Genomic DNA, 60,948 nt, shown 5'->3' on the forward strand with positions numbered 1-60,948 from the left:
CCACTGTATATATTTTTTTAAATCGGCCGATTAATCGGCTTTTTATTTGTCCTCCAATAATCAGTATCGGTATCGGCGTTGAAAAATCATAATCTGTCGACCTCTAGTAGATATCAATAATAAGCTATATCCGTATCGCCTTAGACTACACCACTGCTGTCATCCTTACCTCTAAGCATTTAATCAAGTTGGATCATCTTTGGATGCTGACAGCAGTCGCACCATTGGAAGACATAGCTTGGACTGTAGCCTACAAAAGCCTATTCCTGCTTTTTTCCCGCGATCCATCAAACACATTTGGTGTGTCATCATAGTGGTCTCTGACTTGTGGTCAGACTCGCTCAGGTGGAACAAACTTAAACTTGCGCCTTTTTTCAATGCTGATTTGAATGTCATTGAGAAAATAGTGAAGTGTCAAAGATTTTTTGTTGCAAACATCCTTTCTGAATTTAAAAGTAGTCTTTGAAGTAATCATCTAGTTTTTCAAAAGCATCTGTAATCTGATTACAATATTTTTGCTGGTAATGTAACGGATTACAGTTACTGTTTTTTTGGTAATCTCTTACATGTAACAGATTACATGTAATCTGTTACTCCCCAACCCTGGATGTTAGGTACAGTGGGACTTTTTGTAAAATGGCTTTATAAATGAAAATATAGCAATGTATCAACCTATTTGACATCAAAGAAGGCCAACCAACTTTCTGGTAGAGAATGCAGTGATGAGTACTACAATTGTTGCCCATAATAAAGCGCAGTGCGTGCGCTATGATAAACTGCATCTGACGGTTTAGGAACATCAACTGAATAATCTGCTTTCTAATATTTAGTGAGAGGCAGGACATGTTCCTATAAAAGAAGCCCATTTGTATTATCAGCTTCTTTACATTGCCATGACACTGGCTGCCACTGGATGAAGTAGGCTACTGTGATTTATTCTAAGCAATGCACCAACTCAATACTGTTTCTTACTGTCAGTATCAGTGTACTATAGGATCTTAAAGTACTGTAGCAAAGATATGTATAACTAACCCAAGATAGTTCATCTGTGTCGTTTACAGTGGGAGCAAATTAAGCATTGTGGGTAGAACAAGCAAGGTGGGCAAAGCCAAACTCGAGCTAGCGAGATATCCTAATGGCGCGTTGTATCATATATTTGCATATTGCCGTTAGGGAACGCCTTTTTTGAAGTGAGCGCAAACTCAATTTGACCTTACACTCATTCTAAAAACCGTCAAAGTCTATCAAACTTAGTGCACTCTGTTCGTAACAGATTTTAGTTTTGGAAACATAAAAAGTTTTGAGATCAGATGTTTCATCGATGAGAAAATTATCAGAATTATCAGAATATCGGCCCAGTTTCATTCATTCACACCATCCTCTCCCACTACCCGCCACTGGACTTCCTCTCACGACCATATTTGGTGGTGAAAAAACGTAAACGGATGCTATGCTCCTGTGACGAGCCTGGGTTTCCCCTTCTGTCTGTGACTGTAGTGGAATCAAGAGGAAATGGCCTGTCAGATTGTCTGTATGTTTAATTTATCTAAACACGTTCATATTACAAAGGGGTCGTCTCCATCTAAAAAAGTGGGGGAGCCTCAACTTCTTTAGCAAACGTAAGATATATAATCATATATCGAGGAAGACAACAAGTCACATGTGGCATCGCTTTATGTTTTAACCGGAAGTTCTTCCTTTCTCCAGTTGCATTCTGGGTAGTCGTAAAACGCACGAAATACTCTCGCCGCTGATTCATTGGTCGCACGTTGCAGAAGCTTGAAAGTTGGAAGACCGCGGAAATCAACAAAGAACAACTTGAAATTAAGGTAAAAACAATGCTATATTTTAAGCAAGTTGCTAGATTGCTTATACTATCCAGCGAGCCCAAACCAACACACCCATCCTTGCCAGTTAGCTAAAGTAGAGATCCCCGGCCACAGTTGAGTAAGCTAGCTATGTAGCTACCTAGCTAACTACATTTTGCAGTTTAAATATGTTTGGGAGGCAGGTAGCAATGCGGTTAGAGCGTTAACACAGTGACGAAAGGTCAATAGTTCAAATACCCGAATCTACAAGGTGAAAATTCTGTCGATGTGTGCAAGACACTTAACCTGCATTTGCTCCAAGGGCGCCGTAACTACGATGGCTGACCCTGTAAAACAACACATTTCACAGCGCCTATCCGGTGTAACGTATGTGACAATGTTTTGAATTGAACATTTTTCTTATTCACCTGGCTCAATTGTGGCGGTAGCGATTAACCTTGATACGCACTTTCCAGTAGAATTGAACATGTTTGTTTTCAATTTAGGCCACCGTGAAAGCTATGCGCAGGCTCAATCACATAATGTTAATACAATTGTAACCCAGGCCTAAACCAGCAAGCAGAGGTGACAAAGAAACTGAACTCCATGGCCAAGTAGAAATTCAGATTACTGCGACCACCACCAGGGGCGAAAATCTGATGTCAACTTTGGAGGGGACAATTACATGAAATTTTCTCAAGAGCAATTCCTGGGGGGGACACAAAGTAGTGCTGTAATACAGCCAGTGTTCCTTATCAGTCCAGTATGTATGCAGGCATTTGTATTTACAACCAGCAATACCAAAAAAGGCCAGTAGGTGGAACTATGGGTGCAGTTTTCATAAATACAATGAACATGGTGCGATCTCATCTCAAAGAATCTCCATTGAGAACCATCACAAAGTTGGTCTCCGCACTGAACTGACCTTTTTATTTAACTTTTTCTGATTCATTTATATAGTCATTAAATGTGCCACTGGCCTGAGTCTATTACAACATCTTTACAAGAACAAAACACTCAGAATAAGTACAGTTCTAAAAGCGAGAACTACTTCAATGAATAACCCAAACAACTCAACCAAAATATCCTTCAGAAATACTTAGTTGTTCAGTCAGCGTCTCAGCGTCCAAACAGCTATGGACAAGTATGTCACACAAAGTATGCAATTTAAAATAAAATAAATAATTAGTAAGTGTACTGTCATGTACTAAAAACTACTAAACAAAATAACAAATGTCATACTATACACCAGGGGTTCTCAAACAGGGGTCTCTGGTGTAATTGCAAGGGGTCCGTGAAATAAAAAAGTGTAATGAAGGTATTCAGCAGCACAAGGATTCCAGTACCTTTACATATAATATAGAGGGGGTGGAGGTCCCTGAGGACCGCTCAAAACCTTGCCTGCCTTGCCTCAAAATATGCAGGGGTTCCAGTACCCAAAAAAGGTTGAGAACCACTGCTATACACACTACTGAACAAAAGAACCGAACATATGTTTGCGGGTTTCAATGCATCCAACATTGCTGGCAGATATTTTCCCTCGAGACTGTCCAGTCTGTCTTTATGTACATTTCAGACAAAATTCTGATCAGCACCTCAATTTGGTCAACCAACCCCCGCACCTCCACTGGAAGCCTCCTGAGGACCTCTGCTGCCTCTCCACTGCTGCTACAGGGGTATTTGATGCGAAAGAGGCAACTGCACTGAAAGAGAATCTATGTTCAGCTCAGGGTACTGATCTAGAGACTCATCCAACTCCCCCGTGAGAAGCGCTCTTTCCAACTTTTGCAGGACGTTTAGACTGTCCTGGTCAAAACGGTCGCCAAACTGAACCTCCACACCATCCAACACTTTAAAAAAATCTGCCCTATAGTGATCCACTGCTTTGCCAGCAAATCGTCTTGGGTGTGTCTCAATGGATTCAATCAATGTCGTTGCTTTCTCATACAGTGCAAGGTAGCTTTTGTCATTCCTGCTGTTTACCCCACGTGCTGGATAACTGGGCACTGATTAGATTTAGCTGGTGTGCTGTTACAGTTACAAAGTGGCGGTGGGTTGGCAGTTTTGATGTGCTGTGCATTTTAATGGCTTTTCTCCAGTTCCTAAATCCTGCACTTATGAAGGCAGCATCTGCTCTTTGGCCAAAAGATGGCTGGCTTGAAAACCCTTGGCTAAACCCTTGGCTACAGTGAAAATACAACACTCCTTTTATTGATGGATTATAATGTAGCCAGGGGAAATCGCGAAACCATCTCGAAACATCAACACTCAGTTGGCAAGAGTTTGTGGTTCTATAAATTGTGGGTGTGGCTGATATGGTTTTGTACCATCCCTGAGATAACTGGACAATGCTGTGCCACTGTCCCCTATACTGGTGCTGCTGGCAACAAGGTTGACACCTGGTCCTGCCGTGGCTGTGACACTGTCCTCTGAAGTCTCTCTCCCTGGCTCTTTCTCTTTCACCACCCTCACTGACTCAGTCTGTCTCCTAGAAAATAAATAAGGTGTTTGCCATACTCATAACTACCGGTACCCAAAACTACACAATCACAACAGCAATACCATTGCCTTAAACAAATTTTAGTTCAGTCACCAGTTTAAGTTGAGAGTGGGGGTATCCATGACATTTTCCAATTTTGTCCCTATTTTACAAGTCAAAAAAAGAAAGAACCTTTCATAATGTTGCCAAACAAAGACTCAACAAACTTACCTGAGACTCCCTGTCTCTGCCAGTCTGTCCCCAGCTCTGCTGTCTGTGTGCCATATGTTGCCTGCTCTGCCTAATGACATCATTGTGAAACATTCTATTAGCATTTCACTTCTTTCTTATGAACATTTTATCAACTAGTCTTTGAGATATTAGGCTACCTGGGTTTCTGGCCCAACGCTCTAACCGCTAGGCTACCTGCCGACCCGTAATAAGGTACAAATAGTTTTCTATCTCTGGAGACACTGTCAATCTAAACCTTGTCTCATTGTTTCTACAGGACCTCTGCAAATATGTCCATCGGCGTGCCCATCAAGATTCTGCATGAAGCAGAGGGTCACATTGTGACCTGTGAGACCAACACTGGTGAAGTGTACAGAGGCAAGCTCATTGAGGCTGAGGACAACATGAACTGCCAGGTGTGTCATCTGGCTGCCTTTAGGGTTCAGGCAATAGTTATTTTATTTTATTATTATGTGAGGGATTTGTTTGTCCCTTTTACAGAATTGTGTAGGAAGTATATTAACTCTTACCTCTTCCTTTCAGATGTCCAATATCACTGTGACTCATCGGGATGGCCGTGTAGCCCAACTAGAGCAGGTCTACATCCGGGGGAGCAAGATTCGCTTCCTGATTTTACCGGACATGTTAAAGAATGCTCCTATGTTAAAGAGCATGAAAAACAAGAACCAGGGCACCGGAGCAGGAAGGGGGAAGGCAGCCATTCTCAAAGCCCAGGGTGAGTGCTACTGCTTCTACATATACCAGTATGGGAAATTGTTGAGGGTCAATAACACTCATTTTCACTCGACTATGAGTAGTAACGTAATATTTTTATCTCTGGTAACTTCTGTTCTTATTTAACTGTCTTTTCTGCAGTGGCTGCAAGAGGACGGGGTCGTGGCGGAGGAATTGGAAGAGGAACCATTTTCCAGAAGAGGCGATAGTATCTGCAATGGTTAATTAAAAATGATTGCATGGTAGTGTTTTTAATTTTTTTTCTTAAGAGAACACTTTTTTCCTTTAGCCAGACTTTTACATTTTGCAAGACGGACACATGTTTTTGACATTGTAATTTTTTTTTTTATATATATAAATGTATATTTGTAATAAATTGTCAGTTCCCCTGTCTGCTAACTTCTATTTGAGGTGCCTTTTGGTCTCTTATTGGGTGATTGTGATATGACCCTTAATGTCTATGGCTGTGGCATGCAATTACTTTTTGAAGAACTTTCATATTTGACCACCCTTTACCTAGCTATCTGGGTTGTAAAATTACTCTTACGTGTGTATGTTATATATATATATTACACACATACACAAAAAGTATGTGGACACCCCTTCAAATGAGTGGATTTGGCTATTTCAGCCACACCTGTTAATGACAGGTTTATAGAATTGAACACAGCCATGCAATCTCCTTAGACAAACATTGGCAGTAGAATTGGCCTTACTGAAGAGCTCGGTGACTTGCTGCTCCGGTCAACTAAGTGCTGTTTTTGTGAGGTGGAAACGTCTAGGAGCAGCAACTGCTCAGAACGCGAGTGCAAGCTCACACAAGCTTACAGAACGCGAGTGCTGAAGCAGTGTAAAAATCAATTGTCCTCGGTTGCAACACTGACTACCGAGTAACAACCTGCCTCGAAGTAACGTCGGTACAATAACTGTTCATCGGGAGCTTCATGAAATGGGTTTCCATGAGATGTTCGACCAGTTGTCCACATACTTTTGGTCATGTCGTTTTTGTACCACACTGGAGCCAGAAATCATCAAGGCTATATTCTCCTATGCCAAGAAAGGGCAATTCCATGGCAAGTTTGTTTCGGTTATGCTCCGAAAAGCTATTTTCTTTTGTGACTTCAGGAGGAAATAATACAACCGTTTGTTTGAGAGGGTCCATCACCCCACAGCATTTCACCCACCGGCCACACGGTGTCTCCATTGGTCCAACAGGAATTTTGCTAACTATCACAATACCCCGGTTCTGTTTCTCTATGTAGCTAACCGGCAACATCAGCGATACTTCATACCTCAAGTGGCTAGTGCGCGGAACACCATTAACGTTGACAGTTGCACTGTATGACAAGGTAAGTTTTTGTGCAACGATTAGCTAGTAAGTATTTCTACCACCCATCACGTTAGGGGTCGAAGGATTGTTTTTGTGAAGCGCGAGCGTCGCTTTTCCCCCAACATATTTCTGTCTCGTAAAGCTAACTACGTTGGCTAGCTAACGTTAGCTCTACAACCAAATACGACGATACGTGGGAAATCTGTCAAGGTGTATTGAAAATGTAACGTTTTAATATCGCTTACATAAATATGCAATTAGCTAAACCATGACCTTATTTAGCAATAAATACCCTAAACTATAGCTAAACTATTTTAAATTGCAATCTTCTTTAGGGTTAGCAAACTAGCTATTAACTAGAACGTTAGCTATGTAACATATCCTGTACAGCAGTAACGTTTGCTCGTTTTCTGTAAGCTGTTGTGAATGTGAACCTTGCATGGTTCTCTGTTTTGTGTGTTGGTGTGTGCATGTACAGGTTATAAGCATCTTCCTCGGAATGAGCCACCTGGGTACCGAATTGTGGGCTTGCAGAATAACGTTGACATTTAATGCAAATTACTTCCCATTCAATTGTCAACAGACCATATCGATACGTCATAGGCACCAAGTTAACATCATGATACCAAACTTGCCAAGTGTTTGCAACAACTGTTTGGTCAAGTATATTTGAAATAGGGCTAATGGGTTCCCAGATGTTTAGTCGTCAATCCCATTGAGCCCACTGCATAAATATTACAGTAGTCACATCAGCTATAGTCTGCTTGAGAGAGGAGATTCCTCTTGCCATTCACAGGGGCTTATCTGGTCTCGGGCTATAGATCAGTGACAGGGTTGATCTGTTAATAATGATGTTGAGAATACTCCTCTGCTATAGATGGCCCTGTGTGAGTGGTGTCCTCAGATTGAAACCCCCCCCAGGTCAGATCATGTGACTTTTGTTATGATAAGAGCAAGTGGCACCTGGAGCAGAGTAGCATCTGTTTGTTTCCAGGCCTGGAAGCTGCTTCTTCAGCGATCCAGTGTAATGAGGAATCAGTGTAGTGTAATGGTTTCAGCCTCAGATCTCTAGGAACAAGGAAGTAAGTTGTCTTTGGACTCCATTTCAGCCGACTTGACAAGAATATGGACAAGAAACTGTGTTAGTATGTAACTCTGGAGTGTCTGTGAATATCTCAACCACGGACTGTGTGCATTAGCATCTCATGCGAGTGGAAATAGGTGTTGAGCTCTGCCTCGTCAACCATCTGAGATCAAAGTAGGTCATGGGTAGTTGACTGCACTCCGATTATAGAAAGGCTAATGTACACAGTGGGTTATGCAGGCTAGCTAGGCCTACATCTTTGGCCACGTCTCACATAGTTCCTCTACTTTCCTCAAGCTAAATCAGGCTATCAGAGTTTAGTTGTGACACCAGGGGAGGTTACAGTGCTACTCTGCTCTGAAAAGAACGAGGGGGCACTTCATTGTTGGTTCTGATATCCTTTATTCTCTGTGATCTGTTGAAACTGGCCCCTGTTTGATATTGTATTGTTACTTGGTGACGAGGGACGGAGGAAAATTCACAAGGGTTATCTAATCCACTGCATGTTCTGGAAATGTTTCTCTTCATCAAAAGATAAACGCACACTACCTTGTTGTTGACTCTCCCCCAGCAGATGTAGACTGCCAGTGAGTGTGTGTGGGGGTGTTTAGTAGGAGGCTGTCTTGTGGATATAATGAGCTAGGGGTCAGTGGTGAAGTACAGCAGGGAGAAAGGCTGGAGAGAGAGAGCCACCACTGACAACACGAGCTATGAGCACCCACATCAAGCTGAGTGGGAGACGTGACTGAGGGGACAGGGAGAGGCAGAGCAGGAGACACACACAGACAGCGATTATAGCGAGGCAGCTAGAGGGAGTTTTATGAATAGAGAAAATGTGAAAGAGTGTTGAAAAAGAGTCAGGGAGAGAGCAAAATAAATGTACTCCAAGACTGTGGTGGTAAAGAGAGATGGATGGATAGGAGAAAGGGGGCCACCTGGAGGGGGCTTCTCTTCCCACACATGTTTTCCTCATTGTGATCTTGACTTGGGGACGAGTGTTTATCTTATTCTGGCTGCTTTGATTTTCCCTATCTATGTGGCACACTCAGCTCCCACACCCCTGAAAGGCAGAGTCAACATCAGAACAGATAATGGGCTAAGATATGGGGGGGGGGGGGGTACTTGAGATAGAGGTTAACAACCTTGGTTGGCTAGAATAGATAACCAACCCCCTTATGGAGGCTTGAATGAGTCCAACTGTTCAGAGATGTTGTTTCTGATTCCAGCCATATTTGGAGTTGTTAGCACATGGAGAAACTGTATGCTAGTAATGTCGTAGCCTAGCCTAAGTCCATACAGGTGTTGGTTGATTGGTTCTCAAGTTATGAACTTGCTCTGTGTTAGCATCATTTTCCTAGGATTTGTTTGTTGGCACCTCAACATGTTTTGAGTTGAAAGAGCTAAAAAGTTGTTGCAGGTTGGAATTCCAGGGGGGTCTGGCTCATCTTGCTATTTTCCCCATGAACACGGTCAGGACCTAGGCTCTATGTCTGTCGACAGACCTGTGTTGTAACTGATAGCCTAAATTTCAGACATTATTATATATTTTTTTCATCCCTAAAGTTCTCTGTGTTGAAAGGTGAAATATCATTTTATTGTGTGTTTTCTCTTAGCTGTCTGCTCTCCTGAGGTAGACCACTGATGGAGCAGTGGCCAATAGGCTCTGGGGACAGTCTACGTAATGTTTCCGTGTGTTTCCTCCTGGCCCTCTGCTGAGGCCCCGTCGCCCTGTGGCCATGCCCCCCTGCCCACACACACTCACACACAGCCCCTGCTGTGCAGCGGCCTTGCCCCAACGATGAACCCTCACCCCCACCCTGTCCCAGACTACATGGAGTCCCTCATCGTGGTGACCGAGTACGAGCCCAAGGGGGGTGAGGAGGTGGAGGACATGGACAGCTCCGAGACCCCTGAGCCTGGCGCACCCCTCTTCAGAACCCCCTCCTGCGACCAGCTGTCCCACGCTGTGGGCCGCCCCGTGGCCCTGTTCCCCAAGCCCCAGGAGCACCGGGGAAGACTAAACCTGTCGGACAGGAAGCTGTCCCTGCAGGAGCGCTCCCAGACGGCCTCGTCTCCCTGCGGCTCCCCAGGGCTCAACGGCCGCTTCATCTACCCCTCGCTTCCCTACTCGCCCATCACCTCGCCCCACTCCTCCCCCCGGCTGCCCCGTAGACCCACCGTGGAGTCTCACCGCGTCTCCATCACTGACCTGCAGGTAGGCTACGGCCTTTTACCCTCCCACTTGGTGTTTTTAATAAAACACCATTTTTGTATTAGCCAAATTCTATGAACGCACATCAGCTGAACATGTGCATTTGTCCCCAGTGGTAAATGAAGCAGCATACTGGTATAAAGGTTGATTCTATATGAAGGTAAGGTCCATGGTCTCATTAGATGCCAGCTCACTCCCCATTAGATCTCAGAAGCATAGTCTAGTAGACTCCATGTAGAGATGATCTGTATCCCAAATTGCACCCTATGGTCTCTAGCTAGGTTGTTACCCTGCTCCTTGAACACTTCTATACTTGACTCAATATAAACTAGCAGATCCCATTACTGATGGTTTGTACAGACTTCAATTTTGTATGTTTAGTCATGCTGACTTTTGGTAGTTTGTTTTCCAAGGTTGTCCATAATGAAGGTTGTGTTGGTCAGCACATTGCTTTTACATGGATTGTTGGTTCTGCTAATGCTATACTTAATGTGATGATTGTTGCAGACCAAGAAAAATGCATTAGTCAGCCAATTTCTTTTTTTTCTCTCAAAGGACTGCGTGCAGCTCAACCAGTACAAGCTCAAAGATGAAATCGGAAAGGTACTGTCGTCGCTCTTCAAAGCACTTCAGATTCAGATCAACTTTATTATACCACCAGGGGGAAATTCATTTGGTCATGTGCTTAAAAAGACGGTACATAAAACATGAAAACACAGAAACTACACAATAGAATTCATTAAAATTGCCATACTGAAGCTACACATTTAAAGTGGAAGTGCAATATGCTGTATACTCAAGGAACCAGACTATCTGTTGGTATTGGTATTTTTTGGTATTTGGTATTTTATTAGGATCCCCATTAGCTGTTGTAAAAGCAGTAGCTACTCTTCCTGGGGTCCACACAAAACATGAAACATAATACAGAATGACATAATACAGATCATCAATAGACAAGAACAGCTCAAGGACAGAACTACATACATTTTTTTAAATGGCACACGTAGCCTACATATCAATGCATACACACAAACTATCTAGGTCAAATAGGGGAGAGGCGTTGTGCCGCGACGTGTTGCTTTATCTGTTTTTTGAAACTGGGTTTGCTGTTTATTTGAGCAATATGAGATGGAATGAAATTCCATGCAATAAGGGGTCTATATAATACTGTACGCTTTCTTGAATTTGTTCTGGTTTGGGAATTGTGAAAAAACCCCTGGTGGTATGTCTGGTGGGATAAGTGTGTGTGTCAGAGCTGTGTGTAAGTTGACTATGCAAACAATTTGGGATTTTCAACACATTAATGTTTCTTATAAAAAGAAGTGATGCAGTCAGTCTCTCCTCAACTCTTAGCAAAGAGAGACTGGCATGTATAGTATTTATATCAGCCCTCTGATTACAATTAAGAGCAAAATGTGCCTCTCTGTTCTGGGCCAGCTGCAGCTTAACTAGGTATTTCCTTGCAGCACTCGACCACACGACTGGACAATAACCAAGATTAGACTAAACTAGAGCCTGCAGAACTTAAAGTAATTTAGTCTCAACTTGTTCAACAGCCACACCATTCATTACCAGATTCAGCTGAAGTCTAGAACTTAAGGAATGATTTGTACCAAATACAATGCTCTTAGTTTTAGAGATGTTCAGGACCAGTGTATTACTGTCCACCCATTCCAAAACAGACTGCAACTCTTTGTTAAGGGTATCAGTGACTTCCTTAGCTGTGGTTGCTGATGTGTATATGTTTGAATCATCAGCATACATGGACACACATGCTTTGTTTAATGCCAGTGGCAAGTCATTGGTAAAAATAGAAAAGAGTAGAGGGCCTAGAGAGCTGCCCTGCGGTACACCACACTTTACATATTTGACATTAGAGAAGCTTCCATTAAAGAAAACCCTTTGAGTTCCATTAGATAGATAGCTCTGAATCCACGATATGGCAGAGGGTGAAAAGCCACAACACATACGTTTTTTCAACAACAGGTTATGGTCATTAGGATCAACGGCTGCACTGAAATCTAACAATACAGCTCCCACAATCTTCTTACTATCAATTTCTTTCAACCAAGCATCAGTCATTTGTGTCAGTGCAGTACGTGTTGAGTGCCCTTCTCTATAAGCATGCTGAAAGTCTGTTGTTAATTTGTTTACAGTGATATAACATTTTATTTGGTCAAACACAATTTTTTTCCAACAGTTTGCTAAGAGCTGGCAGCAAGCTTCTGGTCTGCTATTAGAACCATTAAAGTAGTGGAATTACTTTGTCTTCTGTCCAGGCCTGAGGACAAAGACTTTCCTCTAGGCTCAGATTAAAGATATGACAGATAGTAGTCTATAGAGTCAGCTACCATCCTCAGTAGCTTTCCATCTAAGTTGTCAATGCCAGGAGGTTTGTCATTATTGATCGATAACCATCATTTTTCCACCTTTCCCACACTGACTTTACAAAATTCAAACTTGCAATGGTTTTCTTTCATTATTTGTTTTTTTATGCATGAATGTGGTGGCTCACTGTTCGTTGTTGGCATTTCCTGCCTAAGTTTGCCCACTTTGCCAATAAAGTAATCATTAAAATAATTGGCAACATCAAATGGTTTTGTGATGAATAAGCCATCTGATTTGATGAAAGATGGAGTTGAATGTGTCTTTCTGCCCATAATTTCATTTAAAGTACTCAAGTTTTTTTCCATCAAGTTTTTCCCCATCATCCCCAAGAAAGTAGACCTCTCTGTTTGCATCACATACTGTACAGTATCAAGCATTTCCCACATATTATTTAGATACTGACTGTTAGCACTTGGTGGCCTATAGCAACACCCCAAAAGAAAAGGCTTTAGATGTGCCAAGTGAACCTGCAACCACAACAATTCAATAACACTTGACATAAGATCTTCTCTAAGCATTACAGGGATATGGCTCTGAAAATATACAGCAACACCTCCCCCATAAGCATTTCTGTCTCTTCTATAAATGTTATATCCTTGTATTGCTACTGATGTATCATCAAATGAATTATCCAAGTGATTCTCAGAAATGGCTAACATATGAAGGTTATCTGATGTTAGCTAGTTATTGATTTAATGAACAATATTGCTAAGGCTACATATATTAATATGGGCTATTTTCAGCCCTTTCCTGTGTAGCTTATCAGATATAGACATAATACTGAAAAGAGCAGACAAAGCAAGAAAAAAAATGTACATTCAGCAGTCCATTAATCTGTGTGTGTGTGTGTGTGTGTGTGTGTGTGGGTGGGTGGGTACGTGCACACGCACGTGCACGTGCTGCGGGGTTGAAGCTATGAACCCATAGGCTTGGCTCTCTCATCCCTTCCAGGCTTCTGGGAGGGAGGGTGGACAATGAGCCTGTCGTAGCGGATGTAAGCAATGTCCCCACGGGCTCTGGCAGCTTTCATGGCTGGGATCAGTTCTTTCCTCTTCTGGTGCACAGCTTCAGGATAGTCCTCAATGAGGAAGATATACATTCCTTTCAAGTTCTTGGCTCTTTCCAGAACAGCTACCTTGTCCTTGAACCTCAGGAACTTGACCACTATCAGCCTGGGCCCGTCACCTGGGCCGGTGGTGGGTTTTCCAGTCCTGTGGGTGCGCTCCACCTTAATCTTCCTGTTGTCCATCTTCAATTTCTCAGGGATCATTTCCCTCACCTTGTCCTCTGACGCCCTCCAGGTCTCATGTGGAGATTCTGCAATTCCGTCCACAACCATGTTGTTCTGCCTTGATTGTCCCTCGAGATATAAATCAGATTATCTGTCATTTTTATCATGGATTCACACACAGAACTGATGTCCTCTCTCAATCACTTTCAGATTACTGTCATCTTGCCGTTCTCCTGTTTCAACTCACCGAACTGACCCTGGGAGAACTGCAAACTGTTCTTAGTGGCTGTTGGAATAAAAGAGTCCCCATTTCTATCCGTTTTGATTTTATTTTGAAGAAGTCCCCATTCCTCTATCTATTTCCCACTGTGCATGTTAAAAAGATGGAGGATCATTAAGGGGCAGTTGCCATCATTCTCAGTTCTCCTTGCCAGCCTTGTCCTCATTTCAAATTCCCTGAAAATCCCCGGCCCAGGGAGAGTTAGAGGAGCATGAGAGGCTGGTATAAATAGCCCTAGTCTTCTGTCTTCTCCTTGAGTAGTGTGCATGGCGCTGAGTGGGTCTGTTCTGTTCTGTGTGGAGTAGTAGACAATGGGAGCCTGTCAGGATGGAGTTGGAGAGAGTTGTGTCCTGCTATCACCTCATCTCTAGTCTGGGATGGGCTTCCTGCTGTAGCTCCAATCTGTTCTCCCAGCTGGGACCTGCACGTGTGTGTGTGTGTGTGTGAAGGAATAGTCTTTCCAACTAATTTGGCTAAGCTCTGTATATGTGGGTGGGTAGAGAAGCTTGATAGACAAACTAGATTGTGTTGCACTAATTAGGCACAAATCTAAGATGTGGGTGGGTAGATTTGAATTAGACTGTTGATTTTGAAGCTGCTCCTCATTGAGTACTCAGTCCATACATTTCCGATGGGTCAACTTGGGATAGCTATTCTGTGTGTGCGTGCATCCGTGTTTGTAGTGTTTATTTGTGTGGATGATTGACAGCTGCTGAATGTCACACTCTGTTTAACTGTTCTCCTGTTCTCTGACAAGGGCTCATATGGTGTTGTCAAGCTGGCCTACAATGAAGATGACAACACCTACTATGTGAGTCCTGCTGGCCACCGTACACACACACACACACACCACACACACACACACACCACACACACACTCACTCTCTCGCACTGTCATCATTAGGACTGATCGCTCTGTAGTGTTGTCACGATACCAGTATCGCCATACTCAGAGGTATCGTGGCAAAGAAACAAAACATGAAGCGGCCCAAATCTTCTTGAGGAAAACAGCCCTACTGTTAGAAACAAGCAGCCTTATGTTTTCACGCAGATCACATGTTTATTTTCCAAGCTATTTTACACAATATGTTACATACAGTAGGTTTTTTAAAGGACCAAAAAGTTTAGTTTGCTTTGTGTTTACCTTTTTGCCATGTAAAATCCGGTATTGTAGTATCGCGATACTGTTATCATGACAACCCTATCGCTATGAGATGTGACAGTATGTGAAGCATAACAGAGGCAATTGGTTGTTCTGTAGTTCTGTAATGTGTTTCTTGTATTGTGTAAAAGTAGGGTAATGTTTCACATCTACTCCTTCCTCTATCCAGAGAAGCATGTAACTACACTTCTTTTTACTGTACCTCTCTCCATACTTTGATGTCAGACTTCTCTCCTCCTCCCTCCCTCTCTTTCTCTCTCCTCCCCTCCTCCAGGCAATGAAAGTGCTGTCCAAGAAGAGGCTGATGAGGCAGGCAGGTTTCCCACGTAAGTACAGAGCCTAGGGCAGATAGGCAATCCATCGGGGAGTACATAGCCTAGTTCTTGGACAATAAACGCAAAATTACCAACATTCCCTTCCTCTTACCGAAGCATTTCCCGTACGTGAGTAGTTTTCTGTGATTTTGCTACACAACGTTCATGTAGATTGTTCTAAAACCTATGCATTATGTTGATTCCTGCTTTGAAAGTATCTGCCTGGAAAGATACAGAGCAGCAGAAGCAACCCAGGGTGTCAAAAACACTTCGAAATTTGACGTTTAAGCAACTTAGAAATTTTACGTTTGGAGAAATGTGGATTAACATCAGAATCCGAAGTCAAATTGGTAAAACCATGAGATCTTGTTGTTCATCAAGTAGCCTAGGCCTAGCGCTGGAAAGTTTTTGTAGGTCATTAGCCTACATTTACTGATAGATTCATTAATTAGCCTACATGGCTATATAGCAAAAAAATCATATTTAGAGTTAGCATTCTTGCTAAGGGTTTTGAGTTCCCACGTCCTCAAATGGTGAATAATATAGCCTATAGTGCAGTATGCACAAAGAGGTACCATAAGCCGCCTCCAACGTACTTTTAGAGAATTTGGCAGTACATCCAACCGGCCTCACAACCGCAGACCATGTGTAACCATGCCAGCCCAGGACCTCCACATCTGGATTCTTCACCTGTGGGATCGTCTGAGACCAACGACCCAGGCACAAACTGTCAGAAACCTTCTCAGGGAAACTCATCTGTGTGTACATTGTCCTCACCAGGTTCTTGACCTGACTGCAGATCAGCATCGTAAACTGACTTTACTGGGCAAATGCTCACCTTTGATGGCTACTGGCATGCTGGAGAAGTGTGCTCTTCACAGATTAATCCCGGTTTCAGCTGTACCGGGCAGATGGCAGACAACATGTATGGCATCGTGTGAGCAAGCGGTTTGCTGATATGAACAAAGTACCCCATGATGGTGGTGGGGTTATGGTATGGGCAGGCATAAGATACGGACAACAAACACAATTGCATTATATCTATGGATATTTGAATGCACAGAGATACCGTGACGAGATCCTGAGGCCCATTGTCGTGCCATTCATCCGCTGCCACCCCCTCATGTTTCAGCGTTATAATGCACTGCCCATGTCGCAAGGATTTGTACACAATTCCTGGAAGCTGAAAATGTCCCAGTTCTTCCAAGACCTGCATACTCACCAGACATGTCACCCATTGAGCCCGTTTGGGATGCCCTGGATCGACGTGTATGACAGTGTGTTTCAGTTCCCGACAATATGCAGCAACTTCCCACAGCCATTGAAGAGTGGTACAACATTACACAGACCACAATCAACAGCCTGATCAACTCCATGCGAAGATGTGTCACGCTGCATAAAGCAAATGGTGGTCACACCAGATACTGACTGGTTTTCTGATCTACGCCCCCACTTTTTTTTAAGGTGTCTGACCAACTGATGCATATCTGTGAAATCCATAAATTAGGGCCTAATGAATTTATTTAAATTTACTGATTTTGTTATATGAACTGTAATTGTAAAATCTTTGAAATTGTTTCATGTTGCGTTTTATATTTTGGTTCAGTGTAGTTATATTTATCACAATATGACTTTTTGTCCATATTGTCCATTCTGCTGCTGTAGACTAACACTCTCTTTGCTCCTGTCCACCTGCAGGGAGACCGCCACCCCGCGGCGCCAAAGCAGCCCCTGAAGGCCTCCCTCAGCCCAAAGGACCCCTGGAACGGGTCTACCAGGAGATTGCCATCCTGAAAAAGCTGGACCATCCCAATGTAGTGAAACTGGTAGAGGTGAGGCTCTGCAATTTGGATGGCGTTGGTCCTCTTAACTCAAGCTCTTTGTGTACTGCCAATACATAATACAATACCATTGAGACTGCGTAGTCTGCACTGTGTCCTCGACCCTGTCAGTGATTGCAAGTTTACTTGTGTTTACCACAGACTGCTAGTAGTGTTCCTCTCACCTGCTTTCTTCTCCTGCCAGGTTCTGGATGACCCTGGTGAGGACCATCTGTACATGGGTAAGATTGGCCTGATTCTCTCTCTGCCTGGCAATCCGCATGTGCGCACACACACACACGTCCCACTCACGTCCTAATCAGACCTACACACAAGTTAAATTATTTCCCGAAGCTATTATAAATAGCGTTGTTGATGATGATGTTGTAGTAATGATGGCATCTTTGTTCTGTTCACAGTGTTTGAGCTGGTCAAACAGGGGTAAGTTACGTTTTTTTACTGTAATCATTACAAGCTGGAATGAGCCCAATCTCTGAAGCACTGACATAGGGCCCTATAAAATCTGTATTTTTTTTGTTGCCTGATTCCCAAAATTCAGTTCTCTTTCCAGGTTTCAGTTTTTCCCAGTTTTCATGTTCAATACATTTAGTTGATTTCATGTTCAATACATTTAGTTGTTTCTCTAGTATACTCAATCATTTTTTTTAACATTGTTGAATTCCGTTTTAATGTCTGGATAGCGTGATTCCGTCCGCGTTCTCTGCATCGCAGATTTTACAGTGCCCTACTGTAACGCTCTCTCTGTGTGTGTGTCTGTCTGTGGGTATGTTTACCTGCGTAGGGCTGTGATGGAGGAGATGCCCACGGACAAGCCGCTGAATGAAGACCAGGCACGGTTCTACTTCCAAGACCTGCTCAGGGGGATTGAGTTCTGTGAGTGGGTTCTCTTCTCTAATCTCAGAACTGTCTGTTCTCTACCTCTCTTTAGACGCCCACTGCCTCCTTTCCCCGACGCACATCATCTCAGTGGCTTTTAGAGGCATTATTGCACTCAAACAGGACCATATTCCCTATAAGTGCACTACTTTTGACCTGAGACTTTACATTACATTTTCTTTTGACCAGAGCCTATGGTGCTCTGGTCAAAGTAGTGCGCTATATAGGGAAAATTGGTCCGTTTAGGACGCACCCCAAGACTTACCACTAGCTCTGTATTCTACCAGAGCAGTACAGACAGAGATGTGGAGGGAGGGAGATGCACTGTATGGGCACTAGAAGCAGCACTCAAAACCTCTCTCCCTCTCCCTTATACTACTTAGTCAACCTCCCTTCACTAACAGACAAGGTAAGAATCGTTATGTACCTGTATGATCAGGATGTATTATACTAAGGCGTGTGTGTTAACTCGAAATGACACAACGACAAGGTTCCAGTTTAAAAAAGTTTACTCTACTATATGAACACACTACAAGGTAGCCATTACACTCAAGGCCAGGTTCAACAACGAACAAACTTCCTGCGCATGCGCACTCTTGACTGAGTGATAGCCCCGTAATAACAGAAATATAGGGATACTTAAAACATGAACTTAACAATCTCCCCCTTTTCTTTAAAGACAAAAAAACATCAACAACATAATTAAATGTCCAAGTATTATTCAAGATCCCCATTACAAATGGGTTGTGTGACAGTTTTTATTTGTATTACTCAAGCTGCCACTTTCCATTACTGAGAGCCTGTAGGAGCGAGAGCCTGTAGGAGCACAAGACCGGATGCTCCCTTTTTAGTCAGACAGTCAGCAAGCTGTTCCTTTGTGGTCGACCACAGAATCCGCTGGATTCTCTGTGCTTGAATAAGTTCCTTGATGCTGCTAATCTCAAAGTCTTTTCTCTGTGACAGACTTGGTTGACTTCACAGCATAAACTAATGAGTAGTGAGTGCCATTTTGTCCCACCAGTGATAACCTAGCGAAGCATCACTGAAGACAACCAGTTTTCAAAGAGTCATCTTTTCCAACATGCTGAAACATTAAAGTCACTTGTTGTGATTTCAGTTTACGAACAACTTTGTTTGCCTCATGAATGGTTTGTACAGTGGCGTGTTTTGTGTTAGATGCCAAGTTGCAACCATCAAACCAGGTCTACTCTGTCTCGCAGCCCATAAAATTTGTCCTATCTTTGACCTCAATTGACCAGCTTCAATTCCACATAGAGGGGAATTCCTTTGTACTGCTCTTGAAGAATCCATGTGGATGGGTTGAAGATTCTTGATATAGCTCTCCTGTTGCATCAGTATTTTTCCATCAACTGTAATAAACTCTATGCCAACATAACAAAAATGATCATGCTCCTCACGGCCAACCTAGAAAACAGCTTTGAGGTGTGGAATCACAGTTGAAGCAAAGGTCTGTGAGCCACCCCAGATAAAGTCATCAACATGACAGGCAAGTACTCCAGTCACATTGCAGTCTTGATCAAGCCAATAGAAGACTGCAGGATCCACTTGTGACATTTTTCCACCTGTATTCAGCATTGTTGCCTTGACTTTGTTGTACCAGTAGAGTGATCCATCTGCCAGTCCATACACACACTTTTTTAGTTTCCACAGTGTTCCTTCACTTTTAGCTTCGGGCGGAGGTCGGATGTGAATGTCCCTTGACAGCTCTGTTCCCTGCAAAAATCCAGATTTGATGTCTATGGAATTAAGTTTCCATTTTTTCTGGCAGATCACTGACATCAGCAATCTGAGTGACTCTGATGTCGGTGTGTCTTTTGGGAGTTCTTTAGCAGCCAGCCCCTCAAAACCTCTAGCCACTAGACGTGCTTTGGGCACTATTCCAGTTAAGGATTCTTTAAGGGTACACACCCACCTTGTTGATACGCACTTTTGGCCAATGTCTTTGACTTCCTCAAACACTCAATTTTTCCTCCAATTACTGAGCTCATCTAGCTTAGCTGAGTCAAATGACACGTCCTTTGTTTCAAGTACATCATCATTTTGAATGTCATTCTGTTTTTCTCGATTTTCCATTGATTCAATTCTGATATTATCTACAAGTGACAGGTCAGCTGACCCTGTTGTACCAGAAAGTGTAGCTGGTTCAGAGTACTGCAAGTTGTACCAGTTCTTGTGTTTTACTTTTCCTGCTCGTCCAATGACGGTTGCTGTATGTGGAATACCACTTTCTCTGTCCATGTATTTAACAGTTTGTCCTGTTTTCAGATTGGAACAACCATGTTCTCTTAACACATATGGCTGTTGTTGAATGTTTTCCTCATTTGAACGCTCAATAGTATTACCTGTGGCATGGTTAAAGGTCTCTGCTCCATTTCCTGTGTCAGTTTCAGTGTCCATATCATTGGATGTGACATCTGGTAGGTTTGTGTCTGTTACTGTGTCCTTTTTGTCATTTTCATTAGGAGACTGATTCTCAGCTACAGCCCCTCTATCTTGTTGATCATTTACTTTCCGCAATCTTGAGTGATGCACCCTGACAATCATGCCTTCGTGCCTCACAAATATCACCACACCATCTTGACCAATGACTACTCCCGGTCCTTTCCACTCTTGACAGTCAACTCGTTTGTAGTACACTTTGTTTCCAGTTTCGTACTTCTCATCATCATTATTCCCTGAACTGCTGAGTAACTTCTGAAGTCTGTCAACTGTATCATGTCCAAACTGTTTGTAAAGCTTTTGCAATACTTTGTGTTTTTCTTTAGTGCTCATGTTCTCTGTGACTGTCAGAATCTCCATGTGCTCTGTGTCTGTCTGAATCTCATTTTTGCATGGACTCTGTGAGATGTCTTTGTCTAAAATGTTTACACAATAGTGGCCTGAGGTAGTAAGTTCAAGAGTCACTGGTTGTTTAAACATCACTGCCTTGTCATTTTTTATGTCTAGTACAGCCTCTGCCTTCTTGAGGGAAGCTTTGCTTAATAGTAAGGGGATATCTGTAGGGACCACCTCTGTTTCAATGTGACACTTAGTCTGACCAATTTTTGCTGGTATCTTAACTCTCTTGGTAGAATGGACAATTCTCCCATCTCCAAATTTGAAAGCTCTTTTGCTTGGTGTGTCAATCATATTTTGTACTTCTTTCATATTTAGTTCACTGACATAGCTATCAAGCCATTTTGCACCACACACTGTCCGTGTACATGCAGTATCAATCACAGCAGATCCTAAGGATTCAACTATAAAAATCTCAGTATCAGATTCATTTGAAAACAGTGTAATGTTACACTGCTCTATCTCTGTGTTTACATTTTCCTCTGTTAGTTTAACTTGTTCATTTTTATGAGGACAGTCTTTAACCCAATGGTAAGTGCTTTGACAAATTGCACATTTTGATCTCCTTCCATATGTGTCCAGTGGATTTGTGCCGGGAAATGGCGCCCTCTTCTGGTTGTCTTGAGAACGTGACTTGTTGGCGCCTTTTCTGTGCTGCTCGGTGTAATATGCTGCGTCACTCACTTGCATTCCATCTGTTATTGGCGCGACAGACGTCTTCTCACCAAATATTATTTTTAGTGCCGACTTCATAGATGCAAAAGTCAGCACAGTACAAGCAGTCAAAGCCAACTGTTTCTCCCTACCATCTAGACAGGCAGTATCTAGCAACTTGAAAGCTAACACTGCATCTGGGAGAACCATGTCGTACTTGCGCATTCTATTGTACCTCTGTTCGAAATCAATGATGTAGTCCGCCATTGCAACCGAAATATCTCTCGTAACACTGTCAAAGTTTGAATATGCCTCGTAGGCACGGTCTTTCTCTTCTTTAAGAAATACAGAATCCAGTGCTGTGATCAAAGTTCCCATACCGTCATCCTTGTTCAAATCCTCAACGGATATTTCCAGTGCTGTATCTCTCGCTCTCCCCTCGAGCGATAATACCACCGCAAGTGCTTGCTTTTTCGCGTCCAGATTAGTAACGCGTGTCCAGATTCCCAGTTCATTTTTCCAACTTTCGTACGACCTCTTCTCGTCGAAGCGAGGTGGCACGTTGTAGTTAGAAGCCATCCTCTGCTACCAATGTTAACTCGAAATGACACAACGACAAGGTTCCAGTTTAACAAAGTTTACTCTACTATATGAACACACTACAAGGTAGCCATTACACTCAAGGCCAGGTTCAACAACGAACATCGAACTTCCTGCGCATGCGCACTCTTGACTGAGTGATAGCCCCGTAATAACAGAAATATAGGGATACTTAAAACATGAACTTAACATGTGTAACAGATTGAGATCGTACAAAATAAAGTCACCCATAGCTTGAAATGTTGCTAATTGCGGCATTAAATCGGATCCTTTTCAGTGGCACAAATGGTTAGTATGCTGTCAAGCAGGCGTTCACAGGTGTTTGCGAGCAGAGAGTAACTAGTTCGAGCCATGGACAGGGACAGTGAAGGAAGTGATACTGTTAGCAGCACAGTGACACCGGTTACATGTGTTGTTGTGGTTTTACAGTGCATTACCAGAGGATCATCCACCGGGACATCAAGCCCTCGAACCTCCTAGTTGGGGAGGACGGTCATATTAAGATCGCTGACTTTGGGGTCAGTAACCAGTTTGAGGGGGCAGACGCCCTTCTGACCAGCACGGTGGGCACGCCCGCCTTCCTTGCCCCAGAGACCCTCTCCGAGACCAGGAAGAACTTCTCTGGCAAGGTGAATGTCACCCCCTGGAAGGCTCTTTGGAAATTAAATATTTTCCTCTGGAATTCCCATAGGGCAACTCGTATGGGACAATTTAATGATATGGGCTTAAGTCAATTTCTGTTTCTTCTTGTAGGCATTGGATATTTGGGCCATGGGAGTGACGCTCTATTGTTTCGTGTTTGGAGTGGTAAACCTCTAACCTCTTTCCTTAACTGTGATGTACATATAACCTCACAATCCACATCGCATAATGCAAGGTCAGGTTTAACACTGATACTGAACAGTTTATCGTTTACATTTTGATACATCATTGTTCACCTCACATGTTCACTTTTGACAACTGAGTTGACTGTAATTTTACTCACATCAACAGTGTCCCTTTATGGATGAACGCATCCTTAGTCTTCATCAGAAGATCAAGACTCAGCCAGTGGAGCTGCCAGAGCAGTGAGTACTCCATTCAACTCTACTGGGAGTAATATGATCCATTCCAAATAGATAACCATAAGCATAAGTCCTCCTCTTGTTGTGGCCCTACAGTGCAGACATATCTGACGATCTGAAAGATCTGCTACTGAAGATGCTGGACAAGAATCCAGAGAGCAGGATATCAATACCACAGATTAAGGTTTGCTTCTTTGTGATTTTCTTAATATGTTTATGGTGTGTGTGTGTGTGTGTGTGTGTGTGTGTGTGTGTGTGTGTGTGTGTGTGTGTGTGTGTGTGTGTGTGTGTGTGTGTGTGTGTGTGTGTGTGTGTGTGTGTCGAATTAAGTAATCTCAAGCAATGTTTCAGAAATCCATAAATTTATTCTGGATTAATACATTTGTGTGTATGTGTGTGCTTACATGATGTTGAGATTGTCTCTGCTCCTCCCAGGTGCACCCGTGGGTGACGAGGCACGGAGCTGAACCCCTCCCTCTGGAGGATGATAACTGCTGCATGCTGATTGAGGTGACCGAGGAGGAGGTGGAGAACTCTGTCAAACACATCCCCAGTCTGGCCACTGTGGTGAGTGGTGGGAGGAGGACACACACAGGCCACACTGCCCTGCCTTTAACACTAGATTAAACATGATAGCACTGGATTAATGGCTCAGAACTCACACTCAGGCTCATTTTACAGCAGGCAGTTTCTTGCTGTCCTGGGACATGAGGTCATACTTTGCAGTTCACAAAAGATACCTTGTTACGAATGTTCAATTATTGGTTTAGTATGTTCAGTTTCCTTTTAGCTCTTTGATTATTTCATCTACCTTACTGTCGTACAGTTCGGTAATTAAACTGTTGTTACCAAAGAAGTTATAGAGTTATTATGGCATGAGTGCAACTTGATATGAAGTGTTGCTAAATATCTAACTAATAAAATACTTTGTTTGAACTATAACCAAGAAAAGTGAAAGTAGGACTATGGACAATGAATGATCTGCTCATAGCCACCCTGTGACGTGATTCATTCTTAACTCTATGGTATAGCCCTTTCAAAAAGCCCACGACATAATACAGTCTGAAATCTGATGTTGTCCCCCTACAAAGCCACTGACACAATACAATATCACTCAGAGTTGTGTGGTCAGATCACTGATGTCTGTGTCTGTAGATCCTGGTGAGGACCATGCTGAGGAAGCGCTCCTTTGGGAACCCCTTTGACTGGGGCCGTCAGAGGACCGAGGACAGAGGCACCAGTCTGTCTGCACCGGGACACATGCTGACGTAAGTCCCCCTCTTAGGCCTTTCACACTGCTCTCTAGGCAGTGGATGAAAAGTATTTTAAAAGCAGTTAGGGTTGCAAAATTCCGTTAACTTTCCCCAAATTCCCTGTTTTTCCAGAAATCCTGGTTGGAAGATTCTGGATTTTCTGCTTTTTCTGGAAAACCTTGTAATTTGGGGAAAGTTACCAGAATTCTGCAACTCTAAAAGCAGCAGGGTTGGGGTCAATTCCATTTCAATCCTGTCTATTCAGGAAGTAAACCAAATTCCAATTCCAAATGTTCCTCGTTGAAAAGCATTGAAGAGAATTGGAATTTCAATGTACTTCTTGAATGGACTGGAATTGAAAAGGAATTCCCCCTAACTCTGAAAAGCAGTTGAAGGTTTTTAATAAATGTCATGTAGCTTCATATAACTCTGGAGAAGCTCTGCTACGGGCTTTTTTGTACATGGGCAACATTCCTAACTAATCTGATCTTGCAAAATGATGCTCCTTTTTATTCTCATTCAATAAAAGTAGGATGTTACATAAAGGGTGTTAAGATTTCTTCTCTCCCTGCGCGACCAATGATATGCTTGCCGGCACTTGCTGTGGCAGCCTCTTAATCTGTCTTCCCCCTCTCCTGCCCACCAGCAAAGGGAGAGCGGCCAATGTGAGATACTGTTACATTCATAGTAACCAAAGAAGGTAAAGGACTATGGGCCTGCCACGGCCTTGCCTGCCTATCTATCTCAGTACTATTTAAGTAATATGAAACACACTTAAGTCCATAGGCATGAATGGTGTTAGTTTGTCAAGTGCTCCTGTGTAACAGTTTAACATGGAGTCTATTAAATAATTATAGTCAATACACAGGGGTACTTGAAGCCATGTCTGGGAACCTCTTGCTGCTAGTATCTGTTATGAAGTGGGGTTGCCTACTACCGAGCGCAAATGTAGGTGTTTTTGGCCAAGTGTGTACTGTACAGCAATGAGCACAAACCGTCAACTTAGAATCTCATTTTCTAAACTCTGATTGTAATGAACTTCATAACATGATCAAGGTCAACCAGCCTGACTCAATCCTTGGCTAAGCACTACAGAATTGTAGCCTAAACACTTTGCCTGTGAAAACCCTGAATTAAATTTGTCTAAAGTATCTGGTAAAAATAAAAATACATGGGTTTCTGATTCATCTGCATGCAGCACAACAATAGCCTCCTCCCTCGCCCAAAGACATACCATTGAACTACTTTCATGTTTTTTTTGTGTGTGTATTTTACCTGAATGTTCGACTAACAGCTTGCTAAGTTCCCTCTGCTTGCTCTCTCCAGTTATGTAACAAGTAAATGGTTCCACTGAGTTTCCCAGCTAAACGGAGGTTAACTAACCATCTCTGCAGTGATAGAATTGACACAGGTACTTAGCACTGTTAAATTCTGCTCCTCCGATCTGTTTCCTAGGAAACAAGAGAGCATGGAGGGCATGAGAAGTATGGACCTGCCCTTCGTGGGAGAGGATGAGGCTCTTTCCTGATGCTGTGTGGTTTTTAAGCGCGAGGGTTGGGGCATGCTAGCGACTCGACTTGCAGTCCGCCCTCAAGCCCACGCTTCACTCACTGCTTTATGCTGTGGCGGCCACCAATGTTTTTGGCGGCCGCCTGTTGGACTGTTGGAAGAGCTCCAGGACTTGTATAGAGACGTGACTGGAGCCTGGACACCCTTCTGGGGGAAGCTCCCTCATTGTCACTCACTAACCCCTTGTCTGTAATGCATGCTCATGTTTCTAGGCATAGCATGCTCTGTCTCAGGCCTCTGATGTACAGGTCTGTTAGCCTAGGTACCTGTGTTTCTCCACACTCTCCACCATTTGAAAAGGCTCTCACATTTACTGCAGGGGTATGGGGGCAGGAGGGAGGGAGGGGGTGTTTGTGGATGGTTGTACATTTCAAAGGGTGACTCCTGGCCCCCACATTTCAGCAGAGCAGAGTACTTGACTATTTATGGTTGTCTGTTCCACTCATCAATGTGGACAGTTTAGGAACATTCATGTTTTCAGTGGAAACCTGTATAGGAGAGGTTTATTGAGATGAAAAATGTTTACTACATTCATAGTATGCATGTGTGTCTGTTGATTTCTCAATGCAAACATTGTAGAAGCGACATAAGTTGCACATTAATAGAATTAGTTGTTGCTGCACAATCTATTTGTTTTATTTATTAAGTCCTCACTAATGATTCATTGTAAAATGTCTCCCAGTTACTACAACTGGTAAAGAGCTTTTAAAAACGTAATGAAAGTAAATGTTTCTAATATATGTGTTTAGCAAAGGGGATGATATAGTGTTGAAGCTGAAATCAAAATCACGTTTGTTTCTTTTTATATGGTAATAGATTTACAGATCTCATTTTCAGAACACCAAAAAGAAAATGGTTATCATATTTTGTTAAGTAATAGCATTCATAGAGAAACAAACACCTTTTAAACAAGTGAATTGCAATGTCATTGTGAAATTGTATCAATTACTGGCTCTTACAAATACATTTTAATACCAAGCATATAGACATATCTCTTATGGAAATGTTGGAATTAGTTTGACATGGATAAAGTTGTCATCAGATATGGTAAGATACAAACGAGATGGTAGAACTTCGACATTGCCAGTAGAGTGCAATCTTTTTAAATTCTCCGCTTTTTCTCAATTTTTAGATGAGCCCAAAGTGGTCGAATAATCTACCCAGTTCTCTAGTGGCATGTGTTTTTAACCTCTTGCCCTTTTTGCATATAGTTAGACAATGTTGGTGTACAGATCACTTCAGTCACTGAACATGTTTATGATTCCATAAGATATGATTGAAACAACATTAATTCAACAATGAATGCTTCCACATAGTGATTATTTCAGCACAAAAGTGTCATTTTCTTGCATGTCACTGCTGTTTGTGAAAACACTGAATTGTATGTTGTGTTTTTTAAGACTTACTATGCACTCTGTTGCAATGCTGGACCCTCAGTCAGCCTGTCATGTATGCTATGTTGTTAGATGGTATCTGAGTGAGGAGGTCTCTGTATAGCTGACCACTTACAGTGTCTTCAGAAAGTATTCATACCTCTTGACTTGTTCCACATTTTGTTGTGATACAGCTGGAATTAAAAATGAATTAAATAGTTTTTTTCTCACCCATTTACACACAAAATGTAAGCAAATGTATTGAAAATTAAGTACAGAAATAGCTCATTTACATAAGTATTCACACCCTTCAGTCAATGCATGTTAGAATCACCTTTTGCAGTGTTTTCAACTGGGTCTTTCTGGGTAAGCATTTAAGAGCTTTGCACACCTGGATTGTAGTATTGGCCCATTATTCTTTACAAAAATGTTCAAGCTCTGTCATATTGGTTGTTGATCATTGCTAGACAACCATTTTCATGTTTTACCATAGATTTTCAAGCAGGTCTAAGTCACAACTGTAAAAATTCACTGTCTTCTTGATAAGCAGCTCCAGGGTTGATTTGGCCTTGTGTTTTAGGTTATTGTCCTGCTGAAAGGTGAATTTATCTCCCAGTGTCTGGTGGAAAGCAGACTGAACCAGGTTTTCCTCTAGGATTTTGCCTGTGCTTAGCTAGATTTCTTTTTTTATGCTGAAAAACTCCCGTCCTTAACGATTACAAGCATACCCATGACATAATGCAGCCACCACTATGTTTGAAAATATGGAGAGTGTTACTCAGTAATGTTTTGTATTGTATTTTCCCAAAACATAACACTTTGTAGTCAAGGCAAAAATGTAATTGCTTTGCCAATTTTTTTGCAGGATAACTTTAGTGCCTTGTTGCAAACAGGATGCATGTTTTGGAATGTTTTTTATTCGGTATATGCTTCCTTCTTTTCACTCTGTCAATTAGGTTAGTATTGTGGAGTAACTACTATGTTGTTGATCCATCCTCCGTTTTCTCCTATCACAGCCATTAAACTCTGTTTTAAAGTCACCATTGGTCTCATGGTGAAATCCCTGAGCGATTTCCTTCCTATCCTGCAACTGAGTTAAGAAGGACACCTGTATCTTTGTGGTGACTGGGTGTATGGATACACCATCTAAAGTGTAATTAATAACTTCACCATGCTCAAAGGGATATTCAATGTTAGCTTTTTTTTTTTTTAACCCATCTACCAATAGGTGCTCTTTACAAGGCATTGGAAAATCTCCCTGGTCTTTGTGGTTGAATTTTTGTTTGAAATTCACTGCTCGACTGAGTGACCTTACAGATAATTGTATGTGTGGGGTATAGAGATTAGGTAGTTATTAAAAATCATGTTAAACACTATTATTGCACACAGTATGAGTCCATGCAACTTATTTTGACTGACTTGTTAAGCTAATTGTTACTCGTGAACTTTAGGCTTACCATAACAAAGGGGTTGAATACTTATTGACTCAAAACATTTCAGCTTTTCATTTTAAATGTATTTGTAAAAATTTTGAAAAACATAATTCCACATTGACATTATGGATAATTGGGTGTAGGACAGTGACCAAAAACTGCAATTTAATCCGTTTTAAATTCAGGCTGTAACACAACAAAATGTGTAAAAAGTAAAGTGGTGTGAATACTTTCTGAAGGAACTGTAGTATAAAAGTACCTGTTTGTGAGATAGCGATCTAACCATCTTGTCAAATGTTCAGGGGGGGCCCTTTTGAAAATAATCTAACATTTAAATTATGGATAAGATACTGATGAAAATTACAAGATCAGTCCAAATCAAAAAAAAATCTGGATAAACACAGTCATGATTCACAATCAGGGGTGTAACTTTGGTTTTAGAAATGGGGATTACATAACTTTTTTAATTTTTTTTTATCCAGGGATAAACACTCCAAACGGTCTACCCAACTGCTCGGAGGCGTCCGCATGGTCCTAAAGCACAGCAGACTGCACCGTTGCCTCGTTTTGTATCACATTCCAATGATAAAACTGGGGGGGGACAAAAATGCAAATTCAGAATGTGGGGGGGACTTGTCCCAGTGAAGGTTGCGCCCCTGCTCACAATTAAAACGCTACATCAGTTGAAGTGTTCTCTTTTCTCTTTCTGTCAAAATGTATAGTAAAAAATATGTTCTGATATAACCCACCATCATGGGTTTAAGTTAAACTGTTGAAAATGTCGAAGACAAACCATATTTTATCATCCCTCCACATGAAAGTGCTCCCTTCTCCTAAGAACAACATATCGAAGAAGAGGTTGGGTTTGACTACAGGGTTAAATAAAATTCTACCCCCAGAATGCTGTATGATATTTGTATTTATACATATATTTAATCTTCGCTTTTTGTTTCATCACAATCTGTGCCCTATCTTATAGAAATGGCTAGGATTACCTTTACTGTCCATATCACACAATGTACTATGGTATAATGTCATCCATTGTAGTGAGATGTTGTGGCCTCTACCCAAATGCATGCCAACATACTGTAAACATACCATTGAATTGTCATAGCATGACAGAGCTTCTCACAAAACGGGAGCTCATAATGAATTATTCTATTCATCTTGCATCCAGTTCTTTATTTGAATAAATTACAGTTGCCTTTCTGCAATGTGTGTCCTGTCTCTGTCACATTATTGTTGAGTATTTTTTTGCAGAAGCGTATTGTGCACTTGTTTTTTCGGGCCATCATAGGTGTAATGCCCAAAGATGTGTATACATTGGTAATGGCCAAATTCTATGTAGCTACATCAACTTTTACTTTACACAAAAATGACCACCAGAGTGCATCCTATCCCATTTCATGATACAGGATGCACTCTGCACATTCACTGCCTTGGTAAAAAAAAATAGCCTATAGCTGAATAATACTTGTTATTAATCAAGATAAGCCTAATAGGTGAATGTATTATCAGATTTGTACAAACCAGCTTCAAGCAAACTTGTTGAATGTCTATGGTAAATGTATTTCATGTAGGGAATAGGGATTTTCGTGTTCTGTAATAAATTAAGAGTCGTTAATTTATTATAATATGATATTCAGATCAACATTTTGGGAGGACATCTAGACTTGCTATACATACGTGAAAATGTTAAGAGAACAAACGGTTCTTCAGAATATAAACGTTTCTCATTGCGACAGTGGCAGCTGTCTGTGTTGTGGTTGGTGTGGTGTGTGGGAGGGAAAGAGAGCCACTAGGCAACAGTTTCATCGGTCTCACTTTTTACGGAGTGACAGGTTGAAGCGCAGTGAGCCCTGTAATTGCAGGGTGTTCCCAAGGCAACAGATAAGGCATGCATTTCGTCAACCTGTTTGGGTTCAGTTTCTGCAAAACAACTGAGACTGACGGTGACAGATTGAGACTGACGCATTGATTGCTCTGTTTGGTCGAGACCCGCATGAACGCAGTAACATTTAAAGTGTTGCGGCGCTCGCGCCAATCTAGTCATTACATCTTCTATGGGAAATATATATTTTAATCTACTACGCAGCCGAGGAAGTTCATTGAAGAAAACGCTTGTCTACACAACAGTTTGCCGCAGTAAGTAGCATATACATGTAAAACTTGACAGTGGCTATTTTGTAGCCATCAATTAAAGCCTATAGTTTACAAATATCACCTGTTAACATTATTTGTTTTACGCTTTGAACGCACACACACTTGCAACTTTTTATATTTTAGCTCAGTTCCAATATATTTCCCCCCGCTGTTCTGCTTTCACAGTAGCCGACGTCCACATGGGAATCATGTGAAGAATTTACATGTGATTGAACATACAAGACACAAACTAGGCTACACCTCAGAATGATAGGTGAACTTTAGAATGATATCATATCCCAATAAAAGTAGAAATCTTATGCAGTATCATGCAACAGTTTATTATATCCTTGGCATACACTTACACATCCTAAAATATATAATTTTTCTAATGGCAAGTAGGGCTTAATAACTAGTCTGAACCTTAAAATACCTGTAACTTGATCATACATGAGTAAGTGCCAGTGGTGGTTCCTGCCGTTTAAGGTAAAGGAGGATGACACATTTTTTAATGAACATGGTCTTATTTCTATTACAGCATATTGGATGACTGTCATTCATATCCCTTACAAAAAAGATTGCAGTCTGATTGCAATATAACTACAGTTAGAGTGCAGTTTAACTGCAGTATGCTGCAAATACTGTGTCCAAAATTAAAACTTTTTTTATTGCAGTAATTTTGCATTGTAACTGCAGTTACAGTGCAGTATAACTGCAGTTCAACTGCATTACACTGCAGTTATTCTGCAGTCATTCTGCAATCACTGTGTCCAAAATAACACAGTTGACTGAAGTTACTGCAGTTTCAAAACTGCAAACTTTTTTTGTAAGGGACCCAGCTCAATGTAACATCGATAGGTTTAGGCTACTACATGATACTAGAATTTTCCCTGTACCCACTGAGGTTGCTACAATCTAGCCTATGAATGAAAGTTTACAACGTAACTTGTTTTTACAACAACAGGTCAAGAGATTTGAGTAATCAAGGTGACAGACAGTGACACATTCAATACCGCTTTGCACACCATTTCTTGCATCTCTAGCTGATCTAGGGTGTAATCATTACTCGAACAGTTTCAAACAAGAGTCTCTATTGGACAAATTCAGGTATGTTTATCCCCGTTCCGTTCAGTTGGTTTCGGTTGAAGAAACTTTTTTTTTCAACAGAATCGGCACAATGAATACACCACTGATCACAAGCAAACACAGTTTACTTTCATAGCAGCCACATACAAACAGCTCGTTGTATATATAATTCCTTCTCGCATCTATCTACGCGCTCTCTTCCTCACCTTTTCCCTTCGCTTGTCGACTTCAGGGCACAACACATCAGATGTCTGTGACCAGGCGAAAAATCTTTCCAAGTCAAACCTTTATATCATGACCCGCTACACACAGCCTACATTGTTGCCATGTCATAGTCAACATAGCTACTAGAACTAACAAGTTAGTAATCCCGCTACAATCATGCAGTACAGTGTACTGTCAGCAGCGTGCAGTTACACCGATGGGCCCAGGTGGCAATACATTTATAAAATCAAAAGCTTACCTTGACTTGGAAGAGTTCCAATGTTGGATAGACATAGCCAGCTAGCTAACATATCATCCCTCTCTGTTTGAGCCTTGTGTTTGAGTAGGCTAAAATAGGTAGCTCTCTCCTGCTTCTCCTTAATTTTGGAAGAAATTAATTTGTTCAAAACTATTCAACTATTGTCTTTCTCTCTCTTTGAGGCATCTACTCACCACATTTTATGCACTGCATTGCTAGCTAGCTGTAGCTTATGCTTTCAGTACTAGATTAATTTTCTGATCCTTTGATTGGGTGAACAACGTTAGTTCATGCTGCAAGAGCTCTGATAGGTTGGAGTACATCCTTCAGAAGTTGTCATAATTACTGTGTAAGTCTATGGAAGGGGGTGAGAACCATGAGCTTCCTAGGTTTTGTATTGAAGTCAATGTACCCAGAGGAGGACGGAAGCTAGCTGTCCTCCGGCTACACCATGGTGCTACCTTACTGAGTGCTGCTGAGGCTACTGTACTGTAGACCTTCATTGCCGAACAGTGTGTTCCAATCAATTATTTCTTTACATGTGAATATATTTAGTATAGTTTTATCAAAAAATTATAACTTTTTTAATGTTTCACTATTCATTTTTTCTTCTGAAATTCACAGAGGAGGATGGTCCTCCCCTTCCTCCTCTGAGGAGCCTCCACTGGTAAGCACTGCAACATGGAACAGGTGCTCTCTTGTTATTTCCCTATATCATCCAAACTACACAAGTAGCCTACTGAAAGTGAAAATTCAAACCTGTCCCTTGCAGTAATAGTTTTATCACCATGAGTGTGGAATGTTTCATGTGCGTTATGTGGTGTGGCAGTGACACTTGTTTGCATGTCTAATCACATTTGTCCCTGTCTGTGTGGGCTTTGTGTTCATTGTGTGTGTGTGTGTGGTCTGGTCTCTCTCAGCTGCTGGACAAAGGCACTAACTTCTGCTGGTTTTGCTTGGGTTACACACACTGTGGGACTGACTGTACACCCTGTCCCTTTCACCCCGACAAGATGCATATGAATAGCTTACTGAATCGATGTAGTAAGTAATACACTCTTCTAGTCCAACCATAAGCTCCTAACAGCATACTTACTACTTTCCTTCTTCTTTTGCACTCAATTCCTCACATTTTTCCCCAAAAATATTATTGGGCCCACTCAAAATATAATTCTAATGGGGGAGCCTTCTTATTGGTCAACAAAAGACAGACCATCTCTTGTTGTCAAATTGACTGGCTCCAGCAATTCTCTTGTTGTCAATTCAATAACGGACCAGTTAATTTGAGACCAGTGAGATGGTTTGTTTTTGAGTTGTTACTTCTAGTACCTTTAACACGTTTCCCTCCCTTGAAAGAAAATAATTGGAGAAAAGCTCTTGTTGAATGTGATTGCATTGCTTTAATCCTATATCTGTGCACCCCATAATTTTACATTGCTATATTATCCATCAGCGCGGCAGGTTCTTCACATTTTTTAGGGGCTTAGTTTACATAGAATATGTTTACATGAAATATGGCTTGTCTAATGATCTAACCTAAACTTAGGTTGTGCCAAGCCAGTCACAGTGATAAAGTAGGTCTAAACTTGTGTTGAAATCATGAGTTCCTTTTCTACCTAGTTACACCCGAAGTTGAAGGAAATAGATTGTACAGTAAAAAATATAATGTACATGTCATTATAGACATGTTATGGGAATTACAGGATAATAACATGACTGGCCAATTATTTCACTTGATTGACTGTTTTGAGTTTTGAGTGTGGTGATCAACTCCTACACTCTGCTGTGTTCCACACATTTACATTTATTTTGCTTGTGGGGGACATAAGAGAAGACATATGGGATATAAGGGTAGGCGGTGAACATTGGGGCCTAAGGGTAGGCAGGGGACATAGGGGACCTAAGGGTAGGCGGGGGACATAGGGGTCCTACTCTAACCAGGAGCAGGGAATATCAGGAACTGTGCTACTGCCACCCAAACGAGGAGGACAGATCATAAATCAGTTATTAATATCAGACAACAGAAAAGGCATTGTGAGTCTTCAGTACAGGAGGCTCTCTAATAGGGAGCTTGTGAATACAGTAGAGTTGATGTTCAGTAGGTGTGCAGTTGATACAGTACTTGATAAAAAGGTAAGACAGATTAAATTTACATTATTATAATTCACATACTGTATTTATATATTTCTATGTACAAAAGTATGTGGACACTCATTCAAATTCGTGGATTTGGCTATTTCAGCCACAGCCGTTGCGCACAAGTGTATAAAATCAAGCACAGTCATGCAATCTCCATAGACAAACATTGGCTGTAGAATGGCCTCACTGAAGAGCTCAGTGACTTTCAACGTGGCACCGTAATAAGTAAATTCGTCAAATTTCTGCCCTGCTAGAGCTGCCCCGGTCAACTGTAAGTGCTGTTATTGTGAGGTGGAAACGTCTAGGAGCAACAACGGCTCAGCCGCGAGGTGGTAGGCCACACAAGCTCACAGAACGGCACCACCGAGTGCTGAAGGCCGTAGTGCATAGAAATTGTCTGTCCTCGGTTGTAATACTCACTACCGAGTTTCATACTGCCTCTGGAACAATGTCAGCACAATAACTGTTCCTCGGGAGCTTCATGAAATGGCCGAGCAGCCGCACACAAGGCTAAGATCACCAAGCGCAATACCAAGCGTCGGCTGGAGTGGTGTAAAGCTGTCCGCCATTGGACTCTGGAGCAGTGGAAACGCGTTCTCTGGAGTGATGAATCACGCTTCACCATCTGGCAGTCCAACTAATGAATCTGGGTTTGGCGGATGCCAGGAGAACGCTACCTGCCCCAATGCATAGTGCCAACTAAAGTTTGTTGGAGGAGGAATAATAGTCTGGGGCTGTTTTTCATAGTTCGGTCTAGGCCCTTTAGTTCCAGTGAAGGGAAATCTTAGCGCTACAGCATACAATGGCATTCTAGACAATTCTGTGCTTCCAACTTTGTGGCAACAGTTTGGGGAAGGACCTTTCTTGTTTCAGCATGACAATGCCCCCATGCACAAAGCGAGGTCCATACAGAAATGGTTTGTCGAGATCGGTGTGGAAGAACATGACTGAAAGCCCTGACCTCAATCCCATCGAAAACGTTTGGGATGAATTGGAACACCGACTGCAAGCCAGACCTAATCGCCCATCATCAGTGTCTAACCTCACTAATGCTCTTGTGGCTGAATGCTGCGGGGACTTGCATCCAATGTTCCAACATCTGGTGGAAAGCCTTCCCAGAAGAGTGGAGGCTGTTATAGCAGCAAAGGGGGGACAGAACTCCACATTAATGCCCATCATTTTGGAATGAGATGTTTGACGAGCAGGTGTCCACATACGTTTGGTCAAGTAGTGTATATTTACACTACATGTGTATCTAGTGTAACTGAAGTATCCATTAAATATCAGCACATTTTGTAGAAATATTTGTATGGAGGAAATTATTTGCATCAGCCTTTGTAAGAGAAACGCTTAGCCTAGAGACCTAGAGAAGGTCATATCTTTGACCCTGTGTCATCTGTAGGTACAAAGCCTTCCTCAAATCTATGCATCATTGTCACTCATTTAGAGAAGGAATGAGAAATGCTCTTAAGAATGTTCTCTCCCTCTAGGAGTGATGCACGTTTTGTCTGTGCTTTCTGTTTGCCATGTACTGTCCTTGGTTATGTTGATACTAATGCTATATTCTGTGGTGTTTCACTAATGGAAAATAGTTTGTGGCAGCCATCGATTGTTCAGTGGGAGCAAAGTAGCTGAATTAATGTGCGTAGGTCAGTTTGGGTTGGTTTACTGACCAAAACAAAGGAGAACAACGTGGTCGATTCATAAGGGGCTTAACAGCGCGAGTTAGCCCTTATCTGTGTGGCACAACGATGGCACGGAAGCCTTGGCTGAACCCAGCCATGAGGTGACCATCTCTACATGATGTAAACACAGAGGGTAACGTTGGCCATATTCAGATGCATGAAGGACTTATGCGTGTGTGTTTGTATGCAGATGGATCTGGTGTGATTCTAGAGGTTGGCCATAGGTCATTTTCAGCTTTGGCTACTCAATGTGGAACTGTGACATGTGTCACTTAGTTCGCCGGTCATCCAGTAGGACTTAAATACTTGTCAGATCATAATTGGGGAGCATAGAGTGATCATGAGGAACAAGGTTACATTAAGCTAAGGGTCAAGGCCTCGGAGTGCAATCATTTCCTCTGAGGTTTTGCTATGGTAGTACGGTCAAGTGCACTGGAAATGTCTGGATTTCCTTTAGACACACCTTGTCACATCCTGGATTGTTTGTGATGACACACAGGCGAGGTAGATCCTTCCTCTGTCCTTAGTTAAATCCTTCCTATGTCCCCAGTTTCTCTTCTGGTCCAGGTTAACCCTTCATAAAAAGTCATTAGCACGACTGTCTGCATGTTTACTTGAAAAGTATCTACTTTAAAAGCCTGGCTACACAATTGAACTGAAAACAAACTGAACCCCACACGAAGCTGCCACATTGTGCATAGTTCTGGTCAGGGAAAAAGTTAATATCCAGTAAACAGTTTTCATACCCATAGTTTGTTTAGTTGGTGTAGAACCCAGAAATATCCTATCTATTGGATTGGAGTTTCTGTGGGTCTCTGATGGTGTGCCAGCTATGAGGCACAGTGGTACAGGGTACCAGTGGTACAATAGAGAGTACACCACCAGTAGCAGACTGTGCTCCAGCTGTAGTTAGATAGTGGTCCTGGGCAGGGCTGTGGAATGTGACAGGGCTGTGAGGATTAGTTGAACCTTTGAACATCATATTGTTCTGTACTCAGGCACCTGGCCTGGTAGCCTGGTACTGGCTGCTTTGGCACTACTGGAGACTGGTGGGCCCCAGATACCCATTCTGAACCAGAGCCATACAGATCTCTAGGCCAATCTGAACCATTCACCATCTTTTCACTCCAACCAATGCAGGAGCTGGATAGTAATGTGTTTTTCTACACCCACAATAACATCTGCTAAGTAAGTGTATGTGACCAATAACATTTCATTTGATTTCATCTGTCTCTGGTTGGTTGTGTGTTTATCAGAACGCTGATCCAGTTATTAAGCTACCAGACCTTAGTCACTGACCTCTGATTGATACTCTGAGTCTGACTTTAATAATACACTTGACACTTACTCAAGACAATGTGACCGGGGGAAGGACAATGGGTGATTTAAAGGAATAAAATACACTATGTCTCTCATGTCAAATATAATGACCACGTCATTAGGAGCTGAGAACACCTTGCCCAATACTCTTAGTCATGAGTAAGTTTAAACTTTGAACTTAGTTTTAAGCAACATGGTAATAATATCTCTTTGTTTAAAACAGGGTAAATCCATTTGAATTCAATCACGTTTTGACAGAATCTCTTTTGTTTTAAACAACATGACACCCACCCTGAGTTCATGTTGTGTCTCAACCGATGGTGGGCACAACACAAAAAGCTCAGATTATGTAAAATAGGGTCTTAGCTACCACAGAATCAGACTTTACCTGTTTTTAGATAATTTGTCATTAATGTTTTTTTCAAGAAATTAAAAAAAGTTTGACTAACCTGTTTTGTAAGCTTTAAAAATAATATAAATCTCAAAGGTTTATCTTTTCCAGTGATGAAGACATGGTTGTCTCATGCTATGGTGGAGTATGCAAAAGGTGTAAACTTTGAGCGCTTTTATCTCTTGAATGTTTGGCATTCAGGTCCAAAAAGTCACTTTCGTAGCACTTCTACAATGGGCAAATATGTATGGAAGGTTTTGTTCCAATCAAAAGGGTTGCTTTCAAAAAGTTATTGAATTCAAATGGATTTACCACAAAAAAAGTTGTTTAATGCCTTGATTTAATAACTTGCCCAGAGCAAGCCCCTATAGAGCTGAAGGAGTGCCTAAATGATGTAGCATTAAGAAGACTTTTGTCTAATCCCTCTACCTGGACAGGACAGACCGTGACTAGCAGTGGATCTTCATGGCTTTAGGCTTCCCTGTGGAAAACTGTGAGCACTGATAGACAGATAATGAGAGATCATTGGGTATTTGTTATTGAGACTGTGTGCATGTGACTGGTGATTTTACAGCCAGCTCAGTCAACTGTTTACAAAGTTGAAAGCATTCAAAGAACTGCCATTCACATGGAAAATATCTACAGTACAGTCCCACACCCTGATGTCAATGTTTTACATGTTGAAACTTCAACTTAGCCTGGGTGGTTTCCTTAAATATAATCATTCCAGCAGTTTATACAACACGCGCACGCACACACATACACACTCTCCCAAAATGCACACACAGGTCGACATACACTTTATGGAAGCAGCAGGTCGTGACCTTGGGAGACAAACCATCTTAGGTAACAGGAAGTAACCTGAGAGAGCCGTGGCATAGAGGCTGAGGACAGAGAGAGAGGGAGGGAGCAGTTAGTCAACCACAGCTCTTGGGTTCCACTACACTGAATTATTGATCCAGCACATCAAGGCAAAGCCCAGGCAGGCCAGAAGCCGATCCACTTACCATCAACACAAGTCCCAACCCTGCCAGCTATCCGTGCAGCATCATGTCACAGGGACCATAAATTAATCATTATCCACGGGTGGCCGGCCCATTTGTAAAAGCTAAATTTCGTCACTATTCAACCTGATCTTTTGTTTGTTGCATTGCCCATAAGGATCTTACACTAACTGTATTGCATATGAGAGTGATGTACACTTGTATATTGTGTGTGAAATAATGCATTGAGTCTGAGCCGGTCTGTGATGCTGGCCAGTGTAAGATTGTGTTGATCAGGTTTATTTTTATATTTTTGTGCTCATCACATCACCCACACAAGGCAGGCCTTGTTCTTTTTGACTCCCCCGCCTCCTCTCTGGCCCTCTCAGAACAAGTGTTATGAAATCAACTGTTGTCCATTTGTGTGTGAGGGCTGAGAGACGCTATGATTGTGTATTGGTGGGCAGCCCTCCACATGTCCTGACATGTTTAACCCAGTTTGTTCCATGATTGCCTCTCTGTCTCTCTCTGTCTCTCACTGTCTATCCATACGGATACAAAGTACATAACGTACTCCCACTAGCACAACCACATTCTCTTTTCAGTAGCTCGTATACTCAGACATTTTAGTCTCAAACATTAATTTCCCCTTGTAAAACTATACAGTCAGTCAAAGAATGACACAGAGTTTGCGTAATGCTCCAGAGGACCACTCAGAATATACCCTCATACATGCAAGGCATAGTGTTCAGGAAGGCAGGTTAGCCCACACAAACTCAGCTAGTTCTCATGAATCTACACACACACACACACACACACACACACACACACACACACACACACACACACACACACACACACACACACACACACACACACACACACACACACACACACACACACACACACACACACACACACACACACACACACAGCCTTGGTATGAGGAAGGCCTTTCTGCCCACTCTCCTGAAAGCTCTGAGAGTTTTAGTGGGAGAGAATGTGAGGGGGAAGCAGAACTCTGGCAAAATGCTTTCTCATTTTGAACGGTCACAATGTGAAACATCAAGTTCAAAATCTTCTCAGTCCTAAAATAAAATAAAAATGCGGGGGACCAGCCAAGCAGGTTTCAGGAGTGTTGAAAACAATGACTTCATCGTAAAAGGAAAAAATATGACGTGTGTGTGTGTGTGCGTGCGCGTCATGCACAATAGATGGTAGCTCATGCAGTGTGAAGAGCCATGTTCTAGTTTGTGAAGCAGAAACGTAATATTTTACCTATTTTACCTGTTTGTGTTGATTTGAATATCTCTCTGTTGATATCTGTACTGTACTGTACACCATGGTTGCATATACAGTGGAATGAAAACAGATTTCTTTGTCCACATACATCAGCAGAAAGGAACGCCATGCCTACTGTAAAATATGGTGGTGAATCTTTAATGTTATGGGGCTATTTTGCTTCCACTGGTCCTGGAGCGCTTGTTAAGGTTAATGACATCCTGAACCAACCCAGTACCAGCACATTTTTGCCAAAAACCTGGTTCTCTGTCAGGAGGCTGAAACTTGGCTGCAAGTGGTTCTTCCAGCAAGACAATAACCCCAAGCACACATCAAAATCCACAAAGAAATTGTTATTTGGCCATAGAATGGTCATCTCAGTCTCTAGACTTGAAACCCATTTGAAAACCTGTGATTTGAATTGAAGAGCGCAGTCCGTAAGCGCAGACAAAGGATATCAAGGATCTGGAAGGATTTTGTATGGAGGAATGGTCTAAAATCCCTCCCAACGTGTTCTCCAACTCATAAAACATTTTAGAAAAAGGCTCATTGCTGTTATCCTTGCAAGGTGAGGTATTAAAAGTATTGAAAACGGTTGTCAATAATTGTGACCCATACCTTTTTTTTGGACCAAAAATAATTACTTAATCTTTCTCTGAGCAATTGTATTAGAGAAAAATAATATAATTTCCCAAAAATGTTATAATACAATATAGCTTAGTATTTGAATTATTTATTTTCTACAGTAATTTTTGCTCATCTTTATGAATGGTATCAATAGTTTTGGACCCAACTGTATATTCCATAGTGCTGAAAGTCTCATGTTGGAATGAAAGAGTTCAAAGGGCAGAGATGAGTAGAAGCAATCTTTTCACAAATCTGAGAGAGAAAGGATTTGATCTTCAGTGAGATGAGACAGGAAGTATGAGGTCAAGGGATTTCAGATCCATCTCTCTATGTAAATCCCTTAATAATCCCTTCTGGGACCTAAATGGGCTGATGATGAATCCCATATGGGCCTGTAGAAAGGCTTTAGCTCTACTGTAAGTTGTCTAACATGTCCTCTGTATACAACATTATGCCTTGTTTACGTCAGCTGGATTTTGTAATCAGCGCCCGGTAACCGCGATAGGGGAGGTTACCAAACACTGATTATTTGGGCATCCCCCTCCCCCCGGTTGTTTGTCTGTTATAACATTGTCAATCATTTGTCCATTGTGGTGAGCTTTGTACCAGTACACTGCATGACAAAAAGTATGTGGACTCCTGCTTGTCGAATATCTCATTCCAAAATCATGGGCATTAAAATGGAGTTGCCCCCCCCCCCCCCCCCTTTGCTGCTATAACAGGCTCCATTCTTCTGGGAAGGCTTTCCACTAGATGTTGGAACATTGCTGTGGGGACTTGCTTCCATTCAGCCACGAGCATTAGTTAGGTCGGCCACTGATGTTCGGCTATTATGCCTGGCTCGCAGTCGGTGTTCCATTTCATCCCAAAGGTGTTCGATGAGGTTGAGGTCAGGGCTCTGTGCAGGCCAGTCAAGTTACTCCACACCGATCTTGCCAAACCATTTCTGTATGGACCTCGCTTTGTGGACGGGGTGTTTTTATGCTGAAATAGGAAAGGGCCTTCCCCAAACTGTTGCCACAAAGTTGGAAGCAAAGAATCATCTGGAATGTCATTGTATTCCGTAGTGTTAAGATTTCCCTTCACTGGAACTAAGGTGCCTAGCCCGAACCATGAAAAACAGCCCCAGACCATTATGCCTCCTCCACCAAACTTTACAGTTGGCACTATGCATTGGGGCAGGTAGCGTTCTCCTGGCATCCGCCAAACCTAAATTAGTCCACATACTGCCGGATGGTGAATCGTGATTCATTTCTCCAGAGAACATGTTCCACTGCTCCAACGGAGTCCAACGGTGGCAAGCTTTACACCACTCCAGCCGATGCTTGGCATCGCGCATGGTGATCTTAGGCTTGTGCGTGGCTGCTCGGCCATGGAAACCTATTTCTTGAAGGTCCTGGCTAACAGTTCTTATGCTGACGTTGTTTCCAGAGGCAGTTTGGAACTCGGTAGTGAGTATTGCAACCGAGGACAGACAATTTTTCTGGCACTACGGCCTTCAGCACTTGCCGGTCCCGTTCGGTGTGCTTGTGTGGCCTGCCACTTTGCGGCTGAGATTGTTTCTTCTAGATGTTTCCACTGCACAATAACATTACTTACAGTTGACTGGGGCAACTCTAGCAGGGCAGAAATTTGACGAACATTTGAATACATAGTGTAGATTGTGTGAGAGGATGTGTCTGGAGGCCCGGGGTTGCAGGGAGAGCCAAGGGTTAGAGTGATGGACTCATTGGACTGATGGCTGTGCAGACTGCAGAGTGGAGTGTGGCTGCTAGGACCACCTAGGAAAGATTGGATGGAGCTAGCGCTGTAAATGGTTGGTTTATTTATTTGCTATAAATATGGTTGGATGGTTAAAGAGAAAGAAGGCCTTTACTGGCAGTCCCCCACGTCATAGATGGCTGAAGATTGAGCAGCGATGGCTTTTTAATGTTGGGGTGATGTAACAGTCTGTCATCCACACTGACATGTTAAGCTGTTGTTGATGAAATAATATCGGTCTTGTACAAATTGGTCATGCGGTACGTAACACACACACACACACACACACTTACTCTTTGTTCTCTATCTCTCTCTCTTTCATGATTTTTTCCCCCCATCAATTTGATTCGTGATTCAATTTCCAGGCCTTTGTAAATACGTTTAAAATAATTGTTTCAATTGACCTGCCTGGTAAAATAATACAGTGCCTTCAGAAAGTATTCATGCCCCTTGACTTATTCCACATTGTGTTGTGTTACAGCCTGAATTCAAAATGGATTAAATATATATATTTTTTTATCTCAACCATCTACACACACTACCCCACAATGACAAAGTGAAAACATGTTTTTCAGACTTATTTCAGACAATGAAATGCAGAAATATCTAATTTACATAAGTTTTCACACCCCTGAGTCACATTTTGCAGCGAATACAGCTGTGAGTCTTTCTGTTTAAGTCTCTAAGAGCTTTCCACACCTGGATTGTGCAAAATGTATTCTTTTGAAAATTCTTCATGCTCTGTCACATTGGTTGTTGATCATTGCTAAACAACCATTTTCAGGTCTTGCTATAGATTTTCAAGCAGATTTAAGTCAACTGTAACTGGTAAGCAACTCCAGTTTAGATTTGGCCTTGTGTTTTAGTTTATTTTCCAGCTAAAAGGTTAAAGGGGAATTCATCTCCCAGTGTCTGGTAGAAAGTAGAACCAGGTTTTCCTTTGGCCTCATGGTGATGTGTTGGATTTGCCCCAAACATAACCCTTTGTATTCAGGACATAAAGGAAAAGCACCCAACAAGTGCTCAGCATATGTGGGAACTCCTTCAAGACTGTTGAAAAAGCATTCCAGGTGAAGCTGGTAGAGAGAATGCCAAGAGTGTGCAAAGCTGTCATCAAGGCAAAGGGTGGCTACTTTGAGGAATGTAAAATATATTTTGATTTAACACTTTTTTTGTTACTATATGATTCCATATGTTTTGATGTCTTCACTATTATTCTACAATGTAGAAAACAGTAAAAATAAAGAAAAACCCTTGAATTAGTAGGCGTGTACACACTTTTGACTGGTGCTGTACATTTTTAAAGTCATAAGAGAAGTACACAAATATTTTGACAATTTAAACATAATTATAACCTATAGGACAGTCAACAAATTATTTATAGTTTACTAGGAGCCACTAGTAAACCATATCTATCCCCACACCAACACACTTACAACTTCACATTGGCCCAGGGCTGGATGGTGAGCTCATGTGGCCCTCATGATCTCACCACTCTACGTTACACACTCCAGGGTAAAGGCTGTGTGTTTGCATGTGAGTGTAACCCAATCAACCACCCAAATAGATCACTCATGTTAAAACTGACTTTTGCTCTTTGTCGAGAGAGAGAGAGAGAAAACAACTGTACTTTGAAAACAAAGACACACTTGAGTTTACAGCTAATCAACATTGGCTTGTCTACCCAGATACACTGTATGGCAGTGTGTTTCAGATAAAACAGTCCTCTTGGCAAAGTCATAACATTACCATGACTTACTGTATTTTTGTGGATTTATGACATTCCTTGGAGTATTGCATTGTTTATGACCTTACTGTGCTCAAAAGACTCGGAGGAAGCCCCTGTCTTAGAAGCCTTGTCCTGGAGCCAGTGGCCTGTGTGTGTACATGGCAGAGAGGTGTGATACAGGGGCTTGTATATGACTTTTATATGACCTGTGTTTGGCCTGGCGCCTGGTCAGAGGTCCCCTGGGTTCGCTGTCTCTGTCTACTCCCCACTCTAACATGTAAACCTCACCGACCATGTTTAGTGCATGTTGCAAAATGTATTTACACACACGTTATTCAGTCATTTCACCAACACAGCTCGCGTGAACGCGGATCTGCGTAGCCAAGCTCTAAAATAGAACTTGGTTCTCCACATGCTGTAAGTCCCCTCCTTATTGGATATCAGGAAGATACAAACCCACATGGATGATTGAAAGACAAACCAGGTGAGATTAATTAAAGATTTTGTATGATTTCAGGTCAAAATTCTACAAAGGAAAAGCTAAAAAGAGGACATATGCATGTCAGGTAAAATAACAACCCAATGTTTATCTCCCAGGGCAACCTAGCTAGCAACAGCTAGATAGCTAAATATCCATGAATGTTTCATGTGTGTTTCGACATGCCCCCAAATTTATATAGTTGGTTCACAGTTGATTTTGGTATTTTAACTTCTTATGGCTGCAGGGGCAGTACTGAGTAGCTTGGATGAAAGGTGCCCAGAGTAAACGGCCTGCTCCTCAGTCCCAGTTACTAATATATGCATATTATTATTAGTATTGGATAGAAAACACTCTGAAGTTTCTAAAACGGTTTGAATTATGTCTGTGATTATAACAGAACTCATATAGCAGGCAAAAACCTGAGAGAAAATCCAAACAGGAAGTGCGAATTCTGAGGCTGGTCGATGTTAAACTCATCGCCTATTCAATTCCCTGTAATATATGGATCTGTTTGCACTTCCTACGCCTTCCACTAGATGTCAACAGTCGGTAGAACGTTGAATGAAGTTTATACTGTGTTGTAGGGCTGGATGAGAGGGGAATGAGTCAGTGGTCTGGCAGATTGCCAGTTCCTGGTCACGCGCATTCCTCATGATATCGCCTTGCGTTCCATAACTTCTACAGACAGAAGGAATGCTCCGGTTGGAACGTTATTGGATATATATGATAACAACATCCTGAAGATTGATTCTCTACTTAGTTTGACCAGTTTATTCGACTTGTAATATAACTTTTTGAAGTTTTCGTCTGACGTTTGCCTGCATCTGCGCGAGCGTTTGGACATGTGTACTACACATGCTAGCAAAAGTAGCTACTTGGACATAAGTAATGGACATTATCGAACAAAACAACGATTTATTGTGGAACTAGGATTCCTGGGAGTGCATTCTGATGAAGATGATCAAAGGTAAGGGAATATTTATGATGTAATTTCGTATTTCTGTTGACTCCAACATGGCGGAGAAATGTTGTTAAATCTGAGCGCCGTCTCAGATTATTGCATGGTGTGCTTTTTACGTAATTTAAAAAAAAATCTGACACAGCGGTTGCATTAAGAACAAGTGTATCTTTAATTCTATGTAAAAACATGTATCTTTCATCAAAGTTTATGATGAGTATTTCTGTTATTTGACGTGGCTCTCTGCAATTTCTGAACATGCCGCCAATGTAAACCGGGATTTGTGGATATAAATATGCACATTATCGAACAAAACATAAATGTATTGTGTAACATGATGTCCTATGAGTGTCATCTGATGAAGATCATCAAAGGTTAGTGATTCATTTTATCTCTATTTCTGCTTTTTGTGACTACTATCTTTCGCTGGAAAAATGGCTGTGCTTATTGTGGTTTGGTGTGACCTAACATAATCGTTTCTAGTGCTTTTGCTGAAAAGCATATTTGAAATCGGATACTTTGGTGGGATTAACAACAAGATTACCTTTTAAAATGGTATAAGACACATGTATGTCTGAGGAATTTTATTTATGAGATTTCTGTTGTTTTGAATTTGGCGCCCTGCACTTTCACTGGCTGTTGTCATATCATCCCGTTACCGGGATTGCAGCCATAAATTAACCTGCATGTTATCATCGTGTCTGGTGTGTATGGACGAAATTAACATGCGGGCGATGGTGCACGTAGACGCATGCGCGTGGCCGGTGTAGTCAGCATGTAATTCCCCCCTCACGCCATCCTGCCCCTCAATCCATCTGCCTCCTACCCACCCTTCCCCCTCCTACCCAGACTACCCACTTCTATTCCCATCGCCCCACCCCTTCTTATCCCAGAGCAGGGAGTCAGTCTATAAAAAAATATTTTTTTTTATCTTCCTGGGTTTGACACAAAACATTAATAAACAAGAAGAGCTCAATGACAGAACTACATACATCTTTAAGAAACAGAACTGTAGGAAAACTGCAGGTCCAGACCGGGTCTCCTCAGCCACACTAAAGCACTGTGCTGACCAGCCGTCCCCTGTATTCACGGACATCTTCAATCAATCACTTGAACTATGCACTGTTCCTGCCTGTTTTAAATCACCCATCATCGTTCCCAAAGAAACAGAAAGTATCCTGCCTGGATGACTGTTCTTGCGAATAGAAAACTTTCAGAACAAAAATTCCAGTAATACTTTTGTGTACATGTGCGCTAAGCTGACCTTAGTGGATTTGTGAACACTGAAGAATCTAGTTTCTCGTGACTTCTTCCTAGTTCATGGACTTTTCATGCTTCTGTTGCACAAGATAGTGACAATATTTATTATGGCAATGTTCTACACATAAAACTGACTGGATTCTATCTCTGTCAGCATGTATGCTCTCCCACTAAAGTATTCTCATGCGTACCTTATCTGATCATCATGATGAAAATATTTAGCAGAACTCCTTTCAACCATGCACCATTTGCAGAAGCTATGAGAAGCTTGTCTGAGGGAATCTGTGTGAACAGACAACAAACAGGAGGTTGTTTGGCCTTGAGCAGGTGTTGGATACAGTAGCCAAGGCCTCAGCCCGGTATAATTGTTTTCTGCCTTGGAGCTGAAAGGAACAATGACATGCTGTTGTGATGGTGTCATAGACCTCTGCCTATGTACAGTATGTATTTGTAGTTTTAGGCTACACACCGCATAAGCAAAGAATAATGAGTCTAAACCGCGATTGTGCATCTCCAAATGGATTTTAAACCTGTCATAGTTATGCTGGGCAAGTAAAGAATCACTTTGTAAAGGGGATTTTCAGGTGAACAAAAGAGAAGAGCAGTCATGGATATAGTCAATCATAATAATTTCAGTTTAATAGAAGTTGCAACAGCGATATACCTCCCGCACAGAAGCAGAGAAGATGTCTAGCAGAGACATGCCCCTTTATATTCTAATCTGAGGGTACCAAATGTACTGTAAACACCAGGCAGAGATGCTGGGAGGAAGACACAACATCAGCGGCTACAGAATCACAGTGTCATAGATACATTATCAGTATTCCCTCGGCTCAGTGTGGCGTCAAACTTTAACCATCACATTCAACACTGGTAGACATTTGATACTGCCAGTTAAACAGGTCAAAGGTACTTGGTTACAGTAAATAAAATACAGCCGAGGAATTTATAAAATATTTCCCCATTAAATACTTAGAAGGAAATTGCTAAGTTATTTGCAATTAATTGTATGCATTAAAAAGAGCTTTGAGTGCAAATTATGGTTTCATCTCACAATGTCTTGCATCTCATCAAAATGTTTTCCCTTTCCTCAGAATCTGTTTCATTTGCATTTTAAATGAGTATATTTCCCTTTCAAATCGCCCCCATTTTATTTCAAGATCAAAAACATTTCCTTTTTCAGAAACTTTTTTTCTCATTTTTACTACACTGAACAAAAATATAAACACAACATGTAAAGTGTTGGTCTCAGGTTTCATGAGCTGAAATAAAAAATCCCTGAAATGTTCCATACGCGCACAAATTTTATTTCTCAAAAAAAAAAGCACATATTTGTTTACATCCATGTTGGTGAGCATTTCTCCTTTGCCATGATAATCAATCCGCCTGACAGGTGTGGCATATCAAGAAGCTGATTAAACAGCATGATCATTACACAGGTGCACCTTGTTTAGGGGAAAATAAATGGCCACTTTCAAATGTGCAGTTTTGTCACACAACACAATGCCACATATACTGTATCTCAAGTTTTGAGGGAGTGTGCAATTGGCATGCTGACTGCAGGAATGCCCATAGGGTGGAGCACAATTGGCCCAGCGTCGTCCGGATTAGGGGAGGGTTTGGCCGGGGTAGGCCGTCATTGTAAAATAATAAATTTGTTCTTAACTGACTTGCCTAGTTAAATAAAATGTAGACCAGAGCTGTTTCCAGATAATTTAATGTTAATTTCTCTACCATAAACTGCCTACAACATTGTTTTAGAGAATTTGGCAGTAGGTCTAACCGGCCTCACAACCAACCACACCTCCACATCTGGCTTCTTCACCTTCAAGAACATCTGATCATCTAAAGCCCAATCATTCTGATTGGCTGGGCCTAGCTCCCCAGTGGGTGGGCCTGGCTGCCAGGTGGGTCTGCCTGTTGCCTCCAAGGCCCAATCATGGCTGCACAGTATAGTTTTGAGTGTTTGCCGCCAATATTTATGGATTGAAGGAGAGCATTGTGATAATTCTAGTTCCTCTGATGGCTTTAACACTGGGATAGGGATAGTGAGTGAGTGAGACTGAGTGTCTGAACCTGTGCTTCTCTAGACGAGCTGTCCAGGATGAGGTGTGAGTTGGAGGTGACCCCTGAACCCAGCAGCCCCACGCTGCTCGGAGAGGTAGCAGACACCTACTGCCAGGTGGACCGCTGGCAGAAGCTTCGCACCGCTGTCCGCAAACTGGAATTCTGGGAAGACTTCAGTGCCGAGCTGATTGGGAGTGGCTTCTTCTCCAAGGTGTACAAGGTATGAACGGTCCAATTTGTACATGGCTGAAAATAAATTTGTGTGTGCTTGTGAATACATCGACGTGTGTGTGTGAAAGAGAGAACAAAAAATAACTGACTTTCTACACCCCTTGCCTATGATTTACTTCCCATATTTCATGTTTGTTTCAGTTACGAAAGTGTTCAAAAATGCCATCGTGCTGTATATGGCATACATCCTGATAAGTGTATAATGACGTATTTCACAGAAGCCAATACATCAATTATAGTCCCAACCAAAGAGCAACCTACATTTTGTGTACTACCAACTCGGGTGTTAACTGAAAACATGATGCCTTGGCTGATCCCTGAAGCACTCCTCAGAGCAGCAGCCACAACATGCCCAAGTAATTACACTGCAGACATGTCCTTCTCTGCATTTACATGCCCACGAGACATAGGAACACAGCTTAAGTTCTCTTAATACTGTCTAGATGTGAGGTACTGTGTGTGAAGTCAAATGAACAACATTAAAATGCTAATGACTGAACACTGGCAGCATCTTCAACAGTCCTAGTAGTTCTTGGAGGTAATGTCAGGTCACAATAGCTCTGTAGCAGGGCCATCACGCAGGGCCACCGTGCGTGTTTGTGTTGAGATGAAACTCCCAGACGCTCAGATACGGATCAGAGATGGCGATATAAAGTCCTGAAAGGAGGGTGATTACAGGTGCGCAGTCAGTCAGACAGTCTGATGGTTCAGGAACCTGTGCCAGGTTGTCTCCCAAATGGCTCCCTATGTAGGGCACTTCTTTTGACATATGGGCCCTGGTCAAAAGTAGTGTACTACATAGGGAATATGTTGCCATTTGGGACACAGCCAGAGAATGCTACTGTGGAGGGAACGTAGTGTACCACGGAACCAGTCTGGCCTCAGAGACAATAGGATGTAGTTAACTCACCTCAGGAAGAGATCAAGACTGCTAAGATTCTGTTGCTCTAGTCTAAGCACATTTTCGTCTTGTGTTGGTATGCAAGAAACTGCATTGTTTGTTTTGTTACCCTGGCTCTAGTTCATAGAGATCCAGCCTTGTTTACAACTTGTCCAATACACAATAGTGAGATCGTCCAACTGTTGTCAATCAAAGCTGAGCAACAACTGCTCTGTAAATATATAACTCCCTTTGTTGTCTAGGTGTCGCACAGCACAACAAGGAAAGTGATGGTGGTCAAGATCTATAAGAACGACGTGGACCAGGACAGCATCGTACGAGAGATCAGTCTACTGCAGAAGCTCTCACACCCTAACATTGTCAGGTCAGTCCCTTTCCAACATATATGACAAATGCTTGTTTTTAGAGGAAGATGTGTAGGAGTTGCAAAAAAAAACGTAACACTGTGATAGTAATGCAAACTATTATTATCCTCACAGGTATCTTGGAATCTGTGTGCGAGAAGAAAAGCTGTACCCAATACTGGAGGTAAGTGTCCTTAATCACTTAGGACACCTACATTTTCCTCCCAGTATCTGTGCATCTCACCGTAGAATCAAGAGATTGGTTTCCCTGTGTAAAACCCATAGAAATGATTATCTCTATGGTATAACCCATCTCCATAGACACATGTAGATTCTCTATGGTACTTTCCCTCTGTATTTGTGCATCTGGCAGTAGTCACGGTTGTTGAAGGGAATAGATTGCTAAGTATGTGTTTAACCATGGAAATAGGATATCTATGTACTTTATATGGTACTGAATAAAGGATCCCATCTCCATAGACATGAATATAGGATCTCTATGGTACTAATGCACCCCCTCTCTGTGTTGTGTCAGTATGTGAGCGGGGGCTGTCTGGAGGACCTCCTGGCCCAGGAAGACGTGTCTCTGTGTTGGAGGGAGAAGGTGGACCTGGCCTGTGACATCAGCAGAGGCATGACCTACCTGCACTACAAGAACATCTACCACAGAGACCTCAACTCCAAGGTATACACACACACCACTGCCAGGGTCTCGTCTGGACAGATGACTACAGTGGTGCCAGAGCAAAGTACACTACTAATGCAATCTGGGCTTTTAATTTAAAAAACGCACATGACTTTCATTTGACATAATCTTTTTCCATGTATCCAGATGCGAGTGGGAGGTTGATTGAAGGTATCAAGGACAAGTACAGTATATGTTTCTGGTTATATCTTGATCTGTAAATCAGATAACTAGGGTCAGCCGACTATTTTCTCAAGCACGTAGATCAGAGATCATCAACTTGATTCAGCCTCGGCTCACTTTTTTCTGGAGCGGGTGGTCAGGGGGCAGGAACATAATTACCAATAATTTGTAGATTGCAAATTGACTGCAAGAAGCCCAAACAGATATAATATTTGACTAAAACATAATCATTTCAAACCTTGCTTACATTTGTATACGATCACATATCTCCCTCTATTATGCACAGGAATACTCTGGAACAGATTTCCTAAATAAAAATCAATTGGAGCTGATTTTCTGTTTTGTTCTTTACAGTCTTTTATGTCTAACAAACCATTTTATACTTTTTTTTGCTCAGAAAACTTGGGGGGGGGCAAATAAAATCACCTTGGGCTGCCAGTTGAAAAACCCTGACGTAGATAGATATCCACTCTACCCGCACTATATCCTAACACGCATAATAAGGACCTAACCTAGTGCCTACTGTACCTATACTAGCTTTAGCCAAACGGAACCTGTCACTGTATACAACACAAATGCTAAGCTGCAGGGTTGGCATTCTTCATAGCCTGTATTAGTCCCACTGAACAACTTTAAGTCCTCTTTGAAACAGTGTTACCTCTTATTCATGCCGGTTTAGTTATGCCAAAGCTGTTTTTTTCCAGCATAGGCAGATTTACAGGGATCCTGCCTCAGATATCACTAACTACTGACTGAATTTCACTGTAGGGGAGGCATTCCTGTCAATGTGGGGTTTTGTTTCAGTTATGGGCCTTTCCAGATGCTGGCCCTGCTATTAAGACCTTCTCAAAGGCTGCATCCCAAATAGCACCTATATTCCCTAAAAAGTAGTGAATTGTTTAGGTAATAGAGTGCCATTTGGAATGCAACCTTTGAGGTCTTAATAGCAGGGACAGATTCTGGGAAGGCTCATAACTGAAACAAAACCCCACATTGACAGGAATGTCAATGTACAGTAAATAAGCCTTGTCCAAACCAGAACAGGACAGGACAGAAGCCTATAGGACAGAAGCCTATCTCATGTTTCTATAGTGTGAGGCAGTATAATGTACAAGTACACCCCCTGGACACGACCCTAGTCTAGAAAACAAGTAAGAGGGGGCTGAGGTTGAGCGTTTCCACCTCCTGGATAATCCTCTGTGAACACTATGCAAGGGGTTTGTTTATATACTAGCATGCACACACTCACATCTCCCTTTCTCATGATCTATCCATCCCAGTCCAAACTCCTCTCTTTGGTAGTAAACCACATCAGTGATGAGATTATGGGTTGTGGTGGGTGTGATTCTCCCATTGCCCGATTGCTCTGTCATTACAGGCCCATGGTGTGGCAGGAAACGCCCTGCATGCTCTTACTAGAACCAGTCATGTCTCCCCAGCAGCACCAGGGATAGAGAGGTTATAGAGATATAGGCTGAATTCTGTTTTAAATAACAGATACTCTCTGTCTAACCGCTGGCCCATAAGTCTAGATACCCATACTGTCTAAATCACTATCCCATAGGTCTAGATACCCATACTGTCTAAATCACTGGCCCATAAGTCTAGATACCCATACTGTCTAAATCACTATCCCATAGGTCTAGATACCCATACTGTCTAAATCACTGGCCCATAGCTCTAGATACCCATACTGTCTAAACCACTGGCCCATAGCTCTAGATACCCATACTGTCTAAACCACTGGACCCTAAGTATATATACACATACTGTCTAAACCACTGGCCCATAGCTCTAGATACCCATACTGTCTAAACCACTGGCCCATAGGTCTAGATACCCATACTGTCTAAATCACTGGCCCATAAGTCTAGATACCCATACTGTCTAAATCACTATCCCATAGGTCTAGATACCCATACTGTCTAAATCACTATCCCATAGGTCTAGATACCCATACTGTCTAAATCACTGGCCCATAGCTCTAGATACCCATACTGTCTAAACCACTGGCCCATAGATCGAGATACCCATACTGTCTAAACCACTGGCCCATAGGTCTAGATACAGATACTGTCTAAACCACTGGCCCATAGGTCTAGATACCCATACTGTCTAAACCACTGGCCCATAGGTCTAGATACCCATACTGTCTAAACCACTGGCCCATAGGTCTAGATACCCATACTGGCTAAACCACTGGCCCATAGATCGAGATACAGATACTGTCTAAACCACTGGCCCATAAGTCTAGATACCCATACTGTCTAAACCACTGGCCCATAGGTCTAGATACCCATACTGTCTAAATCACTGGCCCATAGGTCTAGATACCCATACTGTCTAAACCACTGGCCCATAGGTCTAGATACCCATACTATCTAAATGACTGGCCCATAGGTCTAGATACCCATACTGTCTAAATGACTGGCCCATAGATCGAGATACAGATACTGTCTTAATCACTGTCACTGGTCAAAACTTACTGTTCCGATCTGTCATTAGTCTCGGAAACCCAGACCTAGGATGTCGGATTCTCTAGGACATTTTGAAAGGGGAAAAACAATTGTTCAACAAACTTTTAATAAAAAATATTTAACTGCTGATACAATTAATATTTCACTGCTGATACAATACACACACCATATATTTAGTAGAAAGTATTTTTTACTTGGGTTTGGGTAGGTGAGGCTTAAAATGTGGGTGGGAATTGTACTCATATTTAGCTAGGGTAACAAGCGGATACAGTAGTGACGTCATCGGTGACTCACGTCCCATTTCCAACTTGTCCTCTCTGTCCCAACTAACGCCAGAACTTCTATTGACGTGTAAGCTGGAGCATTGGTACATTGTGGGAGGCAACCCATCTGTCTAGAGAGACTACTCTGCCATCAATAGTATTGGGCCAACAAAATGGCCACAGCAGCCCCCATGTTACATCTCAATAATTCACTGTTCAGAGAGGATGGTTGTTGAAGGAACGTTTCAGACTGGATTATGAGGCAGCCTGCTAAACCAGCTGGTTTCAGATGGGTACTGTTTGTCCTAATGCAGGAGCAATAGTCAGCTCAGTAAATGACAGAGGAACGAATCTGAAGTGTGTTTTCACAGTCACATCCAATTTTATGATTGTTTTAGATTTTTCGCCGTCGCTGTGCCTCTTTGTCCATGTGAGAATTGTGTGGTTTGAGCAGTGGTGGGAAAAGAACCCAGTTGTCATACTTGAGTAAAGATACCTAAATAGAAAATGACTCCAGTAAGTCACCCACCAAAATATTACTTGAGTAAAAGTATTTGGTTTTAAATATACTTAAATGTCAAAAGTAAAAGTATAAATCATTTAAAATTCCTTTTATTTTGCAAGCCAGACGTCACAATTTTCTTTTTAAAAATATTTACATATAGCCAGGGGCTATCTCCAACACTCAGACATCATCTACAAATTAAGCATTTGTGTTTAGTGAGTCCGCCAGATCAGAGGCAGTAGGGATGACCAGTGATGTTCTCTTGATAAGTGTGTGAATTGGACCATTTGCCTGTCCTGCTAAGCATTCAAAATGTAACGAGTACTTTTGGGTGTCAGGGAGTAAAAAGTAAAATATTTCCTTTAGGAATGTAGTGAAGTAAAAGTTGTTAAAAAATAGAAATAATCAAGTAAAGAACAGATGCCCCCAAAAACTATTTAAGTATTTTTACTTAAGTACTTTACCCCACTGCGTTTGACCTCCAGCACAGTGATAATTCATAAATGTCAGTATTCAAACAGTGAATAAAGAGGTGTTTCATATGATGTAGAAACATATGAATGTATAGTCTATGGAATTAGGTTGCTACCTCAGGCTCAAACGCAGATAGAATGGATGAGGTTAAAATGACTGTGTTGTGTGGATGTAGAAGTGTCACACTGGCCTCTTGTGGTCAACATGTTGCACTGCAGTATGACAGTATGACTTCAGTTATTGCCTTTCTAGTGAATCCCAGCTCTATGAATATCTACTGTACATTTATGAATAGATTTTTATGTCTACTGTATCGTACATTTGAATAGATTTGATAGCAGTGACCAGTGCTTTTAATGTGAGTAATATTCTGAACGTTGTGTGTGTGTGCAGAGTTGTCTAACATTGCCTGAACGTTGTGTGTGTGTGCAGAGTTGTCTAACGTTGCCTGAACGTTGTGTGTGTGTGCAGAGTTGTCTAACGTTGCCTGAACGTTGTGTGTGTGTGCAGAGTTGTCTAACGTTGCCTGAACGTTGTGTGTGTGTGCAGAGTTGTCTAACGTTGCCTGAACGTTGTGTGTGTGTGCAGAGTTGTCTAACGTTGCCTGAACATTGTGTGTGTGTGTGCAGAGTTGTCTAACGTTGCCTGAACATTGTGTGTGTGCAGAACTGTCTGATACGGGAGACGTCTCGGGGCAGGGAGGCGGTGGTGACAGATTTTGGTCTGGCCAGAGAGGTAATGGTGGAGCTGGCAGCTAACGACCCAGAGAGGAAGATGTCTCTGGTGGGATCTGCCTTCTGGATGGCCCCCGAGATGCTCCGAGGGGAACCCTACGACCGCAAAGTAGGTAGCCTACATGCATCCCAAATGGCACCCTATTCCCTATTGAGTTCACTGCTTTCGACCAGAAATCTATGGGCCCTGGTTGAAAGCAGTGCACTAAAAAGGGAAGAGGATGCCATTTGGGACGCTGACAGTCTTACACCCTGATATAGAAATAACTGTTATTTTATTTCATGGTTTCCACTAAATAATAGAAAATACTTACATCTGATCCTTCCTATTATAATCTATTCATAACATTAATTTCATTTAATTAATTAATGGAATGGAATTAGGACGATAAAGTCAATAACATAACTTCTTCCTCCAGGTGGATGTCTTCTCTTTTGGCATCATGCTGTGTGAGATTTTGGGCCGGATCTCAGCAGATCCCGAGATCCTTCCCAGAACACGGGTAAATTAAAACATACACACACACAGTTTTGTATTCCTATCCTTGTAGGGACCAAATAATTGATTCCTATCCAAAATCCTATTTTCCCTAACCCTAAATCTAACCTAACCCATAACCCTAAGTCCAACCTTAACCCCAAAACTATACCCAATCCTAACTCCTAAACCTAACCGTAACCCCTAACCTTAATTTTAACCCTGACCCCAATTGTAACCCAAACCCCTAAGCCTAAAATATAATTTTTCCTTGTGGGGACCGGAAAAATGTCCCAACTTGTCCAAATGTTTCTTGTTTTACTATCCTTATGAGGACTTCTGGTACCCACGAGGAGAGTTGAACAAAAAACCCACACACACTTATCAAAACCAAAGAACCATAGACTGCTAGATTTAGACTGACACTACACATGTGGAAATTATACCACAACTGAGCTATGAGTTAATTAAATGTATTTCCCCACAACTCAGACATTATATTGAATGTGATCCTGCAACATAATTTGGCGATTAGCAGTCTTGTTACTTGATAGCACTCTTAGTTATTAGGCCATTAGTGACAGTACCATTTGCATGTAGATGATGGTGAAATGAGTCATCTAATGTCCCTGGGGTGATCAAGACAAGGTCAGAGACAGGGAGCAGAGAGAGACTTTAATGTGCTCGTTGAGGTTTCACATACATTTGATTTATTTGTGACATTTCTCATTAGAAGTGGGAGGACCGCAGGGTCAGTTAGTCACATTGCTATCCTATCTATACAGTATGTGTTCTGCGAATTCATCAGTAGTCCCTGATGATCAAAACTGAGGTATACAGTAGTCTGTATACAATAGTGGGGATCTCAAAACTTTCCTTGTTTGCCATGACATTGGTTATCTGATCTAGCTCTCTAACCTGTAACTACTTAGTGATACTCTATGGGCCTGTACATGTTGTACAATGCAGTTGACACAGTGTTTGTTCTCTCTGCAGGACTATGGTCTAGACGTTGAGGCCTTCAGTGAGATGGTCCAGGGTTGTCCACGACGCATCCTGGAGCTTTCAGCCAACTGCTGTCTGGTGAGTGTGGACTGGAGGGAGGGAGTGTGAGGGAGAAACGGAGAGAGAGGCTGAGAGACAATGTTAGAGAGTGAATGTGAGAGCATGTCTCAGAAAATTAGAGACTTAAGCCGGGATTCATTATGAAGGGCATTGACCGACAAACACAGCTCTTTTTTTAGGTGTGCTATTTAAAGGTAATTTAGGTTTGAGCCAACATCTGCAGCGTTTATCATGAATGCGATCTCTCATTGTCTGTATTTCAGTGCGTAGCGCTTTAACAGCACTATAACATGCTTTGTATTAATCCTGGTCATAGTTTGCCTCAATTACGAGAGTGTAAGAAAGACATGCATTTGCCATCTACTGTAGAATATCACTCATGTTGTCCTGTGGTTCAGATGAACTCATGTTGTTCTGTGGTTCAGATGGACTCATGTTGTCCTCTTGTCCTGTGGTTCAGATGGACTCATGTTGTCCTCTTGTCCTGTGGTTCAGATGGACTCATGTTGTCCTCTTGTCCTGTGGTTCAGATGGACTCATGTTGTCCTGTGGTTCAGATGGACTCATGTTGTCCTGTGGTTCAGATGGACTCATGTTGTCCTGTGGTTCAGATGGACTCATGTTGTCCTCTTGTCCTGTGGTTCAGATGGACTCATGTTGTCCTCTTGTCCTGTGGTTCAGATGGACTCATGTTGTCCTGTGGTTCAGATGGACTCATGTTGTCCTGTGGTTCAGATGGACTCATGTTGTCCTGTGGTTCAGATGGACTCATGTTGTCCTGTGGTTCAGATGGACTCATGTTGTCCTCTTGTCCTGTGGTTCAGATGGACTCATGTTGTCCTGTGGTTCAGATGGACTCATGTTGTCCTGTGGTTCAGATGGACTCATGTTGTCCTGTGGTTCAGATGGACTCATGTTGTCCTCTTGTCCTGTGGTTCAGATGGACTCATGTTGTCCTCTTGTCCTGTGGTTCAGATGGACTCATGTTGTCCTCTTGTCCTGTGGTTCAGATGAACTCATGTTGTCCTTTTGTTCTGTGGTTCAGATGAACTCATGTTGTCCTGTGGTTCAGATGAACTCATGTTGTCCTCTTGTCCTGTGGTTCAGATGAACTCATGTTGTCCTCTTGTTCTGTGGTTCAGATGGATGCGTTTCGGAGACCCTCCTTCTCAGAGCTGCTGGATGAGTTGGAGGACATCGCTGAGAGCCTGGAACCCCCCGACTCAAACCTGACCACTGGGTGAGGGGGTGGGGTCACCTGGTACCCCTCTCAGCCCTCCTCCCCTAGAACGGAGGACAGTGTGGACGGCAGCAGGCAGCCACCCCAGTCTTATACAGCAGAGGCACTTTATAGTTCAGGTCCGCTCTACAGGAACCAGGTGTAGGGCTCATAATGCAGCTCCTCCTGCTGACTCTGTGTGACTCTGTGTGTTTCTCTGAAACAGAACCAGATCACTGGAAGTTCAACACTCACCACCCCCCACTGTCTTTCTACAGTACAAACTCAGCTAGTGTGGGTCCATTTGAAAGGGGTGGGGGTCGAAACAGACTCAGAAATTCCCCAAGGAGCATTTCCTCCTGGCTCTTAAGTTGTATTATATGATGTTATTATTCCACTTTAAGTTAAGGATGTAGAAATCCTTATTTGTAAGTAGTGCATAAGGAGGACTGACCGAGTAGTTCTGATCCGTCTATTCTCTTCTATCATAATATCATCATTTAAAACAGGGGTTCCCAACCCAGATCTGCAATGCTTTAGGCTAGAAACATGCCGTTAATTGCCTGAGGAAGACTCAACTCTGATGCACATGGGAATATCTTTGGTTTGTCTCTGACATTCAGAAGCTTAGCTACGACCTTCTAAAGTCGAGGAGTCAAAGAAATTGGACTGCTTGGGAAGTAATCTTATACAATGTGTGGCTCTGTCGCTATCAATTGATCTATTCACTTTCTGTAAAAGAGAATATCTAGAATTAAATGAAAACATCATAAAATGATCATAATAAAACATGTTTGGTAGCGGAATAACATTTGAGTAAATCGGGTCTAGACTTTATTTTCCTTATCCATTATTATTAAATAGCCCATCTAAAAGATGTCACGAGTCTTCTAAAACTACGCAGAATTGCAGGAAATTAGCTTCAAAACAACATTTTCCTAGGTCCCTCAAATGAAACAAAATCAAGCTGGTGGTGTATTTAATATAGACTATCTCAATAAACAATAATACATAGAAAACGGGGAGAGGGGTGTGACATTTTTCAAATGTGAAAAAGGGGGTCCTGGGGCTAAAAGGTTGGGAACCCCTGATTTAAATAACATTTATGTACGACTTCTCCCCCTTTCTTTCATCAGCCAGTCCAAGTGGTGACACAATCAAAAATACCCCCCCCTCCTGTTAAAGTAGTCACCTGAATGATGTCTTTTAACAGTGAGGTAATGGTGGACTGCAGCAGTGGAGCAGGATTACAGGAGTCAGGATTACATTGCACTAGAAGTGACTGTTACAGTACATGGCTGAAATCTATAGAATGAAGGAATTGTGCTACTGTGTGGGTAAGGACCAAACAACACTCTCTTTCTCTCATTTCCTTTCTTTCTGGTTTCTAACGTCAACACTGTTCTGTTGGAGATTAACAGAGGTGGCCAGTGTTAGGTAAGGGTTGGTGTGGTTCAGTACTAGGGCCAAGTAGACAGAGGAAGGAGCAGGATGTGAATAAAATAATACTAAACTCAATTAAACACTAACCTTAGGAAGGAACTTAACTGTTGTGTATCGTTTTATACTAAATGCTTTTGTTTCTTGTAATGGTTGTACTGTACCTTTTTTGCCTCACCCTTTTGTGGGGATACATTTTGTTTACCATATCAGATTCATACAGTACTTTATGTTTATATTTTGTGAATCTGTTGATTGGGTAGAATTATGCTTACTTTACAGATCTTTAGATTTATATGGAAGATTTAAAGCAATGTTTAATAAAAGGCATAGAGCATTGATGTGTGTGTATGTACTTAAACTGGACTTTTAATGGGATAAAAAAAGATTAACACTATTGTGCTCATTACATTAGCCTCATTAGCTGAAGATCTTTAATTGATGTCTGGCTAAAACCAATATGTTGAATAATTAACACCAATATTGCTGCGTTCACACAGGGAGCCCGATTCTGATCTTTTTTTCATTAATCGGTCTTTTGACCAATCAGATTAGCTCTGAAAAAGATCTGATGTGAAAATATCTGATGGGATTGGTCAAAAGACCAATTAGTGGAAAAATATCAGAATTGGGCTGCCTGTCTAAACGCAGCCATTGTGGTGGTTCACGCTCAGAAAATGGACTTGGAGCTCTTTCTTAAATCTGCAATTCTCCTAATTTACTGCAGTAGGGGGGTCGTGTAGTAACTCCCATGTTGCTTCCTCCAGCCTATTGATATGACTTGCCATGATTCCCCTTGTCGC

General features: G+C 42.0%; 3 protein-coding genes across 8 annotated transcripts; all 3 read left to right on the plus strand.

Moving 5' to 3' along the window:
* The first annotated feature begins 1,688 nt into the window (after positions 1-1,688).
* Positions 1,689-5,658, plus strand: LOC139544038 (small nuclear ribonucleoprotein Sm D3-like). Its single transcript, XM_071350717.1, has 4 exons — positions 1,689-1,829; positions 4,796-4,934; positions 5,062-5,254; positions 5,395-5,658. Exons 2-4 carry the CDS (start codon positions 4,809-4,811, stop codon positions 5,460-5,462), a joined length of 387 nt encoding a protein of 128 aa, XP_071206818.1. The 5' UTR covers positions 1,689-1,829; positions 4,796-4,808; the 3' UTR covers positions 5,463-5,658.
* An 809-nt stretch (positions 5,659-6,467) lies between these two features.
* Positions 6,468-29,987, plus strand: LOC139544039 (calcium/calmodulin-dependent protein kinase kinase 2-like). Of its 4 annotated transcripts, XM_071350720.1 has the most exons (17): positions 6,473-6,602; positions 9,281-9,882; positions 10,435-10,482; positions 14,536-14,589; positions 15,215-15,266; positions 16,953-17,086; positions 17,280-17,316; positions 17,494-17,515; positions 17,877-17,968; positions 22,511-22,710; positions 22,835-22,888; positions 23,075-23,148; positions 23,242-23,329; positions 23,581-23,712; positions 24,301-24,413; positions 25,045-25,098; positions 25,854-29,987. In XM_071350720.1, exons 2-17 carry the CDS (start codon positions 9,349-9,351, stop codon positions 25,924-25,926), a joined length of 1,761 nt encoding a protein of 586 aa, XP_071206821.1. In that variant the 5' UTR covers positions 6,473-6,602; positions 9,281-9,348; the 3' UTR covers positions 25,927-29,987. The 4 variants fall into 4 exon arrangements, with proteins under 4 accessions (XP_071206822.1, XP_071206819.1, XP_071206821.1 ...); XM_071350718.1 differs by lacking the exon at positions 25,045-25,098 and having other exon boundaries at positions 6,472-6,602; positions 29,256-29,987; XM_071350722.1 differs by lacking the exon at positions 25,045-25,098 and having other exon boundaries at positions 6,477-6,602.
* Positions 29,988-30,566: 579 nt separating this feature from the next.
* On the plus strand, positions 30,567-60,484 carry LOC139544044 (dual specificity testis-specific protein kinase 2-like). Of its 3 annotated transcripts, none has more exons than XM_071350734.1 (10): positions 30,567-30,918; positions 33,089-33,131; positions 49,170-49,366; positions 50,521-50,642; positions 50,758-50,806; positions 51,158-51,307; positions 55,876-56,052; positions 56,363-56,446; positions 57,418-57,504; positions 58,629-60,484. In XM_071350734.1, exons 3-10 carry the CDS (start codon positions 49,184-49,186, stop codon positions 58,728-58,730), a joined length of 954 nt encoding a protein of 317 aa, XP_071206835.1. In that variant the 5' UTR covers positions 30,567-30,918; positions 33,089-33,131; positions 49,170-49,183; the 3' UTR covers positions 58,731-60,484. The 3 variants fall into 3 exon arrangements, with proteins under 3 accessions (XP_071206835.1, XP_071206834.1, XP_071206833.1); XM_071350733.1 differs by lacking the exon at positions 33,089-33,131 and adding an exon at positions 48,841-48,986; XM_071350732.1 differs by lacking the exon at positions 33,089-33,131.
* Positions 60,485-60,948: the final 464 nt, after the last annotated feature.

The sequence above is a fragment of the Salvelinus alpinus genome, chromosome 18 (genome assembly GCF_045679555.1).
Source record: "Salvelinus alpinus chromosome 18, SLU_Salpinus.1, whole genome shotgun sequence".
Taxonomy (NCBI): domain Eukaryota; kingdom Metazoa; phylum Chordata; class Actinopteri; order Salmoniformes; family Salmonidae; genus Salvelinus; species Salvelinus alpinus.

Coding starts and splice junctions, on each gene's coding strand:
- LOC139544044 (XM_071350732.1), top strand. CDS start 30,837: ATGGGAAATATATATTTTAATCTACTACGCAGCCGAGGAAGTTCATTG. Junction 50,643..50,757: donor TCACACCCTAACATTGTCAG/GTCAGTCCCTTT, acceptor TTATCCTCACAG/GTATCTTGGAATCTGTGTGC. Junction 56,053..56,362: donor GGGAACCCTACGACCGCAAA/GTAGGTAGCCTA, acceptor TTCTTCCTCCAG/GTGGATGTCTTCTCTTTTGG.
- LOC139544039 (XM_071350718.1), top strand. CDS start 9,349: ATGTTTCCGTGTGTTTCCTCCTGGCCCTCTGCTGAGGCCCCGTCGCCC. Junction 9,883..10,434: donor TCTCCATCACTGACCTGCAG/GTAGGCTACGGC, acceptor TTTCTCTCAAAG/GACTGCGTGCAGCTCAACCA. Junction 15,267..16,952: donor GAGGCAGGCAGGTTTCCCAC/GTAAGTACAGAG, acceptor GTCCACCTGCAG/GGAGACCGCCACCCCGCGGC.
- LOC139544038 (XM_071350717.1), top strand. CDS start 4,809: ATGTCCATCGGCGTGCCCATCAAGATTCTGCATGAAGCAGAGGGTCAC. Junction 4,935..5,061: donor AGGACAACATGAACTGCCAG/GTGTGTCATCTG, acceptor TCTTCCTTTCAG/ATGTCCAATATCACTGTGAC. Junction 5,255..5,394: donor AGCCATTCTCAAAGCCCAGG/GTGAGTGCTACT, acceptor TCTTTTCTGCAG/TGGCTGCAAGAGGACGGGGT.